This window comes from Anas platyrhynchos, chromosome 2 (genome assembly GCF_047663525.1).
Source record: "Anas platyrhynchos isolate ZD024472 breed Pekin duck chromosome 2, IASCAAS_PekinDuck_T2T, whole genome shotgun sequence".
NCBI classification, from domain to species: domain Eukaryota; kingdom Metazoa; phylum Chordata; class Aves; order Anseriformes; family Anatidae; genus Anas; species Anas platyrhynchos.
In genome coordinates, this window is record NC_092588.1 from 125,721,664 (window position 1) to 125,793,752 (window position 72,089).

General features: G+C 41.2%; 1 protein-coding gene across 1 annotated transcript; it reads right to left on the reverse strand.

Moving 5' to 3' along the window:
* Nucleotides 1-7,796: 7,796 nt before the first annotated feature.
* On the reverse strand, nt 7,797-16,392 carry NPY (neuropeptide Y). The gene is made up of 4 exons (XM_027450944.3): nt 16,233-16,392; nt 15,882-16,069; nt 11,106-11,186; nt 7,797-8,085 (listed from the first exon to the last, which is right to left on the reverse strand). Exons 2-4 carry the CDS (start codon nt 16,067-16,069, stop codon nt 8,061-8,063), a joined length of 294 nt encoding a protein of 97 aa, XP_027306745.1. The 5' UTR covers nt 16,233-16,392; the 3' UTR covers nt 7,797-8,060.
* Between the last annotated feature and the right edge of the window lie 55,697 nt (nt 16,393-72,089).

A 72,089-nucleotide genomic window follows, 5' to 3' on the forward strand; every position in this document is an offset into this window, starting at 1 on the left:
CTTTTTTCTCTGAGCAGTCAAAAATACTGAATCAGCTCCCTTTCCCTTCTTTCCCCATTCACCATGTACAATTAAAAATCAAGATATTTTAGCAAATAGCAGGTAGAGTCTTTTCATAAGCCTCTCCTGCCTCAGCATCCAGGGGCACATTTCACTGTTTCCTTCACATCCAGATAGAAATACCCTTGCTGTTGTCAGGAAGGTGAAAGGCATTGTTGACTGATCATCTTCTGCTTCTGATTTGCACAAGTCCATATGAATGTAGACACTGGAGCTGGTAGAAAAACACCCTAACTACCATTTAGAGAAGGGCAATAACATCATGAAGGGGCTGATTGCTGTTTCTGTCCCTCTGACCTGCCAGTGGCTCAGCACATACTCAAGGATGCCATCCCAGATTATATCTAGTCTCATTTTCATCTCTGGTATTTGAAGATTCTCTTTTTCAATAAAATGCCCCCCACTTTAAGTTGATAAAGGAAAAATGATGTGTGTTTCCTGAAAATCAGAGAATATTATGGTTTCTTAGAATCATTATTTTTTACAGAGAATACTATTTCATGCTCCTTCTCATGGTCTTTCTGTGGGTTTTGCTCACAAGGTCCCCATGACCTGCACTGCTGCTGGTCAAAGGTGGGTTGTATTACAGCTCGGAGGACTTCTGACAGCTCCCACTATACTCTTCACACTGATGAAAAGTTGATAGCAACCTGGATTTATCAAAGTTATCCTTGTGCCAGCTGCCTGAAATTTGTAGTTTCCCTCCCAAGGAGACTAAGCCAAACTCTTGCTGAGACAGTAAGGCAGACACCTTCTGTTAAACCATTAGAACAAAGAGTTGATTCTCTGCCACTTCTGGCAACCATCACAACTCAATGTTCACACTGTAAGTCACTTCCCACTGTAGTGAAAAGGGGCCAACACAGGTCCCTAATTACTGCTATTACTACTTGATATAGCACAGAGACCTGCACTCACCTAACATCTATGATAAAAGCCTCCACAACCCCCTTTAAAAAAAAAAAAATCTTGTAAATTTATTCATTTCTGATACTTCCAAATGACAAAGTTTTTATATGATTTAGAGTTGACTCATGTTATCTAATTAGATCAATTAATGCAAATTATTGTTACACGGCAAGCTTGACAGGGAGATATTGTAGTCAAATCTCTGAGCAGAGCTATCAAAGGAGAGGCACAGTTGGGGGGGCACAGCATGAGGGAAAAGCCCACCTTATGGTATCATATGCAGAGTATGGTACTTAAAATTTTTAAAATATGGCTCTAGTATATAACCTTTGTGGCTGGCAAAACTACATGATCCACCCTCCTTTTTACATTGAAACAGGTTACATTGAAAGAGGTAAAAAAGTACAACAGAAACACATATTTTACCTGCAAAAACTGCTTTCTTTTTTAGAAACCATGTGAGGATGAACAAGAGAGGCAGTTGGCTGGGTAAATGCAATGCCTGTAAGCCAGCCTGTTTTGGAAATAGTCATCCAGCTGGTGAAAAAAAGAGAAATGTCCATAACAGAGAGATTCAGCATTAACCAGCTGCCTGGAGTTTCCCTCTGAACACCAGAGGAAAATGTGGTATGCCTGGTCAGGAAGAAACACACTTAAGAAAATTTAAATATAACATCTCATTGTCTCAGCCTATTTCCTTGACAGAACGTAAAGCTGAAACACCTTTTTTGTTGCTGGTGAATTTCTTTTTTTTTTTTTTTTTAAAGAAGCTGGTAAATCAGGACGTTTAAAGGGAATGAAAACTGACTTCTTCCCACTTAAATGTAGTTCATTATTAATAACCAGGTATGACTCACGGTACAGGAAATATATTTCAGTCCACACACGCTATTGTGACAGTCACCACGCGTGCTGAAGCACAAACACTCTGATGTGCACCGCGCTGCAGTAGAGCTGGGTACCACCACTCGTGTGTGAAGAAATGTAAAACGCACTTCTGGCTAAGACAGATAAGGCAGCCAATTTAAGATGTGTTTTTAAGCGGTTCTAAATGCAATTCATCTTTTAAAAGCAGATTCACACCAAGGCCATGGTGCAGCATTGCAAAGCTTCATGTCAAAAGTCAGTAATTTTCTGACTTTCCTGATTGCTGATGTGAAGGCAGCAAATGACCAAGGTGAAGTTAAAACGTTTCAAATACAGACATATTAAAAGCAAGTTAATGTTTCTAATTGATCTCATTATTTAATTTTGACTCTTCTTGCTCAGAAGAAAACTGATCATATCAAAAGGTGCCCAAGCCTTTGGACTACAACACTCAATTAACAAAGTTTATTTCCTAATTTAGATGACTTCATTAGAATCCACCCTCAAGTTTTACTAAGAAGTGAAAAAAGTACCAGTGCAATTGTTTTGAGCAAAACCCTCTGTACCATTGCTCATGGAACAGGATTTGTACAAGGCTGTATTTCCAGCTGACTTCACTGCAAAAAATATTTGAACAACAGTAATTGTCATCTACATGGTAGAGTGAATGCATGGATAAATACAAGAAAATCATTCCTGAATATAAAGAAGAGTTTGCATCATAAATGCAGAAAAACTTTAAATGGCAATCCTTATTTTCTTCCATATAAAAGAAACTAATCCAAGCACAGAAAATAAATAGGTGTATTTTGAAGGGAAAGAAGCTTAAAAACGGGATGCAGGACCTTGTGGAAAGAAAAACGTGAAAGATCTCCTAAGCAGCCAATCACCTACTTACAACTGAGCTTCCTGAACCCTCATTCTTAGTTGAAAAGAACATATTCCTTTGAAAAAGAGCACTTTGCACCCTCGTAGCTGTGGGAGAGGTTGCTGATTTGCAGCACCAGCAGCTGTTCCTACGAGTCCCTCTCAGGGGTCTCCTGCTCCCATCAACCCCATTTTTTCAAAGGCAGGACGCCTCCAGGGCTCATCCTGTACTGTCAGGACCAGGTTTCCCTGGGGTGTGTTTAAAGCCAGGAATTTGGTCAGAGGGTATGGCGAGTTCACAGCCTGCAGCGAGTGCAGGGCTGGAGCTGGCTGTCTGTCGCAGGGAGAGGTTGGACCATCTTTCAGGTCCAGGAGAAACAGAGCTTGGGAGGGCTCTGGCCTTGCAAAGAGTTGGTCATTAGGGAAAAGCAAATTACTTGGATTACGAAGAGCTCAGCAAACATACATATGAACTGGAAGCAAGATAATGTTGGGGCTACATGTTTTATAGCACATTGTTAATTGTTGCAATCAGTGACTCTAAAAGTAGGGCCACCATATCCTTCCCATCATATTTAATTCTTAGCCCGAGTTTCCTCCCACTTTCTTTCTTTGCATTTGGATGAATTATCTCTCCAGTGTAGGATGATTTTTTTTTTCTTACTATAATTCTACAAACCACAGCACAATGAGCCCCGTATCTGGAGTCCCCAGGTGCTTCTGTAATACAGATAAATAAATGACTGATAACAATATTGCCAGATAATAAAATACGCTGGCCTGATGTGAACTGCTGCATTAGTTAGGCAATTTCCACGCAGGTGCAATTTCTCACACAGGGTACTAAACCACCAACATGAAGCAGGAGGGTTTTTTAATTTACATTAGTGGTGTGTGTTAAATTACTCTGATAATTTATTATTAGGAAACTATTATTAAATGTTAAATTAAACAACCAGATCTGACAGGAGTTCAAACTCAGTGATAACTCAGGATCTGTGAAGTATGGGCTGGAGGGCTGACACGTGTTTGTAACCCTGGGGCTTCGTGGGAAGCTGGCCCCAAGGGATAGATTTTGAATTGTTTTCTTATTTCACTGAAATACATATGGACCGCTTTCTTTGGTCACAGTCCATCTATTTGGTTCACACACAAGATACCCCAGCTATCTTACTGCTGGCATAATTTTGGTTTGCTTTTGAGAACCATCTGTTTTAGATGGCAGCACAGAGGTTGACATAAACCACTTGCTTTTTGCCAAATCATGTCTCCTGTAAGGGGAATACTTTCACACCCATGAAAGCTGTTTTTCAGAGCTGTGTATATACAGATGAGCACAGTCCCATGTAGTTTTACCTTCTCCTATTCCTGGACACACAATGTGCAGATCTCAAGGCAGATTTGGATTCTTTGACCAAAAAAAAACATACTGCAAAACCAGTATTGGATTAAATTTAGAAAATATTCATTTAAGTACCTTATATTCATTTAAATACCTTGCTGAGTATTACTGGAACAGTTTGTCCAGTTTTTCTAAGTTTGTGAAATAGTTCAGTTGTGTGCAGTGGGAAGAAGCATGTTGGCATCTTTTCCTCTTGGTTATGATTTAGAAAAGAATATTACAAACCTTGAAAGTAATCAAAATGCTTTTTAATTCAAGAGAAAACACAAATTCATGAAAGAAAAGATGTTCTGGGAAATACTTCCTAAGACTTTTTTTTTTTCCTTAACGCTTAAAAACCAAAAGCCTTTCCAAAAGGAAATAATTTTTGCTAGGGTTATTTTTTGGTCATGTATTTTTAACCTAGTGCTGTTTACTTCTTTTAAAGGGAGGGGGCTGTAAAGCACCTGTTTGGAGTAAAGCAAAGAGTACCACTTCCCGTAACAGTTTGCTTTGGAAATGTACACAAGGCACGTTCTCTTGACTTTGCTATTACAAAGCCACAGCTGCTCATTTCTGGTATGCTGTTGTTTCTCCTTTCTCTGACCTCAGCTTTTCACAAGCTGTAAATGAAAATCTCAAAAGACAAACACAGACTCTGTCACAATAAATTCTGGCATATCTTCTGACTTTTGTTTTAAAATGTTTGTCTAGGGTCTGGTTTGAGGCCAGGACACCTATCAAGATCACTCCTACCTCAGCTGCCTCACCCGCTTGCATTTCCCTCCAGCTTCACACCACCAGAACCTCTCTGCTTCCTCATGGTGGAAGCTGTGGTGGGGCTGTCTCCTCCTCCCCAGTCACAGCCACCCTGATCAGGATGCTCTGGCAGAGCAAAGCTGCCCTGCCTGTAGAAGGCTGTCCATGCCCTCTGCCCGCCACCAGAATGGGGTTTCCAACTCTTGAATGACATGTGAGGAAAAGTTTGGCTTGATGGGTGACTCTTTCCCATCAAGAATGGGGACAGTAGCTGAGTAATGGGCACCAACACCATTCCAGTTGGGTCTGACACCAGCCACAGGAACAATGTTTCACTCCACACCAGGAAGAAGGGGAATAGCCATCAGAGGACTAAACATTTGTGTATTTTGGCACAGATTTTCAGAGCTGAAAGCATTGTGATAGACTGGTTTTCTGGGGATGGAGAGAGAAAAGAACAGAATTTCCTGTCTTAGAAGAGACGATATACAGTTTTATGGGAGTATCTGGATTCCCTCATTTGTTAAATCAAAATTGAGTGTAACTCAGGGACATCTATTACAGGAATTGCCAAAGGCAAAGGTGGACTGCCTTTTAAATGTTTTACACCTATCTATGTACATTACTTACAATTTCAAACCCTCAATAAATAAACAGGAGAATACTTTTATGGTTCTCACTTTTTGTTGTTTTTCCTGGCACTTCCTCAGAGTCTGACATAAATTTCAGCCTTTGTTTTAGAAACAAGGCTCTATTTCTCATGGTTAGAGAGAAAAAGATGAAAAGGTTAAGCTTAAAGTCAAAATATGGAAGCCAAGCCAAACGAATCCAGCATTTATCTTCATTTCACAGCTCATTTTTCTAAGCCTATCCTGCAGTTTGGGGAGCTGATCCAATATTTTCAATGTCGTGGTTGTCAAGAGTGGTATATGAAGTACACGAGGCAAGTAAGCCCTAAGCACGTTGGCCTTCTCTGGTGAGGTTGTGTCTGCCAGGACAGGAAGGTTTTAGAAAGAAAATCATAGCATGGTGTGGATAGATGTATGCTGTGTGACTGCTTTGCCTTGCCTCACCTCTGTCTTTTACAGCTCATTAATAATAAACCTGGCATTTTTTAGAGTTTTCTAGTTTTTCTACACACATGGGAGTTCTTTAACTTCAAGAAAATTCAGGTAATGGATTGGAACTGCTCAGCACGAACAATTAGCATGCACTAATTCTCCTTTAACTCTTTCCTTCTCCACTAGGGCACATTTGCAATAACAGTGCTAAGCAACGTGAGTTTGGTGTATCACCTACAGATTTTAACATTTACGCAGTCATTAATATATGTGTGTAGTTACTTGGAATAACCAGGAATTAGAGATAACATATAGCAGGTACCTCACCAATCTCGTTTTCTTTTGAATAATTATTCCAAGAAGCACCATATGGTGGCCTCTCACCCAGCAGGTCCTGGCCTGCAGCTGATAGACTCCTGCAGCATCAGCAAGTTGTGGCTGAAGTCCCTCTGAACAGCATGACTTTGCTGCCTTTGGTGGCAATGGTTTATACAGGTGGCCCCAAACATTTTTATCATAGAATCATAGAATTGTCTAGGTTGGAAAAGACATTCAACATCATCAAGTCCAACCATAAACCTGGCCTACCAAGTTCCACCACTAAACCATGTGCATTAGTGCCACTAGTAGACTGCTCTTAATCCTCTCGATTTAACTATGAAACCCATCATCAAGCCTGTAAGTGAAAATACTGCTGCTGAAGGCAAAATCTGCCAATTCAAGTGGCATCTAGATGTTTTACAAATATATATATATATATATAATGCTTTACTGAAGAAAGTGTGATCAAAAAAGCTGGTAAGTCCTGGGAACCTGGTAATGCTTTGTGAATACCCAGCCTGCATTTGTAAGGGTCTGGAACTGACTTGTACTGATGCATCTTTCCTGCGGGCAACAGCCTTGTGAAAACACTTAAACATCAGGAGTGAGATGGAAATGTATTAACCTTCACGCTGATTCTTCTCCAACCTGGAACATTTAATGTGCCTCATTACACAATATCCAGTTCTGGTGTTTAAAGAAAAGAAATTGTGCTTCTATATCAGGAACCAAGAATCAGCATCTGTGTCATGTTGCATATGACCATACTGCAAGATGAGCCTCTCTGAATAAAAACCACTTAAGAACAAGGGTAACACATGCTGCCATTATCTTATGTTACTTTGAACAAAAACATTGGGGCATTCCTCCAAAGTCCTTACATATAAGTAACTTCCTTACTAGGCTAGTGATGAAATTCATTAAAAATATAGAAAAACAAAATGAAGGCAGTTCCCCTTGTCCCACTCCAGGTACATTCTTGTGGTGAAAACAAACTATGAATATTTCCAAATGAGAGAAGTGCTCAGAGTGCAGGTACCCAAAGGCTTGTAATTTACCAGCACGCTCCTGTGATTAAGCAGCATGCCCATTAATTTAAGCAATATTAGATGTCTCCTTTTTGGCACAAGTGGCTGTACAATTGTCCTGTTTTATGAGTTACTTTAGATACTGTTTTCTGCTGCTTTGCATATTGCCAAAACAAACATGTTATACCTGTTTCATTTAAAATTCCTAGCTCAGGCTTACACCCAGGCTTCAAACCAGTTCGGAGGAGTTAGGAGAATTAAGCCGTCACTTCATTCCTTTGTATTTTGAAATTTAATTTTAATGCATTTGTCAGTGTACATACTAAGTAAGTTTTTAGTATGGTGATTCCAAGCAATCTCCTCTTGGAACAGTATTTTCCTAAATTATGTAGTACATGATAAATTATTTTAAACAGTTTTGTATAAATCCAACAGCTGAGCGGAGTTTGAGGCCACCTTAAATGATGCCTTTATATTACTTTGCATACTAATTGCTGTATTAACGGTGACAGTGTTGTTGTCCATACTACGTTAGACTGCAGGGAGGTTATAATTCAGTTTTAATTGTTTAAAACCATTGTTTGCTATACCAATGACAGGAGTGCTTGTTTTCATTTAGTATGTTGTATTTTGGAATGCACAAATAATTTATTTAAATAAAGGTATATACAAATATGACGAGGGAAAAACTCTACAGAATTCAGTACAATGGCTGCATGCACTGGGAATGACACTATGATTCGCTTCAGAGGAGTGGAGTATGAATTGAAAACTAGGAAAAGTTTTGACGGTGTGCTGAAAATCCCATCACCACATCGAAGGGTCTTCAAACCTGTAACATATTATGAATAGACACTATTAAACACATTACAGTCCCTTCTGGAAAATCCAAAGTTACAACTACTTAAAATTTTCATTTTAATAATGGCACCAATAAGGAATACACATTCACATTTGCAGCTGGAGACTCCCATCAAAACAGAGGAATCTTGGATGGCCAAAATCTAGAAAACTATGATATGTCAAAATACAAACATATTCGTAAGGGAGATTTTTAGATTTTTCACGAGTAAATGGTTTTCAAAGAGAGACAAAAAAAAACATGTCCTGCTGTTAGCATCCTCGGACAAAACCAAAGTAACTATCCTAAAACCATCCTAAAATATTATCATCATATTCTGTTGCTTAACATCAGACTGTTGAAATACATGCTGAAAGGGGTCCTGAGTGCAGGATTTGATCCAGAGGGCCTCTGCTTGCAAATAGCTGTTCTGGATATGTAGAAAGATATTCAGCAAGTGGTAGAACATGGAGAGAGACACGGCGAAGTGGATTGCCATAGTTTCTGCTATCTAAAAGTTGGGTGTCTAGTCTTGACTTAAGGTCCAGTTTGCCTCCACAGTCACTGGAGAGACACTGACAACTTGAGAGGGCTACTAATCCTGCTTGTTTTGGGGTGGAATGGCTCATTTTGGAGATAGTCATCTCTCCAGTTGACTACAAAGGGAGCCTAGACAGCTACTTCACACTAGACACTTAACTTTCAAAGAGACAATATTAGAGGGGATATGTAGTGTTACTGGGAAATAAAAATTTTGTCATAACTCCATAGGATACACAGGATCAGAAAGACATCCCCTCACATTTTTCTTATGGAAACTTACTTGTACTCAGATCAAGGCACCTCCTTTTTTAATTCCTTAACTTCCTAATTCCCACCTGGTTTCCATAAGAATCTCTCTAACCTTTCTTTGGATGCTCAGACACACACCTAGACTGCAAAATGCTACGGGGCATACATGTATTTTAGTCAGAGAAAGTGATGGTTTGAACTCAGCCAGCCAGGCTGAATACAGTTAAGCTGTTTCTTAACACCTCAGTGTTCAGTTTCAGGGATTGCACGAAGTGTCTTTCTGCTGCTGACTCACTGACTGGAAATTACGTCTGCACCATAACTGGCTGTGTATAAATATTTCTAAAACATGTACTTTGATAATTTAAGTTCAGAATAATAACAGCCTGACTTTAATTCATTTAGGCTAGATGCCTCCAGGAGGATGTTTATGCAACCACAATGTATTTGGGCAAATTTGATGTGTGTCCACCCCTGCGGGGCTCCTCTAACTTCCCCACAAGCTGTCCAACCCTCTGGACAATTTTCACCAAGTCAGAGAGAGGTACGGGTATCTTGGAGATAGTAAGTTCCTGATGTGCCATCAAACACAGGACCGTACAGAAATAAGATACATCCTCACATGGGGGGGAAAGCTGGAGCAGAGTTCAGAATCCATGTTGGCTTTTATCCTAGAAAACATATCCATAAGAAACTAGACATCATTGTTCCCAGTGCTCACATAATTGTCATCGACGAATGACAAACACCATGTTTTTTTCTCAGTTTAAAGTGCTGTTACAGGGGGGTATGAGATAAAAATCTGTTTCTCATCAATTCTTGATCTTAAATGCATACTAGTTTGTTAGTTTGCTCATGAGTCTTAGCTCCCTGGCGTGTTATAAATAGCATTATTGAAACAATAACAACCATAAAGTTCTGTTGTGAAGGAGGGAAAATTGCATAGAGTATTAGACTTTGTACTACCCTCTGTGTTGCCTCAAATTCATGGCAGCGGAAATTTCCCATTATATGAGGATTCTGCCTTATCATTACAAAATACAAAATAGTCTCAAACATTTCACTGCACTCCGTGCAGTTTTTTTTTTATAAGCATCTGCAGAGAAAACCATTTCCCAACAGCTGTGGTTAGTCATCAAACCCAAGTCAACGTTCTCCCTATAGAACTGCAGGTTTCATGGACAACCCACTGATGGCAGTCAAAGTTTTGGTCACCTCTCAGTGACAAGATCATGCCCAAAAGTTCACTGCTACAAACTATTCCGGTCAAGTATTTGACTAGTTTAATCTAGCCTTGCACAACTTATGAAAATACAGAGATTGTAGACTCCTGAGATGACTACTGCATAAAACATTTATTTCTGCAGCAGAAGTATTATCAGCAAGCATCAGACTTTCAGTAAAGGCTTAATCTGAGCTTATTCATGCTTTTCTGTGACTAAAACTAAGGTTTTCTTTCACAAGCCAAAAAAAAAAAAAAAAGTATTTTATTTTTTCATAGGCAAAAGGAAATAAAATTTTCACAGCTGCGTAAATTGTAGTCACCAATGTAGTATCTTATATTACAGCTAATGTGTCATTCCCTGCCTAGAAAAATATAGTACATACCTCTGAAATCCCACTGTTGTTTGAAACACCACTGTTCTTTTAAATCAAGTGCAATTAGGAATATGAAGGCTTTTATTTTTTTACTTTGTAAAACATTAGGTACAAAAGTAGTGTGAAATACTATATTTTAAATATCAATCACAGCCTTGCATTTGTGTATAAGTTAATATATCTGGATATTCACCACTCACATATCTTTAAAGCAAAAAGGTAAAACTTTTTAAGTAGCAAATGAATAAAAAGATGCCATCTTTGGGGATCCAGTATGTAAATGAATCACCATCAGGCATCAATGTACAATTCTGTAATTTCTATTGCAATAAAGCCCAGTAAGGGGTAACTTTTATGGGAATGCTTCCCTCCCTTCAGACAGCTAGTATTGCCTGTTCACAAAAGAGGAAAACAAGGAGCTTGGACTTCATCATATCTGGTATGAGATTACTTGCATTCATAGGATGGTTCTAGCTCTTAAAAACAAAGGATTTTTGTTGTGCTTATCCAGCTGTTGGTGACAAGTGTTTTCTCCCTTTGAAATATGTTTATTGATAATGAACAAAACTATTATATGCAAACAAATAACGAAAGCCACCACAAAATATCTTCATACATACCTGGATCTAGGAATATTTTCTGTGCTTTCCCTCAACAAGAGGTCTGAGATCAGTGTCTCTGGGCTTGATCTCTTTCCATACCTAAGAAAAGAGGAAAAAAAGGTATATGTTTGCATATTTCAGTATTTAAAAATGAAAACTAAGTAGAAAACCATCAGGCAAATCTCAGAAAAACTCAATAGTGACGTTATAAAGGAAACTTTACAGCAAGTATTTTAACTTGACTTAGTCATGTCAGAAAATGTTCATTCTTCAGTATTTCTTTCAATATATTTTTTCCATTATCATGTTATAGGACAGTATCGAGAAACTCTGAATATTTACTGATTCAATCCCTGCTCCTGGATATTCTAGGAATTCGCACCTTACTGATGTGAGTGTGAAGAAAGGGGAAGGAAACTGTATGACATGACTTCCACGCACATCATTTTTGCCTACAAACCCGGTTCCATCATTTCATAAACTTTATCATTGTTTTGGATGCTATTCATTCATCAGAAATTACATAAATGGGAGTCAAATTTATCTATTCTGTGAATAGTAAACAAAACTCAGATAAGCCACAGTATCTAAAGAATTGGCCAAGATTTTTTAAAGGCTAACCCAAGGCAATAACCACTCTTGAACTACGTGGCTATGGGAAAGAAAACTCTCTGAACCAGAATTTGCTTAAATGATATATCACCTACAACCTATGGCTGTCCTTCTATTTGTTTTTGTTTGTTTGTTTTAATCATGGATATTTTATCATACATTGCTCAACAGATAAAATACTGCAATTCCAGGTTCTAGGAAGGAATTTGCTCTCTTTTTCTCAGAAAACAGAAGCAACACTTGGCAGCCAGCTTGACAGACACTTCATCACTATAAGGATTCATTAGCTTAACAGTGATAACTGTAAGCAAATGCTCCCTTGGTTGGGAAGAATTAAGATCACGGTTTGTAACTTGTGTATGTAATTAGTCTGAATCACAAAGTACATTAACAGATAATAGCTTTGTGAATGCCACTTGAGTGAAATTCTGGCTCCAGAGAAGTCAAAGGTGTAATCAAGGACTTAGATTTTATCCATTGCTATCAAGATGTTTCTCCAATGGCTTGATCTAAATTTTTGGGGAAAAAAACTTCACAATACAAACTTTATTTTAAAAGCTAGGAGTTATATCTATTGATGACATATCTTTCTGAAAAGTGGAAACGTACCTCATTTTATTACTCTTTGTATTCTTGCCTCACCGTAATCATTTTAGTGCCTCCCATGTCCCCTCAAAAGACAAAGTAAAAGTTTCAGATTTTTAAATTTCTTAATCTAAACTGACTGAAAGAAGGTAAAATGCTGTTACAATATTGCAATTCAGAATAATGCTGAATAAAACGCCTTGCACTCCATCACCACAAAGGGATTTCTTTCTTTCTAGTACCCTACTCCAATCAATATGGATGCAACCTGCACATCAACTGAGGGGAACCTAATTTGCCATTGCTTTTAAAACATTGATTTAACAAATCCAACAACTTGCTCCAGCAGCTTATGCTTGGGCAAAATTTCTATTAATCTCTCAGAAAGTTTTGTCTGAGTAAGAAATGGGTAACAACCCTCAGAAGAGCAGAGATTTGCTCAAATAATGAAGAAGACTCTGATGTGGAGAACTACTACTGCTTTTTAAATGAGTCCCTCTAGTATGACAAGACTAGTACTGCTACCTGTGCAGGACAGACCCACCTTGTCCTCACACAAAGCTGTACACCAGGTGGCACTTGGCTGCGACCAGCTGGAGTGCTCAAGGAGCAGCCGTTCTTCCTATGGCAGGTGCCCAACCCTCCAGTCTGCCCTGTAATTTTTCCACTAGGAAACAATCATGCTACAGCCATAATAATGAGGTTGTGAACAGCCTTGAAAGCAATGCCTTGATGTAGAAGTTGATCTCTTCTTATTGAAGCAGATGCCTCCAGAGATCTTCGCTCCAGCTGCTTCGTGCTTGCTCCTTGTCTACCCTGCACAGCTCCGAAACAATACAAACACAGAAAGCCAGGCCTTCATCTGGCATCTGGGAAACACTTTTATCAAGTATCTTCTGTTTTAGAACAGTTAGGCTCCAAGCTTTGAAAACACCTGGTCAGGCTTTATGCTCAGCTCAGGGTCTGCTCCCTTCCACTTTAAAGGTGTTGACATGAAGTGGAAGTATCGGTACTGCCAGAATCAGACACACTTTCAGATAATATCCCCTGCCTTGCCTATGGCTCAAGCCATTTCCAGCAGGAGTGGCCTTACTGTTTAGCTACAACACAAAGGAGCTATAGATGCAAGAACAAGCTATGGAAGACATGAAGGGAAGAAGGCCTGTTGGTGACAGGGTGTAGAGGTAAGGTAGTACCAAGCAGCCAGAGCAATTATTCAAGTAAAGATATGCTCTGAAGAAAGCCCCCTGAACAGTGCAGCAGAGGGGTATGTGGCAAGGACATTTTTTTTAGGACAGAGGTTGGGATTAATCCAAAGACACATGGACATCTGCAAGGCAGGAGTCTGCATCTGTGCTGGTCACCTCAGGCTCTCCTTACCACCAGCGAAGATCTTGCACCTAGGGAACAGATCTCATCCAGGACTGAAAGAGGCCCAGTGACTTGCAGGCTACAAGTACCTACACATATTTCCCTCAACTGTCCTCAAAGGGGCATCAAGCTGATGTGCCCAGATGTCTAAAGGCAAGTGAGATGGCTGTGAAGGAGAAGGACCCTAAAGGAGAGAGAGAATAAAGCAGCCACACAGGCAAGGGCTAAAGACAAGAAGAGAAAGATGATTTGGAAGGAGCTTCTTGGAAGCTGGAGTGAAGACCCTGTGGGCCACGGCTGCTCACAGGGAACAACATTCAGATGCTGCTGTTAGGCCAGAAGCAGCAGTCAGGAGGATGTGCCAGAAGGTTATTCATAATCACATACACATCAAAGAAGACTAGATAGATGAAGGTGAAGAGAGCCCCTCCATTTCCCCTTGTTACAGGGCTCCTGAGCGGCACCAAGCACAAAAGGCAGAGCCAAAGAAGCTTTAACAAAAGAGTAAGCTTTGAGCGCATCCGAAACAGACCAAATGAATCAAATTTTTAGATCTGTTCAAAATGCTTATTAAGCTATTGATTCCTTTTGCAAGTGACTGTCACTGCCAAAACAGCAAACCCCCAGGAGCTGTCACTTTATTTCTGTGCTGTTAATTCACCACAGAACAGAAAGAACAAGCTCTTGTTTGTTTGTTTGTTTAAGCTAAGCTATCTAGCAACTTTAAAACATGAACCATGAAGTTGGTGCTTTTAGCTGTCAGTGTTCTTCTAATTCCAATTCTGTTCCCCTCAAATACGAAACGGGGCCACGGGGTGGAAATATTGGTTGAACGTGAATAATAGAATTGAAATTCTGAATTGTTTTATCCATCAGCAACAATTCTTTGGTTCACTTCAGAACCCAAACACACCCATGAGACTGAAAGCAGACTCAGTCCCTGAGCTGCGGACTTGCACCCCAGGCAGGAGAAAAGAAAGCTGCACAGTCAAAATTAAAGCAAGTGCGCAGTGGGGGATGAATATCGAAGGGGGGGTGGTTTCCTTGTTTTTGTTCGCTTTTTAATACAAACTGGTTTTAGACAGAAGCCACCTTTTAAATCAGAAATGAAAGAAATAAAAGGAAGAGATATGAACCCAGCCTGGAGATCCCACCACACACAAGGGAAAAGGGCAGCAGGGGCAGAAGTTAAGGAGCAGATTATTTTAGCAGCTATCTAAACAAAAAGTTATGAGAGCAGAGACTAAGGCACAGAAGCACGCTGCACACATGAGCTGGTTATGAATATTGCTTTAAAAGTCCAGGACCGAAGAGCTGCTGTTCTATCAGCCTCTTCATCTGTGTTATGGCATTAGCACACTGGCAGACAATGTCATGGGTTTGCTGGGAAAGCTCTCAGCTACACGATAGCCTCCCTTCTAATTTAATTCCTCAGACTGCTACAGGGACAAATGAAAGCCTAATTATAGATCTCTCATCTGTTTTTGATATGAAGCAAATAGATAAATACACCAAAGCTCTCCTGGGTCACACACTGTTCAGGGACCTTAGGGGATGTTTCTATTAATCAGTCGAAACTGGACAGACACTCCCAAATAAAATAATTTTATAGCATAAGTTTCACTTTTTCCAGACTGAACCTTCAATGCCACTGTAAGCAGCGCAGCCATCCTCAGAAAACCAGCTCGGAGCAAGGCAGCTTTGGGTCACACTCACTCCTCTTTCAGCTTGGGCACGGGTTCTTGTTTGCGCTCTTGAGAGTTTTTGTTAGGACAAACGGGGTTTTTGGCACTTGCTGCTGTATTAAGTAGCTGACAAACTATAAAACGTCCAAACTACTACAACTCCTCTGCAAGCACAGAGGGGAACTTTTTTCCCAACTAAATCCTCACTAGAGACAGCGGCAGCAACAGAAGCGTGAAACTGCTCCTCCTGCCCTACTTTGCACTCCCAGGGGTGAGTTTCATTTTCCCTCGGCTTCGGGGGGCTCTCCCCACGCACGCTATCCTACGGACATGTACACCCTGCCCTTTTTGCCAACTTGGATGGTGGAAATCCACCTCCAGTCCCAGGGCTCACACTCTCCAGAGGGTACATGACCCCTGCATCTTTCCTGCCGGTGGTTCCCCCTCACCCCGAAGGAAGCAGGGCAAGACCCCCGGCTCCGAGGGGACACCCCACGTCCCTCCCTTCCACCTCGCCGAGGAGAAGGGCCCCGGCACCTACCTCTGCCTGGTGATGAGGTTGATGTAGTGCCTCAGCGCCGAGTAGTATCTGGCCATGTCCTCTGCGGGGGCATCCTCGCCGGGGCTGTCCGGTTTGGAGGGGTACGCTTCTGCCAGCGTCCCCAGGCAGACGAGCAGCGACAGGGCGAAAGTCAGCACCGACACCCACAGCCTCATGGTGCCCTGCATCTGCACGCCGGGGGGAGAGAGCCGCTGTCAGCGCCCGCCCCGACGGCGGAGCAGCGCGGACGCCCCCTCGGCGCCGAGCCCCGCGACCCCATCCCCGTCCCCATGATGTCCCACATCCCATGTCCCATCGCCATGCCCATGTCCCCCCCGTCGCGGTACTCACGGCGGCGGCTGCAGCGGAGGGAGCGGCTCCGGGCGAGGCGAGGCGCTTGTGCCCGTGGGTCGGGGCTCCCGAGTGCGGGGCTCCGCGCCTCGCCGGGCTGTTTTAAGTCTTCCCCGGCAGGCAGGAGGGGCCTCGGGCGATCACGCCTCGGTAGCCCCGGCCCCCTTCTATCCCCCCCCTTTCCCCCCCAAACCTCCGCCCGCGCCCTGCCCCGGGAGGGCCCCGCCCGGCGGCACCGAGGGGGCGGCCGCCCCCGCCGCCCAGGCAAGGGAGGGAGGGGGAAAAAAAAGGCAAGGAAGCATCTGAAAGCATCTGAGGAGGTTTATAAGAAGGGTTGGGGCGTCCAGAAATGCCACATCGGTGCTACAGTCTCATGCCTACTAAATAGCTCAGTCTTGCGGGTCACCTGCTGCAGCAGTGAAGTTGTACCTCGGTGTTTGCTCTGCCCAGGTGGCCCCATACACCCTTGTCCAGGGGCCTTTCTCAAGTGAATTTATTCTGTTTTATTTCTGTCCCTGAGCAACACGCCGCAGGAAAGCCCACCAGAGCCACAGCATCATGTCCTGACCCACAGTAGGTGACTGCTGCTGAATCCCTTACGCAGCAGCTTCTCACAGGTGTGGGACTACAGCGACTGATCTGGCCAAGGTGCTTGGTCTGGATGTTTGCCCGATCTCATCCAGACCCTGAATCCTTGCAGAGAGATGGGTACCCTCACGGTGAGCTGAGGCCTCATACAGTGGAGGCATCTCCCAGCGACGTGCACTTCTCCACCGGCTGCAGCCTGGGTGATGGGGCTGGGTGAGACACCCAGCTAACTGGGTGCCTGAAGTCAGATAAGACCAATCCAAGCCAAATAAAGTTTCCGAATTTGCTAAAGAGTTCAGTGGAGTTGGAAACTATTCATACATATTAGTAAAATTAAATCAATTCTTTAGAAACGGGTAATTTGATTAGCATCTTGGTGACCAATGACTAATTCCAGTTGGAATGACAAATCATGACTCTGAACAGATCTTATTTTTACTGTAATGTGAAGGTAAAATAACCGCATAAGTAAGAACATTAGACATACTGACAGGATACTAAGACATATTCTAACATCGTATCATACATACTACTACAAATGCAGATATTAATTGCTATACTTATTAACATATGCAGTTATTGCTTTAATAACAATAATACAGCATATTCTGAAAAATTATATTCAGGCAAGAGCAAAGCCAGAAATCATTTTCATCACTCCCAAAACTTAATTTCAACATTGCCCCAAGAAGGCCTATCATATAAATGGCTCTTGCAGCGTGCAGGAAAGCTCACTGGACTACGTCCATCTCAAGCCATGGAAGTGAAGAAAATCCCAGAGCCCTTAATGTTGAGGTATTTTAAACTCTTCATGACTCAACTGTTGCGGCACTGGCCGCAAACCTTACAGCAAGATTGCAGGCTGTCCTTCATCACATGCTGACTGAAGAATTTTAATGCGTGTGAAGGACACATTTCCATGGCACAGCCAGTGAGTCTAGCTCCTAATTTCAGCGCATCTGGAGACATCTGACGTTAGTAGTAATGCAGTTGCACTCCCTCACTTTCCTTTTGCTGCCCTGAATCCAACAAGCTGCCCAATCTAAATCTGGCATTGATCTGCCTTTATGGGGTGTAGGGAACATGTAGGGGCAGCACTGGGCACCAAAACAGTGGGGAGGTGTGCCACCTCTGCAGCACTCAAAATCTCCAGCCTGATTCTGCCTCTGCCACCTCCCACCCACGGAGAGGTTTTTTTTCCCAGGGGCAACATGACCCCAGCCAGCTCACTGTTTTTGTCTGACCTCTGGATGAAGTACTGCCTCCCAGCTTGTGCTGAGTCTGGCCTCATACCCTGGTGTTGGGTGGCATAAAGGTTTATGAGGCTCCAAACCTCACCACTCTTGTCTAAACAACTTCAGAGTAACACTTCTTGTGTAGTTCCAGCATTCAGTTTAGGAAACCCAAAACACTGAATCCAAAATTGCAATCCAAATGGTTTAGAAGGAAATGATTCCAGTGTTAACTTCTGCTGCTGCTTTAAACAGCTCTCAGCATCCTCTCAAAGGCTATGGTCTGGAAAGAAACACTGCCTTCTACTGTGCCAATTTCTGCAACAGTATCGAGGCACTGCTCAGTTTCAGGTGTGCACTTATGTCCCGTTTCATCTTTTAAGATTAAGCAGACACTTCGGAGCTTACTTGGGTATTTAAATTTTCATTTGGCTCCGTTAGGAAAAAAATCTCTTTTCTTCTGCATTGAAAACCACAAGTCCATACTGGCTCATTCGGTTACTACCATAAAACATTATTAAGCATTAAAAATGTGGATAAAGCGTGCTTTGTATCCTTAGTATATTAGTTGCTGTAATCCCAATGCAGCAAACACGGGAATTTTTTAATTGATGAAACAGCCCCTACAGCTAAAGTTACAGGCATACATAGGCTCCTGCACGGTTTGATTGTTCAATGAAACTGAGCATCCCTGGGTCTCACAGATATTAATGGGTGTCCTATAAATAGTTTCCAAAATCAAGGTTTCCTGCACCTTTGCTGACACCCATTGATGATTACTCCACATGGATGCTTGCCCAGGGTTGTTGCCCTCACACGAAGCAGGCAGGCATTTGTATTCTGACAAACAGCAGAGCTGCTTTTACCACAAGCAGCTTTTGGACGGGCCACAAAGGTGAATAAGAAAGCAGTGAGAGTAGTTGGAAAGGGGTGAGACTCAGAAGAGCTGATAAAGAAAGTTGGGAAGAACTGAACAGGGTTGAAAAACACAGCCCAGGAGGTAAAGCTGAAAGACACAGGCATAGCTCAGGAATGGCAGCTCTTAGATACTCATATCTTATCTTTGCCAGATATTCCCACCGCCACACTCAGCAATGCAGCCACGTTTCTCTGTGCAGCATTCTCACCCTTTTTGAATGAACCTGGCATGATACCATTTCCCCTTATCAGGAGGTAAATTTAGTAGGGGCACAGGGCTACAAGGCTAAAGTGGCCACCAACACTACGTCTGGGCTTGCAGATGTGCTACCCCTAGCACCACAGCCAAATTTTATCTATGCTTTAGTGCCATGGTATTTAAAGATTCAATACACAGCCATTTAGACTCCAAACATCAGGCTACACTACAAACATGAAAACTTCATGAGAACATATCAACATTTTAAAAGCTTGTTCTAGAAACAGCATAAATGTGAAAGAAAAATCAAGCCATTTGTTACTGGAAATACATGTATATATGATTGCATTGAAGCCATGATATTTGCTTTAATTAAAACTAAAATTAGCGTGATTAAGTTTGGACAGAATATTTTTTGTAGTGTGCTTTTTGTGGTAGGCAACAAATTAGAGCTTTATTTTTTAAAAATTATTATAAATATACAAAATGTCATTTTCGCACTGAAACAAAGTACAGTTGTGGCATCAGTGATCCTAAAGTACCATTCCCTAATAGCCCACTAATAGTCCTTGTTTTAAATAGAAGATCAAGACTAATCTGCTAGTACACGGAAAGTGTTAAAAATTGGAGCCCCAGGAGGAAAAGATTTGTGAGATACTAGGGACCTGGAAATGGCAGATGTTATCAGCTGATGTTGGCTGTGCTCTTGCAGTTGAAATGTCTCACTAAAGGTTTCCATAGCCGAGCAAACCTTCCAGACATGCTGAATCTTTAGGACTGGAAGTTCAGTCAGATAAGCACTGTATAATTACTCGGTAGTCACATGAATTTATCTGAACCTATTTGGACAGAAAATTGGCCTGTTAATCTCACAGAATCAGGCTCTCACACACTTTACAGTATTGCTGATTTCAGTGTGCTTAGGAACACTGTAAGAAAAGCTCCTCATTGTACTTTGATGCATCACACCAATCCCCACATTTCCAAATGTTATGGTCTCCTTTCAGTGCTTTTATTTACCTCCCCTGTACATACCACTAAGAGTTGAACAGAACATGCTGTAATCCTGGAGCAATGAGCCCTCCTAGCTGCTTGGTAGTAGTACCATTTTCAAGAGGCACCCTTGTGAATCCAGCAAATGTTCAGCAGATTCATAATGCTCCACCAAAATTTGTGCTCTGGCTAAAGACAAACTATAAGAAAGCATAAGAGAAAGGACAATCCATCAATCAAGCCAAAAGCCTGTCTGTCTTGTCTTCAGTGGCTCCTAAAAAGCAGGCTTCTAAGACTGTCAGGACAGGAAAAGCACGTGACACTATTTTGGTAGTAATCCTTCCTATCCTCCAGAAAAAAACTGTCATTTAGGGACGTCCTAACTAGCAGCCAAGGTTTTGCACATCACTGTAAACTCCGAGCATCACCAGGCTCCCGTGCCAGTCCCACAGCCTTCCTGCAGGTGGTGTGAGGAACCATCCAGCTGGTTTCTCTCGGACTGAACTCTACTTTCTCTTCTCATCTTTCACCAGCATCCTTAGGCAGCACAAGGAAGCAGATGTGGGAGGTAACCAAGCTTAAAGCCTAGGAGGACTCACTTAGGGGTGTCCCTGGAGAGTCAGTCCAAAAAAAGGATGGGAATAGAACTCATCAGCCGGCAACATCTCTCCCTTACTGCCTTGACATGAATACCTGCCCCCGTGTGTCCCCTCTCCCAAGCCCCAGGGCAGTCCAGCTGCTGGGTGCTGGGGAGATGGTGACACTAAGGCACCAAGGTGAGGAGCAGCACAGCCACTAAGCCATGACCCTTAGCCACAGACACATCTGCCTGGCACCTCCTGCTCTCCTTCAGGGAAACAGCAAGGGAAAGGTGGCTCCCCTTGACACGAGCGGCTTCTGGTGATGTGTGAACAGCTTCCATACAGCTCCTTGACTGTGAGCTGCAGACCCCAGATGGAACATGAATAAAATCCTTGCTATTTAAATCCATGTTGTTCACATCAAGAGCCCTGCAAACATCTGACTCTCAATCATTGCAACATATGACTGGAAACCAGAAAAACAAAACCTGGTTTTAGTGGAATCTTAAAATGAAAGTTGATGTTTGATTGGTTTTTACTTCTGAAAACAGAACCAGAGAGACCACTGTAATGCCACCATGAGGTCAGAGGGCCATCAGAAATTGTCCTGAGGACACATGGTACAATGCTCAGTTTTGACAGGAACACAACAATACTCATATAAGCTGCAAGGACAGAAACAGTTTTTGCAACTGTAGTGACATTTGTTTTGCTGTACTTTCTTCCCTTCCCCACTCCCCCAGGACAACAGAAAAACAAGGAGAGATTAGTGGGATGGAGATCAGAACATGACCTCTGGCAACGCGTCTGCTGCTGAGACCAAAGTCAGTAAAGAACAGCTTATGAGAAGATAGCGGTTTAAAAAATAGTGTGTACATCAGAAAAAAAAAAAAAAATTATCCTCACTGAGAGAAACTGATTCTTCATGCATGTAAGATGAGAAAGTTGGCAAAGCTGTCAAGACTTAGAGACAACCAGTGTTACTAGAAATAACCATTCTCTGCTGCGGTGTACATCTTGACTTCTATCCTGTTAAGGAGGGAAACAGGAGAAAAAGTGAGAGAAGTCCAAACAGGCTGCACTATGATTGTGCTGAGGTGACTCTGCCTGAAAAGGGAACAGCAAAGACTTGCCTGAAACATGAGAGATAGCAGAGGTTGGTGGGATTGTGCCAAGGACTGAAGAAATCCAATCACAGTCATGTAGAGAACTGTCACACATCTTACCTGCAGGGAGTAAATCAGAGAAGCAGATATAAGAAAGACATCTGCAAAGGCTTCTGAAAAACCCTCCTATGTGTGTTCATTTGTAGAATATTACCGCTTACTGATATGTGCACAGAAATGAATTCATCTCCATCCAAGGCACTGGAGCTGAAAAATATCCTTATGCTTAAAATGTGGATATTATACAGACAAAAAAATAAATCTCTCCCAGCAGATTCACAGTCCAAGAACAGTTAGAATCACTTCTGCTTCCTGTCCTGCAACACTGACACAGCTGAGAGTAAACTGTCCCGTATGGTTTCATAATTTTGTATGTGTTGAATGCTTTATAACTTGTCATGGAGTATAGCACAGGAAACCACCAGTGCCAAAGCTGAAGAACTTTAGAAAGCAGATCTAAACTTGGAGGCAAGAGTCATAGATTGATTAATTCGATGGGAATACAGGATGGGATTTGCTAGCTTTGGCTATCTAAAAAGAAGGCTCCTGCTTTAAGTGGTCCAGACCCTAAGCTCAAAACAAGAAAAAGGCAGGCAGCTGCAAGGCATTTCACCCAAGATAAGCATTTACCACAACTGGGACCCCTCTGGAAGGTGCTCCTCTCTCCTTGTCCAAAAGCACAGAGACAGTAGACTATCCAGTTGAACACAGTCATAGAAACCAAGAACAAAACACACTTGGGTGACAGGGAATCCTCAGCCATCACATGGGCTTAGATAGCACAGAGGACCACCACAGTTGTCCACATTAGAAATCATTCTTCATTTATACCCTGACATGCAGTTTTGAAATGACACGTAGGATTTAGGAAAGGGTCATGCACTTAGGATAGCATCATGCAGTCTGTGCTGGTCTCACAGAGCATGGACAAATCAAAATATCTTGATTCTCTCCTAAAAAAGATGTCCAAATGTTCTTAAGGGTTTACTGGCCTTAGACAATTTGTCTGTAGCTTAGCTAGCAGCTTACCATTCATCCTAAATGGATGAGCTCCATCAGATAAATTCCAAGTTTAGCCATTAATTCAATAATTTTGGCATCAGTAAAAGAGACTTGTTTATCCATTGTTCCATGTCGTGTGTTTTTTCTCACTAACTGGTGCAATTTGGACCATAAGATCATGGCAGCTGTAATGGTAAGGACAGGCTTATTTTTATATGACGAGCATAAGAATAAGGATTACAAACTCTACCCTTGAGACACACTGCTTCTAAAAAATTCTCATCGTGTTACAACTAATTATATATTTCATATTTTAGTTCTTGTTATCTCCTCTTAATCCACTCACACAACTTCCTGTCAGGCACTAAAGCCCCAATAAAGTACATCAAAACACATCTTCCACGAGCATGACTGAGAACAGATTCTGCCTGATGTATGTACATGCAGTCTTTTTTCCTTTGCTTGTAATTTGACAATATGTGGCTATTTACTAACATTATACATTAATTTATTAAATTTAGCAGTGATTTTCTTTATGCAAATAGAAGCAATCGTGCAAGAATTGATATGTTGCCCCTCAGCCTACCACTGTGCTGTCTGTAACCTCACCTGTAAATTGTTGCCTGCTGAGAGACCGCATAAGTAAATGCAGAAAGTCTCCCACTTCGTAATCATGTTGACTATAATTGAGGTTAAGATCTTGTGGAAATGCCTTTCTTTGTACACTCTCCCTGGAGAGAAGGAACAGCCTTAAATACTTTTGGCTCCCTCTTTGCATAACTCTAACCTCCACCCAAAGCAGGAAAAGACAGAAGGCTTTACTGGAGCTGGGGAGCTTGAATGAGAGCCAAATTCTGGTGAGCATCAGTGTGGGCAGGTTGCAGGGCTCAGCTGCAGGCTGGAAGCCAAATGTGGCATGCTGCCAGTCATGCTACATGTGCAAAGAGTGGAGGGATGGCCCACAAAGAAGACACCAGACCAGGGAATGGCCCTGCACAGATCTTTGAAAGCTTCAAGCAATAGCTCCACAGGAGAATATTTGGTACAGCTTTTGGCCTTTGCTTTGCACACTACACCTGGCAAAGCACAGATTTCTTGCATAGGGTGTCCGTCCTTTGAATCTTGAAAGGTCTTGACATGAGATAGCACTGTTATTGTTTACACAGCCTTCATCCTTCCTTTCCCATTTGTTGCCCGTGTGTGTCTGAAGCAACTGATGTGATTAAGCTGTCAGTTACCAGCACTTTGCACAACCTCCCCAGCAATTTCCCAGCCCCTGGCAACCTGAGACTGTCACCTCACTGCTGAAGAGCCAGTGCTCATTCACAACAAGTCCGTTAGCACAAAATTTACATTTTTACACAGGGATCAAAGAATCTCTAGTCAAATAAATATCACTGGAAATCAGTGCAGATCTGTATACTTTAGTGATTCTTACTGAATTCTGCTGGTTTCCAGCATAACAAGAGAGGCTGGAAGAAAGATGTCCAGGATATTCACAGATCTGTTTTTTTTCTAAAGCACCCATCCCCACAGTATTTGTCTACAACCATATAAAGTATGCATGTCTCTGAAATTATCTGTACATCTGTTTCTGGGCTTATAAATACAAAGCCTTGCAAAGAACTTGCCAAACCTGTGATCATTTGCACACTACAGTATGTTCAAATGGAACCAATAAAACATCGTTCCCAAGAAACAAAATCTCAACTGCACAATGTAATTCTCCAAACATTATTTGGTTCATAGCAGACCGGATAAATCTTTGGAAAACCAGTCAAAATTTCTCCAGTCATAAGAACTGACATGATCCGTAAATACATCTGGGATTTGCTTGGATAACTTCTGTAGTTTTCTTCTGCTCTTAATTTTTCAGAGAATAGTAGTGGTTCCCCGTTCTTCAGAAGTTTCCAGATTCCAGATGACTTTTTTTTTTCTTGCAAAGTAGAAGAACATCACGATCAAAAGAAGATCTATTATTTAAAGGTGTTAGATCAAACCAGTCCCTACTGTAACTTCCTCAAACTCAGTGGTGCTATTGAATTGTGGCAGATTCACCACCGTGATGGATTAGCACATCTGCTTTTAATGTATTGACTTTGCATTGCAAAATTAATATGGCATTACTTTTTTACTGCCATGATGATATTATTATTGAATTTGTATTCTCATGTTTTAGCTTTTTTTTTTTTTTTTTTTGTAAGGTAGCAGCAATATGTGGACAAAAGTCAAAGAAAATCCCCTTAAAGCCAACCAGACAGATAGAAACACACAGAAAAACCTTTAGCTTATCTTGCCGTTATAGCTGCTTTCACTACTGGAAAAGACCATACTAATTCATCTGCCACCCGGGCTATGTAACTGCTAATGGAAATAGCTTTAAATACGGTGTAACAGGACAAGTTAGCCTGTTTAATTACAGTGTGGCTACCAGCTCAGCTCATATTGGGGGAGGACTATTATCAGCTATGTTTAAAAAATAGTTTCAGATATATTTTCAGGTGCAGCTTTAATCTTAGCGTTTACTGTGTTTGAAACCAGTGCTTTCAGCAGGTTTCCACCTTCAGACTATCTAGACCCGATAAGGACGTTAAGAAGGATGATGAAAGTATGGTACAGGAAAAAAACAAAAAGGGGTTCTCAGTGCCTGATTGTCCAGTTCTACATATCTTCTAAAACTCATAGATGTATACAATTTCTCCCTACCCTTCTAGAGAGCTCGAGTAAGAGTAAGGAACCCAAGCCAAGTAAAGTACTGAAGAGGATCTGTGCAAAAAGGCATCCCCATTACTGTGTGGCATCACCATCTGACTGGGGAGGCTTTCTAGTTCTGTGCAGCTTTTAGGAACAAATTATTCCCATGATGGACTCCCAAAGTCTCATTAATCAACAGCTTTGAATGCTGATGTGATAAAACAGTGCTGGTACACATCAGACTCTGGGTATATTTCACTGAAACCATATTTTTCTGCTGGCTTGTCTGCACTGCTCATTAGTGAAGTAGCCAAGCATCCCATAAACAGCCGTGAATTCAGTTCCACCATACCCTGTGAAGGGGGAAAGAGCTAGCCCTGTATTTGGCAGATAAGTAACTAAAACCGAGGGAGATAGCAAACCTTTGCAAACAGAGCCCTGGCAGGAGTAGAAATAGAAATGCCAACTCCAAGTGTTTTAATTAGCCAGGGGAAAATATGCTCCCACTCCCCATTAAAAGCAAATACTCTAAAAATGTAAAATAGCAATGCCTGCTGAAGGAAAAAAAAAAAGGAAAAAAAAAAAAAAGTGATGTCTTCCGTAGGAGTACAGAGACATCCCCAGCTATACCATGTTCTCTGTGGACTAGAAACTCAGTGCACAACCCCTGAAACTGTCACTGCCAGAGTGAGTGAATGGTCCCACAGGAACCGCTCAGCCTGGAGGTGATGGTGCACCAGGAAACACCAGCGCCAGGAAGAAGCTACTTGCTCCCAAAACAAACTGCCCTAGGCTGGAATGCAGTAAAAATGCAATTCCCTTGGCTGGGATTGATTTACTGCAAGATAGCGGGTGATATCAAAGGACCAGAATTTTTCATTTCTTGCTAAGGAAAGCAGGATGAACGGCATTCCTGAGGAGGAGGAAATTCTGACACATGTGAAGAGTTCTCAATCTTGACCCTTGCTCCAGGGAAGGTTTGTGGTCTGCATGCCAAAAATATAAATGCATTTTAAAGATCCACCGTGAGCAAAATCCGGAACAGACTGTTGCCCCCCTCCCTACAGAGAATGCTTTTCTTACTGAGCTGAAGAGTCAAATTCTTTAATTTTCTCCTTCACTCTGCTTTGAGCAGTGGCCAAACCAAAAATTTGGTTGTCACAGTGAACCTGCACATGAACATGTTCAGCATACTCCCGCTGTGCCAACTTTCTAGGACTCAGGCGGAGTTTAACCACCTCCCCAACCAAATTGCAATTGCTCCAAATTGCCAGGCAACTTGAGGGTGCTAACATGTCTGCTGTTACTGAAATGGTGCCACCAACTGGTTTAGCATTTTCAGCCCCACTGCTAAAGAATCACACTGTAAATCTCACCCAATGTCTTAGCCACTCGTATCCCACCTCAGTTCCAGTTTAGGCAGTACTGAAGCACCAAGACTTTTGCTTTTTTTCAGCCAACTAAATTAAAGCTACATCTGATATCAGCTTGTCCCCATTGGTGATTCCAGAATTCCTCCCAGCTTAACACATGCGGTTTTCTTTGGTCTAAAATATTATCAATAACAGTTGAATAAATATTTATGTGATGGTATGAATTTTCTTCTCATTCCACTGGTATTGAGCTGCAACAATAGCATCCCAAAGCACCTCTCTCCAAGTCACGGTGTCTGTGTAAACACCCACTAGCACCCATCTAACTTTCCTCAATTTCTGTATGGGTTCTTTGTAATTAATCCCAAGCTCCTCTCAACATTCCAACATGGTTTATTGGGTTTTTGTTCTGTTCTTAACACTAAAACAGTTATTGCATCACTTATACCAGCAAAAGTTTGTGCCTGGGCCTGATTAGCAATCCTTAGGAAGGTGTCTCCAGGGTTTTGGCCTGAATCCATTCAACTTTTATTAAAGTATATAATGTCACCTCCATATACACTCCAATGAAGCACTTATTAACCTGCTCCTGGAAAGCAGGGGAGCAGAGGAATGCAAGCCTCTATGTTGCTTGTTGTCTCTGTTTTTATAGCGGTAGCATAAATCTTGCTAGGACGTTACCAAGAAGGACCCTTCTGACAGAGAAACAAGCCAAGCCAAGCCTCAACATCAACACCCTTTCTCTTCCTCTTTTTACAAACCAGTAGAGAGAAAACACAGTAAGCTCAAACAAACCCTGCTATTTAAATTTGTGTACTAATTTGTGAGGGTAAATTCTGGCTGCCAGACTGGAACAGCAAGGATGTGGTCACCGCAGAGCTTCTCCTCAGACATTACCTAGCTAGCAGACACTGGGGGTGTCCCTATGAAGAGGTCATGCTATTTGAGATCCAGCAAGCTTATATTTGAGAGTTGCCTGCCCACAATTAGTGGCAATGGACACATGCAGGGAAATAGCTTACAGTCACATAGCAGAAGTGGCCACATCTGTATCAGTAACTATCAGTGATCAGGGGGCAATTCTCTGGCTATGAAACCAAGGCGACAGCACAACTTTTGTCCACACAACTGGACTGTTTTCTCTTCCTCAAAACAGGGCAGTCTTGTACAGTCTTCCCTTGTGCTGGTAGTCTCTGACAGGTGCCACCTCTTGGAAGCCTCTTACAGATGTCTTAGCTTTTATTTCATTTCATTTATTTCATTTATTGTTTCATTTATTCATTGGGATTCATTTTTAAGGAAGTTGTTAGGCCTCCTGAGTCCAAATCACTAAGGATAAAAGGATCAATGGGAAAAATGTGAATGATCACTTGGAGATGCTCAAACTTACACCAGCTAAAACTCGAATTCTCCTTATTTCAAAAAGTAAAGTTCACAATGGGAAAAAATAAATAAATAAATAAAAATGGGTGAATATGTAGATTCGATTGTAGATTATAAACTGGAAATTTTAACACAAGAAAACTAGTGATGAAAAATTATGCAAATCTGTGATAAATAGGGCTAACAACAGTCAGGAGGACACTTTGAACTTCAAGGGAATAAGGAATCCTAACAGTAGAACTGAAAATTATTAAGTTGCCAAAAATAATCCAAAAAAAGGCAGAGGTATTCAATAAATTACTTATGTATTTGGCCAAGGATCAGGTGATGCAACCATTTCATAAGAAAGTCATGGAACAATTTTCACTTCAGCAGTATATCGGAAGGAAGTCAAATAAGAGCAACTGATTTTAGGTATATTTATAGCAGGTAGTCTCAAAAACAGCATATGATAGTTTAAAAGGAGCTACATGAAAAACCCTCTAAACCATTAGTGTTGATTTCTGAATAACACTTGTGATACCAGGGAAGTTCCACAAGATGAGAAAAAGTAATGTGATGACAGTATTTAAAAAATAAAAAATAAATCAGAGAATAAAGGGTACAATTCAGGTAATTACAAGATTTGTCAGACTGACTAACATCAATCCTAGGCAAAATAAAGGAATGGCTGATACAGGACCCAATTAATGAAGAATAAATGGGAGGTAGTATAATTATCGTCACTCAGCAGGGCTTTTTGGCAAATAGATCCTGTCAAACTAGCTTGATATCCTTCTCTGATGAGATTACAAATTGGCTGATAGAGATAGTGGTATCACTATATTTGGGCTTCTACAAGCCATTTATTGCAGTCAGTACCATATATTGCAAAAAAAAAAAAAAAAAAAAAAAAAAATTGATTGAAGAATGCTATGAATCAACACCGTAAACATATGGATTAGAACTGGCAAACAGCTACATACCAGAACACCACTGTAAAGATGTGTGGTTTTAGTGAGGTTCAGTGGGGATCCAGTCTTTGTCCTACATCAGTTAACTTTTCTGCCTGAGATGTGGAAGGAAACATAAAGTCATCACTGATGAGAACTGTAGATAACACTTGTGTGTCTTTGGACTGGGTGAGAAGTATGCAATTAAGATGATAGACGACTGTTGCAGAGGGATTTATGGTGCTTTATGATGCATCAGAGGTGATGTATGTTATTGCACAAAAAAATGCATATGCACTTTCTTGCTCATACACATAGGCCAACATGAAGGCATGTAAAACAGGGAACATAAAAGCAAACACTCAGGGCTTAACCAAATTTTACTACATGGCAAGGTGAACAGAAGAGAAAATACAGTATTAAGTCCATCTGGTGGTCCTATGTCTAGAAACAAAGGAAGGAGGGCATCTCTGGGGAGTCAGTTTGGAGAAACAGAGTCCCTTAAGAATATGAGATCTCATCCAAGTGTGAGCATTAGTCAGGAAGAAGCATGAGTTCTTAGCTCAGTTCTACAGCCAAAAAAGGAACCTCACATCTAGCAAAAGGATGAGGAGCTGGTCCTGGTTTTGCTCGGAATATCAATGTAGCCATGACTACATTGTATCATGAGTATCACGACCTGGAAAGGACATTGATAGGGCTGAGATGGATCAAGGCAACACTGAACAAGATTAAAGAACTAGAAGAAGCATCTATTAATAACAGTTCAAGAACTCAACGTATTTAATTAATGAAAGAAAAGGTTAAAAGGTATTTTCATGAGTCTGTAAGCATCTGCAAAGGAACATAACTTTGATAAAGTGTTATCTGGTTCAGCAGACAAAGAATAGCCAGTCAGAGAAAGCTAAGGCTGGCAATATTTACAATAGAAACAATATGCAAAACACGTTTTTGGTAGAAAACAGTCCTTGAAGCACAATCTCTGGCAACAGCAATCTAAACAAAGACTGAACATTGATGTAAAAGCAGTACTGTAGAACAAATGTAAATCAACTTAGTAGAGTACTGAAGCCTGTGATACATCTGTGATACATAAGAGGTCGGACCCTAGGACCTATTTCTTTCCTTACTACCCATTTATGGGATAAGACTGAGTAAAACTGGCATAGGGATGTCTCTGTGAGTCTGCATGGAGTCTGAAATAAGAAATCAAAGCGGCAAGCACTGCCACCAGGTTCACTAACATTAATGCCAAGGCTCGTTGAACTGGAGAGTCCAGTTCAACACCAGCAGAAGGTTTTAAATCTGATAAAAGAGAAGAGTGAAACAGAAGACCACACTCCTGTCAGTGTGCTGCAGATGGCTGTGCAAGCAGTGAGCTGCTGGAGAGCAGTGCCCTGCCTCCCCAACAAGGTGCCAGAGCACACTGAGGAAACAAGGCTGTAGAAGGGGATTCAATTACTTCTGTTTTTAAGGCATCCAAAGACCCCAAGATGTCTTTACACCATCCTGATAAGTGATGCTACAATGAGGCACTCACCCTTGCACATTCCCCTACAGGAACAGTGAATTCTGGGTGCAACTCCTTCCTTACCGTGTCCTTATCACCACTACCCTCATAACAGAGTTACATGAGGAAGGGAAAATACTGTTAGCCCTGTGAGAATAATATGCAGCAGATAAGCAAGGAGGAATAAACAAAAAAAAAAATACTAAAACATTTCTTGTATCTATTGTCAAAATGCATGTGCACTGAAAAATACAGGTTGATTTTTGTAGAAAGGGTGTGGACAAAAGAATCATGGAAAAAGAAACAAAAAGAAACAGTAGGAGGAGTAATTCTTGATAGAAACGGTTGGTAATAAAAGGAAAAGTCATATCTAAGACTGTTGTGTGGTATATAATTCAAGATCTAATCTAAATGTACCAATTTCTTTCACAAAACAATAGGTGATATTCCAAACTGTCATATTAAATGGAGGGAAAATATTGTCTGCCACCCACTGTTTCCTGCATTACTATAGTAGAAAACCTTCACTTTACTTACATAGGGCTTTAATTTGAGCCTTATGTTTTCAGTCTCTCAGATCAAGTTCTTCATCTTTCTGAATTCTCCGTAGATTCAAGACTGGCGTGAGAATAACAGAGGCAATCACTTGCTATTAACAATAGCAAATACAAAATAAGCAGAAAAAAGACACATTCCTTGCCAGACCTTATAATTACATATTTGGCTTGGTTCATGCAAGTTCAACTCAATCCAGATTTTTCTGTAAAAGCTGAGAGTCCAAATCCAACAGAGAAATGTTGCTGGAATTGCACAGAAGATGAATTCAACCCAGACGGCTTATTGCCTGTGTATTCCTCACGTGCATGTCTCCTTTTGGGTTTGTCATGCAGGAAGTGAACACACAGATTAAAAAACAACAAAAGCATTTTATGAGAAACATATGGATTTTTTTGCTAATTCCAGGTACGTTGTAGGTACAGGTCTTTTCAGTCAATATGCAGATGGTTTTTGCTTTCATGCTAAAGGCTTCAGTGCATGGGCACAATCCAGTTACAACTGCAATTTTTTTCTTTTGGTTCTGCGTGATGATTTTTATTTAATTATTTAATTAACTTTTTTGGTCCCAGCAGAGGGAAAGCCTCCCCTACCCTTGCCACACCTGTGCTCGGTCAAATGGCTGATGAGAATACAATAATCACTGAGCTGTTGGTGTTCAGCAGGAATAATGCGATTCACAAGTAGGTGGTGGATACCCGCCAGAAGGGCATTTCCATAACAGCACCAGACTCCAGAAACATACAGAGAATTAGGTTAGCTACAGGTGTCCTCCAGCCTAGAAGCATATAGCACCATGGCACATGACTTTTTCCAGCTTCAGTCTGGGATGAAAGGTGTTGCAAATGCTTAGATGCAAGCAAAAATACAGTCAGGATGCAAAGACGTCAAGAGAGTTTAGGGAAAAATGAATTAGTCTTTATCAATCATATAAGGTCAAAGTCAATTTTAGTCATGTTAAATCTATCTAGACTTCTGGACTTACACTTTACATGAGTGTGCACTCTTTAACACAGTGTAAAATTTCTGCTGGGTGCATGAAAGCACCATGATTCCCTCTGGTGCACAAGCTCATTCTTTAGACTTTTTAGGATCATTCTTGACAACTTTACTCTTTATCCTTGATGAAAAAGAAATTAGTTAAACTTTTTTTTTTCTTTAGTATGTATGCATTTGGTATAAAGAAACTGCTTTTTTTCTTCCTTTTTTTTTTTTTTTCCTAGTCCAATCAAGTATATAAATTACCTTCTGGCTGAGAATTTTACAAAATCAATTAACGAATAATTATCTTTTGACTAATAGTACTGTCTCTTAAATGCTTGAGGCAGGGATGAGAAAGGCTATGATATTTAAGGGAGCGATCAATTTCCACAGCGTTATCTGGTAATTCAAAGTTACCAGAGTTCATAGTTACCAGAGGTTCAGCTCCTTTGTAATCTGGACAAGTGTGTTAATGCTCTGAGATCCTGAGGATTGATGTGGCTCTGTGTACTAGGTTCTTTTCTTAGATCATACACAATCCTTAGTCACAAGTCTTTTCTAATCAAACTTTGCATAGTTTCTTTATTAATCCTTTTCTACACTAAAAGCATATACAAACTTCTCTATGGTCTGTTAAGTCTTTGAAAATATGAATGTGAAACAAGTAGGGGACTTTCTTTTCTCTCTTTTTGCAGCACACAAATTTCCTCTGATCAACATGGGTTAGTCAAACCTTCTCCCTCCCATTTGTGGAAGGGAGTCGCTGAATAATTTGCATAATTTAAGGCCTCTTGCTAAGTGAAAGACTGAGGAGCTGTAGGTAAAGCTGGGGTCTCCCCATGGAAGAATTCACTGCTCCTATAGCCCTACTGAGCTCTCCTATGCTGCTGCCATCCTGGGGCTTCATTATCTACCCGTGGCTGAAGGCCGCCTGACACTGAGACAGATGATAAGCTAACGTTACAGATTTCAGAGGCCACATTCTCAAAAAACAGGGTAGTGAGTGTATGGACAACCCCATCAGTAGTCATTACAATGAGGTACCTAACTGATTCTGGGAAATTATATTCAAATATTTAAACAAGACTCTTACCATCCATAATGACTGTAAAAACCATCTACAATGAAGCACTACCCATTTGCAATTGCTGATTATATCCTGGGGTTTTCAGCTGAGGCTTTTTCCTTATTTGCCTTATTATCACAAAATTGGGCAGACATGGTTAATATAATGCACACACACAAAAAAATAGACCTTGCACAGAGCAATCTGTACTTTCCTTCTTCATTTCTAGGTTTATTAGAGATAACACTAAGCAATTTCATGTTAAGGTAGAGTGAGGAGTACTTGAATACATTTTCTCTCATGTTGTACATTGTTTTATATAGCAAAAATACGAAGAATGGGTTTTCATTGAACCAAAAACAAGGATCACTTCATTAATGTCTTAAAGCCATTGCCAAGCATAGAGGCATATGTGCACCTGCTCAAATTCTCTGATATTTTTTTTCCTCCTCAGAGTTCAGACACCCACATGGTTAAGCAATAGCTTGAAAAACAGCTATGCTTGCAAAACAGAGGCAGAAAGGCTTCCAGGGCAGAGAGCTGTTTACATTATAGCACTGTTTATCCAAACAAAGTTCTGTGACACTTCATGAAGATGTAGGGCACATGAGTGACTGCATCCTGCCATCTGCCTGCAATATGGATGAAAACAAGGCTATGGGTGGTCCTGGTGCTGCAGGAACCGATTTACACTCGTACCTTTAGATGCTAGCTCCCACCCCCCAAAGTATCCTTAATATTTCCTGACAGACTTAGGCATCCGGCAAGAGCAGAGTGGAGGTGGGTTTAGGACTGCTCACTCCCAGTCCTGGCCTAAAGGTTCTTCATGTTCTCTCTGAGAGGCTATGGCAGACACCACAGGCTCCCCACATTCTCTCTTCCCTGGACTGAACATTACTCTTTTAATCAAGTCCTTAATGACACCATTTAGGGTCCAGGGTTGAAACTGGCAGCCTGCTAACAGCAAACTCTTTCTGTTACTCAACAGTATCTGCAGGACAGATGTGTTTGGCTATAATGATACCAGAACATATTTCAGTGAGTGTTCATGAGCTGTTTGCTGGGTGGTTGCCCAGTGTGCCTCCAGGTCCAGCCCTAATAAAGGAGAGAAACAGGGCAGCAGCATCCACAGGCAAACGGATGAATGGCCAAATCCTAAGCACAAGACTAGGGAATAAACCACAGGAGTTTGGTCTTAAAAAACGTGTTTCCATTGGGAGCTTTCTGCACCGGTCTTACCTGTTCCCTATCTGCTTATTTGGACTGCAAACGAGTGGCTGGGGAGCCAAACCCTACAGCCCAGACCAGGTTTCTGGTCCAAGGCTGACAGCAAGCACATATATGCATCTTCCTGAGCTATCACTTTTTAAAGGTTTTCAGCCTCTTGTCTACATATCCTTCTTAATCTCTCTCACCTTTAGCTGCATAATCATGCTTTCCCAAACACTGAGCATAATTTCACTGTAGATTTTAAGGAAATACTTCCCTTGCACTTTCTATTGATTCTGTGAAGAAAAATAAAATATTCTACATTCTTCACTATCCATTCACTGAAAGAGTAATTGAATTCTTACAAGTATGATTTTAGCAGAACAAGTATTCTGGATGAAACCCTATTGTTGAAATTATTTAAACACTAGTGCATTAGCATACTAGTATGTCTGCAAAATGGTATATTCAGTAGTAAAATGTTCTAGTAGTCTGATAATAAATAATAAATTAGCATAATGTAGCCATTCTGATTTAATAATCGTCATGTGTTTTTTTTTACGATATACACCAGAGTAAACAATCCACATTTATTGCTTACGCACACACATTTTATATGTACAAATATATTTGACATGAGTTCATATGCACAGCTATGTTCTTGTCTAAGGATTTATATATAAAATGATATTCAAATTACATCTGACTAAAAAAAAAAAAAAAAAAGAACAAAAAGGAAAAAAAGCCCTGCTGGGATATTCAGCAGCTAAATGAGTTCATTCAGAACTATTAGTGATCATTTTCAAACAGGCGTTAGAGAACGAAGGGAATACGCATATTTTGTGTGATTAATTGGGACATTTTATCTGCCGGTGCTTCTTAGAATAGCTAATTGGTTTTCCAGCCTCTGTGCATGGTAGATCTTGGTTAGCTGTGCATTAACAAAGGGCAACTCACTGACCCTGCACAGTCAGACATCATTATTTTCAATCAGACCAGTCAGTTTCTAGGGTAAATTACAAATCCATTGAATATTTCTGTTTGTTGTGCCAGTCAGGGAGCTCATACAGTTGACCCAAATGGAACCTCGCCTGCTTTCTGGCATTAAGAGATAAAAACTGAACTGAATTTCTTGATTGTTTGATGGTGTCTTTTAGAAAAATTATCACCTGCCTTTTTGTTTAGAAAAAGTCATTAATTTATTTTTTGGCCTAAAGTAAGACCATAACACACCCCTAATAAAACCTGTGAGTATCACCCTACATCTCAAAAAGATAGTACTAGAAAAGGGGGAAAAAAAGTTGAAAAATTGAAATATACTAAAGCAAGCATTGCTCTCATAATCTCTTTAAAACTTGGTGTTGAGCAAGGTAGGTCAGGCATGGATTCTGGTGTGGAGCAGGCATGTCTGCCCGCAAAAGTGTGTGAAGTCAACCCTTCCCCTTTCAGGTACAACTACCCCAGTATTTTGGCATAAGTCATTAAATGTAAGTGAGATTGTCTGTGTTTGATGTCTTTCCAAAAGAGGACAAGCAGGGGAAAACATCCTTTAAAACAGTTCAAGTCAACTGCAAACCTCCTCTTTCCCTCTTTCTACCCAACTTTCTCTGCTTTCCTCTCTTAAGAGCAAAGAATAAGCAGAATAGAAATGATGATGAGGAAGGCAATTTGTGACCAAGAAGTGACTGGAACATTCTGTTTATAATGCTAATTTTGGAATAAAAATAATAGTTTTAGTGTTAAGTCAATCACTTTTCTCCAGTGTTTGTTATGCTTTCTCAACACTTGGTTTAAAATATTTACACATTTTCTAAAAAAAGGTACCAAGTATCCCTTGGAAGGAAAATGTTACTGTACCAGGACAATGAGGTTGTTCAGCAATCAGAAGTCAGGGAACACCTGGGTGAAGGCTTCCCCTCTTGCATTTGTGGCAAGGTGCTAGGCTGACAATCAATGTCTGTGTTCCGAGTCAGGACACCAGCACGCTTGCTAATTATGGACCCCTGAAGACAGGAGAATCAGAAATCTGAACTGGCTTCTCAGTTGAAGAAGAGACACCAAAGTATTTTGACTGTGGATACCTACACAATAAGGTTACACACAGCCACAGGCTGATGCCATCTCTCCCATTTACATCCCAGAGGGAGCTATGTAACACAAGAGGGAAAGGAAAGATGTATCACATCCATCTTAATGTTTTTAGACACCTAACTCAGCCACATAGACTCAACTCAGTGGATTCTACACTGCAGGAGCCTTATCACAGCCATACAGTGGTCTACATAGGTCACAGCTTCCCTATGTGCTCCATGGCAAAAAGTAGACACATCTGCGAGTAGTCACAGCTATGTAAATGAAAAGTTCACCTCTCTCCACCGACCTTATAGAGAAAAATTGCAGAAATTAAATACCTGCTTCCACTTAGCATCCAAACTGAGTCTTCTGCAGAAAGACACTAGTGCAGATGGTCAGCTCTTTTTATGTAGCAGTAACAGTGTCCCAGTAGAGCATCTGTCAAGGAATGGAAGATTCTGTTCAGATACATTTCCCACATTCTCAGTGCATGACCTAATTAGGCTCCCAGGCACTCTAGAAGGAATGGAGAGGGGCATTTATAACCCCTCCATTGAGGTTGGACCACTGTGCATCCAGAATTTAAACACCATAGAGCCAGGCAATAAGATGACCAGACTCCCACATTCATGGGTACAGAATTGGAGGTCCAAATTCAGCCCCCAGAAAAGAATACTTTTCACATTAGTCCATTACTGGATAAAATAGAAAAGGACCAGACTTACCCATCCACCTCTGTGCTCTACTACCTGCTAGGGCAGAGTCAGGCTCCCATGTGTGCCAACCAGAAGTCTTCTGCCTAGCTGCCCAGTATCAGTAGGAGAGAGAAACATGGTGATCCTGTGAGCTTCTTACCTGAACTGCTGGTGGGTCAAGGTGTTGCCACCAGCCCAAGCAGCTGCAAGGCCAGAATAGCTCTGCCTTTTGCAGATGAGCACTCTTTAATGCCAAAGGCAGGTGGTGACAGTAGCTGCACCTTTTGAGGTGACCATGCTATGGCACATGCATATGACCCTAAGGGAGTTAGGATTTAATCAGGTCCCTGCCTCAGCCAGCACAACAAAGGAGCTTGGGTATCCAGGAGAACAGGGTAGCACCTAGGGCCCCAGATCACAGGACCTTGCTGGACAAACAAAGAGTCTGTGAGTGAGTTTGGCTTCCCACTGGGTTAGGAAGTACTGGGAAGTCTGGATTTCAGCCTCCTGTGGAGGAAGATCATCAGCACCTGGGCTTCCTAACAGCTGGTCTCTCTAACCCCTGACCAGAGCAAGTAAAAGGAGAGATGCCCTTTAAAAGGGCAGTCACTGCTCTGAATTTCCCAGAAGCTTTCTCTGACCAAAAGAAAATAAGGTTAATTTTGGCTAAAGTCAGACTTGAGGTTGCCATCTTCCCACTTCAGGAGTAATTTAATACAACATGACTACCTGGATTTTTGTTCTAATAATTTAAATCTTCTCTCCCCTTCACCTTTGTTGAGGTATGTTGAGGATTAGCCATCTATGAGCAGGGCATCTTATACCAGGGCAACATCTGCCAGGGCTTTTTAAATGTTCTCAGTGTAGACCAGGAGAAGTCATTGTGTTAGTGGTAGAAATTATGGGCTGTAATAAGAATGTATTAGAGCCCAAGGCTAGAATCAACAGTTTCCCAGAGACAGGATGGGCCCGTTACCTGAGTATTAGCCCAGGGTTTAGGATAGCTGGTCTTCCCTGCCCATTTCACCAGAAACTTCCTCTGTGTCCATAAGTGAGGTGCTTGATCCAAACCAGAAGAGTTTAGCTTCCCTGTTTTCAGATTCCCATTGGTAAAATGAGAGCCGTGACTCTTTTCCACTTCAGAAGGATGCTGCATGAAAAACTGTGAAGCACTATAAACATGAGTATTTAGGAGAACATCAGAAGGTATGCAGCTCTCCCTGCTCCCAGCCTAGCCTGCCCTTTCATCTTTTCATTACGGATGAGTTGAAGCAGAAATTGTAGCTGATACATATTTCCCTTAACAAGGTGCCAAAGCAATTTCTTTTTAAATGGTGATTCCTACACACAACACATTCCTGAGCGGCAGTTCCAGGTGCAAGTTCTGCTCTGGTGGCCGAATCGGATTTGGGCTTGCAAAGGCACTTGGGGCTTTACAATGGCTATGGGGTTCATAGCCATGATGGCTATGGCTTTGCAAGCCCACTCTTACTTAAAACTTTTCCTGTTCTTACCAGGGAAGGAAGCTTTGTTTAAATGCAAATATTCACTTCCAGTGGTACTACTGGCTGTTAAAACATTGTTCTGTGAACACAGTACCTCAAAATTAACAATGTGGTGCTGTTATTCAAGGAAAAAGTAACGACAAACCATAAATTTGGGTTTTAAAATTATCTCCGTTAGAATCTGCCATTGGTAATAAAAGATTAATCCATTTCATTAAAATGTAATTTTTAACTTTTTACTCCCCTTTTATCAAGTTGTCTTTACATCTCAGTCTTTCATTTTCAGTCCAAACATGTTCTCCCTCAACACCTGGAGAACCTGACTCTTGTGTAAGGTCTTAGTCATATTTGTCAGGGCTGTGCTTCCCTCCAGTGATGGAGACGGCAGCGCACACTGCAATACAGCTGTATATATATATATGCATTAAGTGAAATCAGCCTGCTTTTATGACCTATTTTTAAAACACTCAGAGTTATTTACTGTTGTGTTTATAAAATTGTGAATAACAGGTAATAGCCAGATTTTGAAAGATGATGAAGAGTAAACAGGCTTGTTAGTGTGTAATTATTGTGTATGAGTTTCTGGTTAGTTGTTTCTATTGCACAGGCAAATAGGATGTGCTTGAAAGCCTCAGCACCAGTTCAGCTCCAATACTGGTGCAGCAGACAAATAGTTTCAAGGAGAGGTAGAAATGTCAATTCCACTAACGAATTTATAGTTCAATATAGTGAAAGTGGAAAGCACAGTTTATGGGTTGTTTTCTCCAGCATGGTACTTTTTATCCTGCAGAATAACACTAAAAGTACACTGACAAAATGTTTCTCTTCCCACCAAACAGCCTTTATTTTTAGATTGGATACTTATTCTATACATCTATTTAGATTGATCCAGCAAAACTAGGTAGAAAATTATGCTGAGAAAGTGACAAAAGTGAGGCAACACTAAAAAAAAAAAAAAAAAAAAAAAAAAAAAAAAAAAAAAAAAAACGGAGTCTTGTCCTCTAAAAACAGTTTGTCCAAGCTAACCAGCTGGCCAGTACAAAACACAGAAGACAGATGTACTCAGAAGAGACTTGAGCTTAAGCCCAAAGTCAGGAGGAACAGAAGGCATCATCCGGTTCTCTTTCTGCTCTGCATCTACCTGCTCAGTCAGTGAGTGATGCCTCAGCCACCACCAGCAGGGAGATGAGGTTCAGGCTGCACAGAGACACTTAAAATCCAGAATGAGCCTGTCCTTGCAGGGAACTGATGCAAGAAGTTGTTGCTCTTTCAACGCACAGCCCACATCGTCCTGAATAAAGTCAAGATTTGGGCGCACGCTTGGTAAAACAGCCATCTAAACATGAAAGTGAGCTGGAGAAGCAGAGCAAAGAAATTTAATGTTTTAAAGTCCTCATCGCATCGGATTAATTTAGCAGCCCCTGCTCCTGTTCTGTTTGCATTACCACAAGTGTTTGACTTTGACATTAGAGTGAAATAGATGGATATGAACGACAGGATAAGGAGCTAGAGAGAGAGAGACTGGGATCAGATTTTTAATGTTTTTTTCATTCACACTTTATACACGTCTATATATAAAAAACTGCTTTTGCAAACACCAGAATGCTCATTACACTATTCAGAAAAGGAGGTTTACTGTGACAATCTGCTGAAAACTGCCTCTGTGATGATAACAGGAAATCAGTCACTTATTTTGCTGGATTGTTCAGAAAACTGACAGACAGGCTCCGACTGAATCTGAGAAGCCTGCACCTGGTCAGAAAACTGTGAGATGTGACAACAGTCTCTCTGTTGCTAATAATTATGCACCAGTTTAATCACCAACCTCATGCTTAGCAAAATGAAAGCATGAAACTGGGTAAATGATGAAGCTATAGGTATTTAAATCATACGGCATTTTTTTGTTCAATTGGCATGGTGATGAGTTGCTCTTTTTTTTTTTTTTTTTAATTCCAGATGATGCTGACAGTATTTAAAACTGGGGTTAGAAATTACAGCCAAAGAATCTGACTTGTGACATGTGTCATAAAATCTGGCATTTTGCTCTGAATCAAATATAGACTGTTGATCAGTTACATCAATAGCTCAAAAAACATGCAGTGCAAGTAAGATTAAAACTACTCATTCTTTCTTATGCATAATGGTCACTTCTTTGATTCCTATTTAGCATTCAAATTAGTTCAGCTGAGAACTGCAGAGTACAGATGCAAGTTTGATTATATCATTAGCAAAGTTCTCCTGGATCAATTTAAATCTATTACTCTTCAGAAAGAATTGAGAGAGAGCTCCAAGGGAAGATAAAAGCTATTTCCAGGCACAGATCTTGTCTATTGTCGTGTTTGTGTGTGGCTTGTTCTTGTTTTCCCCTACAAGGAAGATGCACTGTTATTTCTTTAAAACTCTTAACCGTGCTACTCTGCCACAGCAAAATGTCTTCACTAGCATCATGCCTCATACCTGACAGCCTTTTGGCTCTGGCAAGTATTCATAAGTGAAAACTTCAGTTAAGGACACAGAAGAAGAAAGTTGAAGGGAAATAAAAAGGGGGGGGGGGGGGAGGGGGGAGAGAACATTAGACTCTTCTAGGAGCAATAGCACAGATCTAACTTCAGTCTCAGTGTTGAACTAACAGTAGCTAGTGTCCAAGAACCACTTTTCAGTGGCTGATGGAGATACCAGATTGCTTTGGTGCATGTTGTGGGGTACGTAATGTACTGTGAACTGCTTGTGCAATTCCTTTTACCATAAAATTCAGAGGTCTGCTAACACAGGCTGCCATACACCTGAATTGCACAACTCCTTTAACTGTCATACACATCCTATTTCCTGAATTCTCTGGGGTGCTCCATATTTTCCTCTTAGGATGCCTGAAGGACCAGCTGAACCTCAGCCCAGCATCCACTGGGAAAAAAAAAAAGGGGGGGGGGGGGGAGATGGTGAGGGAATGTGTGAAACCTCCCAGGACATCCACTGCTTCTGGGAAGGAGAAGGGGATTGCTGACCCAGGCTCTTCCTGCACCAGCCAGGGGAGAAATAAGGAATAGCAGGGAAAGGCTGCTGCTGGGGCAGGCTGCCTCCAGTAGTAGCATCACATCTCCCACCACACCACACGTACACACAACATCAAACAGCAGCAGCAAGCCAGGCTCTGCCCTGGGCTGCAACAAGATATCCAGCTGTCCTAGCAGCATTTTAATATAATCCACCAAATTATCAGCTTTATTCCCTCTCCTACTATAACACAGAACTGGGGCTTTTTGACATTAAACATCTAGATGGTCTGAAGTTTTGATTAGCTAAAATAAACACGCCAAAATAAGACTTGATTTGTTTACTCCTTTGCCTTCAGAATAAAAACTTAAATGACACTAAAATACATCTGTTTTATTTGATAAATGCCTAAGTTCACCTAAAGGCAGCCTACCACAGTGCCTTCCAGGTGACTATCCAGCTCAAAAAAAGCTAGTGGAAACAGAAATACTTCTTTTAAGAGCAGCTGAGATCCATCAGCTACTTCAAATTACTCTAATTCCTCTGGAATAATTTCCCCCCCCCTGGAAAAGGGGCAGGAAATGGAGCTTTCCAGAGGAGCATGTAAGAAGCATAAGAGACCTGCTTATATGTACATCTCTACCCTGAGCTAGAAGGGCTCACATTTGCCACGTGTTGGAGGGATGTGGAGGTGAGGCACCACCTAGGCACTCAGAAAATGAGAGATAATATTAGAAAGATTAGCGTCCCATCTCTTGCTATTTTCAAAGCTATATAACCCTCAATGCTTTAAGCATGATGCTTTTGTGGCACAGAGCATCTTTTCTGTTCTGTTATGTAGTTACCAGCACAGAAATTCCCTAGCCAAGTAGGTGCCTGCGGTGACAGATGTGTACTCTGCAGGGTTCAGGGGTGGGACTCACTGGGAAGTCTCTGTTGAGGTACAAGTCCATGGTGACTGGTTCTCCTCTGGTCTCAGCATGACCAACAAATCATCTGAGGTTTAGAGCAGATCCTGCAGCTTTGGTGTGAGAAATAGAAATTACTCTACGGAGGCATCTCTGTCCTGGAAACTTGTGAAACTTAGAAACCAGTCACATCAAGCAGATGACCATTCAGAAGGTGAATGGACCATTTTCTACCCCACATCTGCAGTGAAGAGAAAGTTTATCATGTTTCTTTCAACTGCTGATGACTAATTTCTGTCTGGTTCATCATCGTTAACCACATCATCTGCCACAATGCTAAATGTATCACAACCAAACAGTAAACACATGTTTTAAGAACATAAGCAAGACTCACTGATTTTTGTAGTATTTGATGTTCCTAATTTTTTTTATTATTTTGGGGAACATATTTTCAGGTTTGGGAAAATCACAACAGTTCACTGAGTATATAGTACATTTTTAACAAACGTTATCACTGTAGGTTAAGAATTAGACTTTCATAGCTTTGTAATTGCTTATTAAAGACAAAATTTATTATTCCTATCCATAATTACAACTGTGTAGAATCTGTTTTAAAAGAGATGTTTTTGTTTTAAAAGCAGACTGTTCTCGGCAATCTGCAGTTCTAAGTGAAAGATATCATTTAATGGCCAAATGAAGTACAACAGTAACTGTTTTATTTAACTGTATTTTATTTAACTGCATTGTAGTATATAACATTTCTGCACAGGGACCTTCTTCTAACATCTCCTAACCCATGAATTCACCACTTCATGAATTTTAATTATGTGTGGCAAAGAAAAGCCCACATCATTAAGACCATAAGAGATGTATTATATTTTTGCTTCTTGCAATTGACACGACAAACCAGGACCTTAGAAAAGCAACAAAAAGAACTCCAATTAATTAAACAATCAGTACCTCCAGAGTTATTTTGTTATCATCTGGTAACAGATGATAACAAGCAAAAACAACAGAACAGTTGTGTATGCATGTGAGAGATGTCACAGGCAACACTGCCTTTCATTATGTTGTTTTCAAATAGTTTATGGACACTTCCTTTGAAAAAAATGACAAGAGATTTACTGGAAATTTAAATAATAGAAAATCTGGGATATATACTCTGAAACAAAGAGGGGATAACAATACATTGAAGTGATTCCTTCAGCTTTGTAAAACCTTCTCAAAATTGCCATAATGGCATCATCAAAATAAAAGAAGACATTTTCTCCTTTAGGATCTTTATAAAGACTAGTGAATTGTAGAAAATCCTAACAATAATGAAGAGTCATTTCACTTTTCATTTACAACAACATTCTTTTATGTGTTTTAATGTAAATGGTTTTTATCATTTTAATACCTTTGCCTTCTTATACATTGGTATTTATGGCTGTCTATATTATACATCTATCTAACAATTTCTGTGAATTAACTAACACGCAAATAGTCAAGGAAAGCCAAGTGTTGTTTTTTGTTTGTTTTTTTTTGTTTTGTTTTGTTTTTATTTATGTATTTTAAAGCAACAATATTGCTTACAAGTTTTGTCCTAACTCTTCCAAAGGCGAAGCATCTACAACTATTTCATCTAAAATAGTTCACTAAACATCTACAACTATTTCACATACTACCTACAAAGTGTTACTGTCCTCCCGGGATACTGCAGAGCAACAGCTTTGTGAGACGGTGAAGATATGCCCATACTTCCTGGGTCTATTTTTCAGCATTTTTATTCAGCTTTTTTTTTTTTTTAATTATTTTTATTTAGTTACTCCTCTGATGACCATGGAATCGAACAACCACAGACTCATGTAACATGAAAGGGACAAGGGTAAGCACAGCCAGCAGTACCACAAGCAATTGCAAAATGATGTCTTTGGGGCTCTTACCACTGACTTCTGCTGGTGGTGAGGAAGCGCCTGCAGAAACATCAGCCAGCAGAGAGTTAATTCAATTCCACCCTGCAGCATTCACCCATCTATCATCAGTTTAGCAGTGTGCTGCTTCATGTGATGTTTATCAGGCTTTTGCCTCTTGGCTTGAAAAAGGAAGTAGAGTTTGTGAAGAGCTTTGAGGCTAACTCATAGGTAGATACGCTGATAGACAGATAGGTAACATGGTAAATCACTGCTACCAGGACAGTTGGTAATAGCTTGCCTTTACAAGCAGAAATGTTTCATAAAAGGTGCCATGTAGACAAGGTACATCAGATATTGCTAAAAGGATTTTGAAGCTTTAAAAAGCTGTTGCTTTTCTTCTCATAATGGAGATGTAATAGTTCTATTTTGCACTTTGCAGAAATTAAGTGTATTCAAGCTCCAAATAATTAATTGTATGGCATATTATAACCTCTTCAAAAGAGATAGGTAGTAGATTTACTGTCCAGATGTTTAATGGATTACTATTTTGCCACATTACTAACCTTGGCATTCTTAAAGTACATTGATTTAATGTTTAATGAAACGAATGACACAGGGGCAGTTTGGAGCTCAACTGGAAGAATTGTACAGAGATAATATACAAAATTACAAAAAATGAGACATTACCCTACAATTACAACAATTACTAACAAAGGTGGAGACAGAAAGTGAGATATACTTTCACTCATGCAGATGCTGGAAACCGGCACTTTAAAATGTAGACATAATGAACACTCATTATTTGAATTCATCTTTGAAAAGGTCTAAAACATTGCCTTTCCGAAAATGTAAAGACAATCTGAAATTTACTCTTCTTTTACATATCTGAAAGTAGAAGGCTTGGAAGTGCACAGTGCTGCACAGAGCCAGGGAAGAGAAGCCCTCCCAAGACATTCCTGCTACAAAGCTGGGTAACAGGAATCCTCACCAGAGCCAGTCCAGGGCTTAAATGTCTGCCCCATAGGTGATAGCAGTCATTTACAGCACTGTATAAAATCTGCGAATAAGGTCTTAATGTTCTCATAAGGCTAAGAAATACATACCATACCAAGAGTTTAGAATCAAAAGGACAAAATATTTATCATCTCTATTCTGTAAAATAAGACACCAATAAAGAAGTCTGTAGCAGATTAAACTGGACTTAGCATCCCCCCAGCCCAAGCTCAGTGTCTTAACTGCATAGCCTTGCTTTCACAGGAATGAAAAAGGCGCCCAGCTGGAGAAATGCAGGGGTTGTGCAGAGATTTAGCTCTAATCTCGCAGCATTTTTCAGAGCATGATTAACATTGAGAGGTTTGCTTGATGTGGAATACAGCACTCAGCACTTTGCAGGTTCCAGTCTGTAACCACTACTTTGAAGAAACAAAAAGCTAAGGAAGGGAAAAGATTAGCAAACCGTAGAGCTTAACAGTTTACAAGCTGAGCTAATGGATGAAACTTTGCATGAAAAGACCAGAGTGTGTTTCAAGGAAAATTTTGGTAATGCCCTCAGAGTCATCTTCTTGTCTGTAGTTACAGCTCCAAAGCAAGCAACCTACAATGGCACCTTCAGCAAAGTTCACTCTGCTACAGAGTTGCTCGCAATGAAGGGCTAAAACATGCTTAAACAACACAGTTATACTACTAAATCCCTGTTTTGTGACCTCTTTAAGCATCTTTAAGTCCACCTTGATCTTCTTTTGAATACAGCAGGTTTTCTAAAGAAGAGGTCATTAAATGCCATTTTAAAAAGCACATAGCCGTAAGATGTAGAGGCAAACTTACCAGTGATTACCTTCAGGAGCTCACATGGGAACACCCACGGCATAAGCAGGGGGTGTGCAATGAAAAGCATTAGCCTTGGCTTGTGTGTCAGGATGGGTTCCTGTCATTGAGCTTGCTGTGAGGGCACTGCAGGAGAATCAAGAAAGAATAAGGGCTTGAGTTAAGCAAAACTGGGCAAATATCTGAACTGTAAATTTTAAATAAAAGTCTACATTAGTAAGATAAATATGACACTGAAGAATTGTGTGATTTTTTCTGACTGAAAATGTTATTAATGTTATTAATTTGTATTAATTTCATTTCATTGCTTTGATTAAAACACCACAGAGAACTTTAAAAAATCTAAATATTTCAGAGTAATTATTTATAAAACAATAATATAAAAATGATAATAAAACAAGAATAATTATTTATAAAACAATTATTTAAGAACTGGCATCCTGGCTCTCTCTTTAAATACAGTCATATGTGAGAATGGTCAACAAAGAAAAAAACAGTTCTCAGATAAAGCATTCAGATTAGGTATTTTCTCATTTTGTCTGGCTTGGTACATATGAAATTTCCAATAGGCTACAAACTCCATAAGGCACTCCTGGAGCCACATGTTACATGACTGGAACAACAGCCTGATTAATTTTGCAGGGTATGTATTGCTCAAGCAGATCCGTGCCAGCTGAAATATAGGAAAAGCTTTACATATTTCCCTTCCTACAAACTACACTTTGGTGCAATTTAACAGTCCTTCCTCTTGACAAATTCCTTGAGAATTCACCATTTTACTTGCAGACTGCACAATTGAAGTTACTAATGGCAGCAATAAAAATAAAAATGCTATAAACCCCGCACTTCTCATTTTCGGTTGTCTTCACAAACAGTAATTAATCTCCACAAAAAGAACCTATGCTTTCTCCAACATTGTTAGGCTCCAGGAAGACTTACCACAGCAGAACTTAATGTAGGCATGGTAAGACTGCTTTTCTTACAGATTTCTGTCATGGTCAGGCTACAAAAGTGCAAGGATTCCTCCAGTGGCCCAGAGAAAGAACTTTTCAAACCTCCCATGGCAGATAAGTGAAATTTGACTGAACACAGAATACCAGGTGGGTCATAGCGCACACCTTGCCTCACATGCAAAATACGACATGTGCAAGGCATAGAGTTAACTTTAACACAGTGTTGGCTTCAGCAGAGAGAACTGCAAAAATAAATGGTCCTAAATTTGAGGCAAATTGGCTTATTATTGGCAAATTATGGCTAAATGTACATACTGCCTCTAAATCTATCAGTGAAGCAATAAGCAACTTGCATTTTTTTTAATGTATGTGTCAGTAAAAATAGAAAGGTAATTTAAAAATATTTTCAAGACTCTGTAAGTCTTGTGTTTAACTGTGAAATAAAACTCACAGTGTTTTGTTTCAGTGAAATAACCTGGTTTCTTCGACTTTTTATATTCAGCATTAAATTTGATCAATAGAAACCCTGTTAGACATGCAAAAACAAAAACCTTCAAAATGCGCTACTGTTTGTTTTTGGCATATATGCATGTTGCTGAGTTCTGGTGTAAGTGCAACCCTTCAAGAAAAAAAGAAAAACAGTCCTCTCAGTATATTCATTTTGTAAAGCTTTGCTGTATTTCCAGCTACAAGAGAAGAAATGGCTTAGTCCTTCAAGATAATCCAAATTTGAATGAATTTTCAAGTTTACCAGGCTAGATGGGTTTGACATTATAACATTTTGCACAAGGAGTGACACCTGGTTTTGAAGGGAGATATGTATTTATTTTTAAATACTTCACTTAAAGACTGATAAAAGACTCTTACCATGTCTTTTGAAATATTCCTCATGTTAGATAGAATACAGATGTCATAAGGGTGAAATTTCAATCGTTTCTCTTTTTAACCATATTTACAATTAGCTATGTAAATCCTCTCCTGTGTTAAATGGAGGAAACAACTCTCTCTCACTGCACTGAGTGGTGACACTGGTTCACATGAGCAATCCCTGCTCCTGCAGAGGTAGCACCTGACTTCTCCCAGAAAACTCTCAGCATCGCTTCACAATGAATAACTGTGTCTGAAGTTAGAGACAAGTTACCTACAAGTTCTCCCTGGGGCAAAATAAGGGGAAACATTTCATTTCTGACAGGCTGCAACTCCAAGTCCCACTGTACATAAAGATCTCACTTAAGGTTTATGAAGCAGCAATGAGACGGCAGGAGAGACACAAGCCTCCTGGGATACAATCACTCACTTCCACATAGGCTGTTAATGAAGGGTCATCCAAAGCAAGTGTCAGTAGAAATGAGGTAGGACAGAAATTCTTTCCGATCCTCCATAATCAATGTAATAACAGTACTCAATGTAATCTCTCTGCAAAGTAAATTGAAAATGGAAAATTGGTCGCAGTCCCAGCTTGAGATCATTAGTACCGTGTCCATTGCTGTCAGGAGGCTTCAAAAACAGAGATCCCATGACGCTCTTTAAGTGATGCACTAAGCTTTAATTTAACAGATTCTGAGGTCTTATTAAAATATCAGGGTTATTGTTGCAGCTGTTGCTGTAGGAGTTGAACAAAACCAAAATATTATTGATTGCATCACCCCGGCATGCAGAGTCCCCAGACAAGACAGAATACCATTGTGCCAGACACAACCAATCTCTGCATTCACAGCCAGGGCCATGCGCTACAGAGAGACTTCTGAGGGAACCTGCCAGCAGTGCCAGAGGGATTTTGGAGCACCTGCAGAACCAATATCTGTAATCTTTATATTTTGGGGAAAAAAAAAAAATAATAATAATAATAACATCTTACTGAGGTTGTTTTACAAAATTCAGCCCAGACTTCAGCCTAGTGCCAAATGGGGCTTGAGTCATTAGACATGTCTGCCAGTTATGTTTGTCTTTAAATGGCAAATTTTCATTGCTTAAATTTCTGTTTATCATGTTAGTTCCTAGGGAACTTAGAAGTAAATTTTTCCAGACAATTCTTTATTCAACTTTAAGATTAGCTGCTAGTTCCTGACTGCTGTTCCTATTGAATTACTGTCCAAAATTTGATTCTTTTTCTTTGAGTGGTTACTATTAATTTAGATCCCTCTCAGTCATGTGGGTAATTCAGATCATTGCTTTATCGTGTCTTTATCCAAGAAAAAGCTTCATAAACTTTAACTGTCACTGTGATGCCCATTAACCCAAGCACTCACTAGTCTCTAGAATTTCTTGGATTCTTTTGTAAATTCTACCTAAATAATATTATCTGCTCTTCATTTATTCTCTCTAAACCTATAAGAATACAAGGCATCAGTTTTAGTGCAGAATATTGCAGCTCCGTCTCACTTGTTGGAAAGCTGAATGTTTTTGTTGGTGGTGGTGGTTGTTTGTTTGTATTTAGTCCTTTTCTTTTACCATTGCTTAGCATACTCTGGATTCACCAAAATGTATTACTACACATCTTGTGACTTTCTAATCTTTACCCCTATAATAGGCTCCAGGAATGCAAATTCTGACATACAGCTCTCTTATGTCAGGAATAGTATTTAATATTCTCACACAGCATTATTAACCAGTGACTGAGACCTAAACCTCTCGGTGCAGCCAGAGACACCTTCACTTCCCTACAACTTCCTCAAAGTAACATGTGCACTCCTTAAATCTACAGTCAACTAACTCATACTCACTTTTTGATTGTTCTGTCAATGTGATCTACATTTCTAATAACCGTGGGCTTGTTCCCAAGTCTTCTCTGACAAGCAATGATGAACCCATCATTTTCTGCAAGGACTTCTCATGCACTGAGAGGTAATTAGTCTTCGCTAACAGGGAGGTTACCATGTGCCCAAGATCTGCGGACCATTCAGTGACCTCCAGTGACACAAGGCTCTGGATAGGGAAAACTGCCAGGCTTCCTGCCTGCTGTAATACACATCATTTGGGATAACTCTTAAACCAGATGAGCAACTCAAGACTGGTCCTCTGGCTGTGAGGAGCAGGACAACAACATGAAGCGCCCAGATGTGCTACTTTGTCTTAAGAAAACCACCCCTTCCTTTCACACAGTTTGGAAGTCAGCTCTGACTTGTTCTCTCCCTCTAAAGTTTTGAAAATCGTTGACTTCATTCACAAAAAGGGTTGTGATTTAGCTCAGCTCTAGAAATAAAAATGTACTTTTTTTTTTTCTTTAATTCTTATTGTATGCCTACTAGCACTCATGTAACAGCTGATTCCTCTCAGTGCTGGACTGCGGGGCACTACAATTTTTACTACTATTTTTTACTACTATTTCCTCACTTAGTTGTAGAGCTCCTTTCATTTCAACAGAGCACTCTACCAATGAGACAGTTATAAACTCCCAACCTGTAACCCAAAGGGCTCCTTTGCAAATCCCTTGCATTCTGTAGCTCTTTCAGTAACTTTTCCCCTCTCTCTTTTAAACAGTACTATTTCCCACAGAAGCAGAGGAGAAATGGGCACTGCTTAAAAAGGTCAAAAATGTACCATGATCTCCATGGTCTGAAGAGTTCTTGATAGAACAGTGTTTTAATGTTGACTTAAAATTATTTGAGTTAAGTTAAGAAGATCCAAAGATACTGTCAGGAAGGAGTCCAATGAAGGTGGCCTTCCTGCTCTAACTCCAGACCCAAAGAAGTATTATTGTTCCTTTAAAGCTTAATTACGCTTGTACTTAACACTGAAGTTTCTTCTCTTTTTATTCACTCTGTTGAGTGAAAGCTGAGTTTAAAAGCAAGTTTACTGTATGTTTCAAAGAACACTTGGTTTTGAGTGTTTGAGGTTCCTTTGTTGTTAGCATCAGTGAAGGTCAGCCAACTCGGCTCTATCATTGACAGGCTCCTATTTTATTTGGCTAATACATTCTACTTAGCATCACAGACAACAATCAGACATATTCTTAACAGTAGGAAGTTGCAGAAGAACAAAAGGCATGTGTGTACTATCTAAGATTTCCTTGGAGTGAATTACACTGGATGAATTATTCGGAATTATTCAGAAAAAGAAATTGTTTACTATCATAACAGATGCTCCAGACAAAGAAAAGAGGAAGCTGTTGCAGCCTCTGACTGAGCCATAGCTTTTTGCAGCTGAACATGGTTGTGCAAATTAGCTGGTAAACTTTATGGAAGAACCCAGAAAGAAGCAATTAGAATTACAGTGCCAGTTACAAAATCTGTAGTTTGTAATCAACCAAAATTGTGCAGTTTTCCATATTCTCTGCTGATAATGCAAATGTAACCTTTGAAGGAAACTGCTCTGTATGTAGCACATCCTGAAAGCAAGAACAAACACTGAAGTCCAAGCAAATAGCTTCTAGGATGGTAGGTTGCATGTGTCTCAGTCAAGTTATATATGGGCATTACACAGATCGTGAGCAAACTCTACAAACCATGTGTTTTGGTCATTGGCACAAGTAACAGACAGAACAAAATCCTGAGAGCAAAGCAAGAACCATGATAAAACCAAAATGGACTGGCTCAAGACAAGGGAGTAGAGATCCCTTGTGGAAAGATCAGTGCAATCTGCATTGCTCAGGAAGGCAATGATGACAGCTTCCAAATATGTGAAAGGATGCAGGAAAAAGAGGAATACAACAAAAAACACCTCAGGATTCTGGAGAAAAGACCAAGAGGAATGAACTTGAAATGCAAGCAGAGACGGTATGTTAATATCGGAAAAAATATATATATATATCCTATAGAAAGCACAGGTAAGCAGCAGAATGTCTACGAAGCTTGTAAAATGTCAGTGTGAGCATACAGTGATCATATTTGCCAGAGAGGAGGATCTGCTATGACACAGAATTGCCATGGACTCGGGGAAAGGGTGAACATCTTACAGATCTCTTACAGATTCACCTGCTTTATTTTCTCATGTTGAAATAGACAAGGGGAAGAGAAAACTTTACTGATATTGTCTCGTTTCATCACTACTGAAAATACCCATGTGAAGTTTTATCTGAATTTTGGGTTCATGCAACATCTTTCTTCAAAGTCAAGATGGAAAAATTGACATGTGCTTAGGCAAACACCAACACTTTGAATCTTCTGGAAGACAAAAATAATATTTCAGGTGAATTTTCAATATTTTCTAATAATTAGGCTGTAGTTCCTTCTACACACAATGAAGATCAGGTCCCTAAGGAGACATCTCATGTGCAATGATCTAAAGCAGGTTACTTGCCAGTACAGGAAGAATTCCCACTTCTCAAACCTCTTACCTTTGACCATATGCTTCTAGCACATTTCTTGTGAAAAATCAACTGAACACAAGATCTGGTGGAAGGCAGAGAGAGAGTGTGTGGTTGATGCTGACCACACTAGTGGAACCAACCCTTTCAGCAATAGCTTAGCGTGATATGCCATTATACGTAACATGTACTGCATCTCAATATTAGCTGGTACTACAACAGGATTACTCACTGAACAGCTGTGAAAGGCTACTGGTGATTACAACCTGCACATTAAAGTATTACAGACATTGGAGACTGGAAGTTCCTACAAGTACAGTGTAAGTTGTGCAATACTGCTGCAAACTATCTAGGCTTGCCAAACAACTCCAATGGAGAAACTGAATCTGAATGGAGATCTTAGAGGGACTCAGAGCAGGGCATGGTTCTTCCTTATCATTTTAGTCACACAGAAAGTTCTGACCTTTGTTACCTCCAGGGTCCATTCTGGAGCAATCAACATTTGACTGCTACTACTTACTTCACAGGGATGAGGACAGTTTAATTAAACAGTGTCACCTGCTTTGAAGCTCATTGCTCAGTACAATGCATAATTACTCCATGAGTAATTACTATATAAAAGTAGTTAATTTGCCCGTACTAATAGCTTTCCAGATCATTAAATTAATCTCTGGAGTTTTTCAGGACACCACCTTACATCATTTAGAGGTTCACTTTGTCTTACTGTAAGTTAGTGGAATCCACATTCCTGTCCTTATACTAGGGACATATTGTACCATAACATTTAACTGTTGTCCTAAGATTTAGAGGTGTGTGGGGGGGTGTTTGTTTGTTTGTTTGCTTGTTTGCTTGTTTTGTTTTCTTGTTTGTTTTGTATGATTATTCTAAATCACAATCTCTGGGTTTGGTTTAAGTTCTATTTATTAATTTTTACAAGGTTTGTTCAGTTACCCAGAGTACCAGTTGGAAACTTATAAAATGAAATGAATGTTCAGCTACAGTATATAGTACAGAGATATGAGGTTCATTGATCCCTGCAGCAAATTAAACATAAATAATTGCTTTCTTTTTTATTGCAGCTGTTGCAAGCTTTTTCCCCTCCATGTCTTGATGTGTGTTATTGAATGCAACATTCAAGATGAGGCAGAAAAAATGTCAAACATATAACGATGAAAACACAAAAAGATGGTCCACAGTATCAGTATGTATCATTGCTTTTGCTAAGAAAGAATATTTGCTATTAAAGTATATTGCCAATATGCTGAAAAGCTGCCTAGTCACTAAAACTTTTATTATTTTTGAGATACATTCATTTTTACTGTATATAGATAAGTTGCAATAGACAGCATATAACCATAATGCCAGTTCTTTGATATGGATTAGAGAAATATTCATAAAGAAAAAATTTCTGCAGTCTGGGCCTCCATTAGAGACATGTCAACATAAACAGCAAAGGCTAAACTGGCAAATGGCAAATGCCACTTTACTTTCATGTTTGTTTGCTGTAGCCTACTACATATAGACCAGCCATTCACTTAGAAACACACTTATTTTGTATACTGCAATAAGTTTAAGACAAACCTCTAGTCTAGCACTTTCTCTCCCATTCCTACACTGGTACAAACAGAAAAGTGAAAATTACAGATTACACTTTCAGAGGCAGGCCACTACTGCTTCCTACACCTTACCCCAGGACTGGTGTGATCTCTGGGGAGGTCCTTTGTAGCACCTTTCATGTTCCTGTTATTAAAAGACCTACCTCCTCCCTGCAGCTGTGGGGTGGGGTATGAGGCTAATAACTCTGAGTACCTCTTCTGCAAAACCGTCCCATTTCCCTGGTCATCCATGTTGCAGAAAAGCTTCCCCAGTTTACACTAACTTGGCATAAAATATCAAATTGGGAATAATCATTTCCTTCCCCATGTTCTCTAAGGTCTCTTAATTAATATGTCTGTTGTGCTCCTCATTCTGCACATCTCTTCTCTGCTCAGCTTCTCCTGTTACAACATGCAGAATGCAACATTAAAAACTACATAAATCATGCTTCTTGGTGACAATAATTTTATAATCATCTTACTGCACCGATAACATTAATTTTCTTGAGATCTTAATTTAAAAGAAAAAAGTGAGACAACAGATATCAAAACTGGATTTAGATGCTTCAATTGAATGAACACAAGCAAACGCCCCTACCATGTTCTGCTCATAAACAACGGTTGTTTTAGGGTGACTCCATCATATATATGATACAGAGATAAGACCTTTGAATAATCTCCTGCAATACCCACTCCTTGGTGGTAAGGAATGGAAATGGACATTATAACGGTGGTCACTTCACATCTAATTTAAGGCAACTAGCCCAGCATTATGAATAAATAACTGTAAAACAATATAAAAACCAAAGTTTTCTATGAATTCTTAGATCACAATTTTAATTATCTTGTTAGCTTTGAGTTGTGCAGTACTAAGCTTTGGAAACGTACTTAATCAATACAAGTGCATCTTTTAGCTCAGTTCCAACAGATCAACAGGAAATATGATTAGAGACACAAGGAGTCTGTCTAGGCAGTGGCTGAAGCTCTACAAGGATGCAGGAAACTTGGATGCAAGTCTTGGCTGGGAATGTGGTTCAAGGTTTTCCTCTCTTGGTCTAGACCAGCTGTTCCAAGCAAAGAGGGGCACCCACATCATAGGAGGTACCCAAAAAGGAAGCAGCAGTACTGGTGACATAGGAGAAAGGCAGGCTCAAGGGATGGACTGCATCACACAGCGCGCTCTGACTCCATTACCCCTCAGATAGGAAAGAAACAGAGCTGCCGTGGGGGGCACACAGGGTCCCAGGAGCCCTTTAGGTTTCCCATCCTCTGATGCCTTAAGCATTGTTAGCACCAGGCACATGCTGGCCATGGACTGTCTGCTCTCCCTCATTAGTACAACATGCACTGACCCATCTCCTGCACAATGTTGTGATTCACACAGCAGAGACATATTTATCCTCCCCAACACTGCTGTATAGTTCCCCATACATGCAGTTTTAGGGTTGTGAGTTAACTCCCCTTTATGTCCAGGGATGTGGAGCCACTGCTCTCCTCAGTTTGTGGCAATTAATCTCTCTTGACAAACTTTCCTTTGGCTTCATGTAAGCCCCAAATAAAAAAGCAGTAAGAAGAAGAAACCTATAAATACCCTGTAAGGGAGACTCATTGTTCACATCAACTGTCTTATCATGAAAAGAGGAGCAACTACTATCTCGTCCACCCCACAGAGCAACACAGCTTGTGAGACCCCAAATCAAGTGAGCTGAGCAAAGTGCAGGAAACCTACAGACATTAAAAAGAAAAAAAAAAAAAAATGCACACCATAGGTCTGCCACTCAAGATGAGATGCCAGGTAGCCAGATTATGCACATCAGCCACTGCTGACCCAAATACTGCTCTCATGATAGTATTCAGAAACCTTAAGCATTGGGTCCCTTCTCTCACATATGGAAAACTAGATAATCTTATATAATAACAGGTGTCCTAACAAAAAATCTGACAGTATAAATCACCTATCATTAGGCAAAGTCTTCCCATCACACAGCCATGGCCTCACCAAGAAATGGGCACTGCACAGGTACTGCAGGTTTAATTCACTCCTATAACCATTTTAGGCTATTACCACAGGCAGCTCACCTGGAGCCAAAGCAACTTCATCAGCAAAGTGATGGGGACCTACTTCACCATGAAAAAAACTTTAATTTTTTAAGTGAGCAGAGGCAGTGGTATGAACCAGGTCTTCAATACGTGAAACTGCTCTGCTGTGGCAGAAATGATGACAGAGATTAAAAGAGCTTTCGCAATGTGGGCTCCACAAGATATACACACTTCAGAAACAGCTGCTCTGAGCAGGAGGCTTCTATTTGTGGTTTTCTCTCTGCCTCCCTTTCTGATCTTCTCTACTGTAGATCATGTGCAAATTGATGTGACCCATGAAAAAGGTCAATGAAGAGGAAATTCAGGGGCCAGCATAAAGATAAAAGAGGAGACAAAATTATGATCATGCCCATCCAGAGAGGTCAAAGTCAGAAGAACAACTTTATCCTTTGAGACCACTCACGGCCGCATGAAACTCCATTAACTCTTTGCAGTGGTGCATCACAAACCTGTGCCTCACGCCCTGTGGAGTCAGTGTAGGGCAGCCTGCCACCAGGAGAGATAACGGCCCCAGTGCAACAGCCACAGCACTGCCACGGGGTCACAAACATGCTTACTAGTAGGATTTATGACCACCTGGGACTGCACTAGTTCCAGAGGCAGGCACAAAAGCCAGATGAAACAACTGTCACAGGCAGCGAAAGCCCCTGTCCCACACATGTATTAATCTCAGCCTCTTAACACGAGCTGGGCATGGCACCATTATTTATCCTGGGTTTGGAGCTATAAACTACTGGGGTTAGCTGATAAGGCCTTCACTGAAGCCCTGGAGCATGCCCAGAGGAGGGCTATGAAGGTGGTGAAGGGCCTGGAGCACAGGTCCTGTGAGGAGCAGCTGAGGGAGTGAGGGGTGTTTGGTCTGGAGAAGAGGAGGCTCAGGGGAGACCTTACTGCTCTCTACAACTAGGTTAGACGTAGTGCTTTAGGTGATTGTTGAGTAGGTGACTTGGGTATTAGGGTGATGGTTGGACCAGATGATCTTGGAGGTCTCTTCCAACCTTTATGATTCTATAATCCTATGTTTACTAACTCCCTAAGATCTTTCATGCAAAAGCTTCAAATTTAAATCTAAGATGTAGAAGAAATTGTAACAACATCTTTGAGGAATGGCATCACACAGAGCCTGTGACAGCCCATCACGTATGATTAAACCAGTTCCAGTTCTGGGAGAATGGAGTATTATAAACTGCACCTTAACTGAAAATTCACCAAGACAAAGGTGTCCTCAGAAGCCTCCAGGCATCCGCAGAACATCTCCAGGGACGTTTTGAACCTGAGATCTTCCAGCATTTCTGTGTAAAAACTGAACACATGAAAAATATTTTGGAACAAACTGCACAAACAGGGTACATCTAAATTAGATCAATTTGTTTCGCTGTTGAGTAATAACAAATTCATAGAAATCTGTGTTACTGAATGTTTGACAGCCTCTGTGAAGGTATATTTGGATAAATTTCTCTGCAACTAGTTCCTCCAAGCTGGGGTCAGGAGAACACTGGGACAGCTGTAGTAAAAATAAAATAAATAAATAAATAATAATTAAAAATAAAAATGCTATCACAAATGTTTTAAGATCTTGATCAGGTCAATGATCACATTTTAATCACCCTTGTGGTATTTTTCCCTCACAACGTAGCTCTAAAATCATGCAAACTTTCATACTTGTAGGCCACAAAAGAGATACATGCTGCTTTTCTATTGGTGAAATTCAGCTGCAAATTCCATCTAGGCCAGCCCTGCCTGTCTGCACAGCAGGGGCTTTGTCATATGTTTCCTTTCAAACATTTCCTATTGACAGTCACATTTTCCATATACGGGCTCAAGAACTAAAACAGCACTTCAGAAATTAAAAATTGATTTTAGCTCCAAAAATCTGTGTAGGGAAAAAAAAATCCCTATCTCTAAAGGCTGCTTTAAACATGAAAAGTGTTTGGAGTTTTTTTCACTTGGTTGTTTTCACATCGCTGATGTCTCTTCATGTTTCTCAGGATGACGGCAGTCCCTTTTCAAGATGTGATTTGTTCCCCACTGACTGCTGGGACCGGCTGCTTCATCACTAACTCCCTAAGGCCCCTCATTACAAAACCCTTGGTTTAAATTTGAGACATAAAAGGAAATTGGGCAGATGCAAGATAGACATTAGCCACAGCTTATTAGAAAAATAGTTCTTAATAGTCTTGATAGGAATAAGGTTCTTTATCTTCTAACCCCCAGATGGCACATGCACAGAGAATAAAGGGTTATAACAAGGTTACAACAGGCTTAGTATCATGTTTTTAACTGCATTCAGTAAGTATTTGTGGGGGGGCAGTGTCAGGGAAAACTTCAAGTGAGGTTTTACATATGTTTATACTGCATTTATGTTTGTGTTGTGATAATTAGCAAAATAACTTGGTTGGGCTACTTAAGTCATTTAAATTACATTTTATGACATAGAATTAATGAAAAAAATATGCCAGATATGGTTCATTTTTGTTTTATAATTCAAATAGCATTAAAAGCATGACTTAATTAGCTATCTTGTCATTTTTGGCCTAGAAGGAAGCAGGGAGCGATGTGTTTGCTCACTATGTAGCAGGTGAAGTCACCAACCACTCCATGTACCACTGTGCAGCTCCAGATGAGCAGTCCCCAGACCCCATGAGAGTCCCTGCAGTGAGGACTCCATGACATTGTCCCAGTCACAGGCAATCCAGATGTCTGCTCCTTCCATGCTCTCCCTGAAAAACAGACACCAGCTTACATATAAACAAACAGTGGTGACAAAAATTTTCAGAAGTCCAGTCATTTTTGGAGTCCGCTTTTCCTGGGTGCGAGTGAAGTGTGTCAGATTGAGCAACTAAAACTAGAGGCACCCACAATTAATGGACTTGGTTCAAAATGAAGGTCTTATATATATCTGGATCTAAATCCTGCAAGCTCTGGAGTCCTCTGCACACACTTCATTTTCAAGTCACACTTCATTTTCAAGACCCCAGCCCTGTAAGGCGGTACAAAACCTGATATTTCCATGCTTTTCTGCCAGCTGCTTTGCACATCCCAAGGGCCTGGGAAGAGGAACAGTGCCCCTGCTGCTGCAGGATGCTATGCCACACTGCCAGAAAGGGGACACTGAGTTAGAAACACACAGGTACTGCCCCCCATCAATAATTAAAGAGATGTCCTCCCCTTGCAGAGTCTCACCTTCACCTGCAACAAACCCTTGCCCAAAAATATTAATTTCCTCTAACAGCTTGTTTCAATTTACCAATTACTTTGCCTCATAGCATTTGTTCTCCCTTTCTCTCTGAAGAAAAGGCCTCAGGAGCTATTATGTCAGCCGAGGATTTATGAGTTACATACGCTTCAGCCTATGGCGCTTAGGACAATTATTTTTTTTTCCTTATAGGCATTACTTGGAAGGTACCTGTCTCCCTGAGGACAGTATAAAATCTTGTTAACACTAATGAGACAGACGCCCTAATGGCAAAAGAGAATAAACAATCAAGTGCACCTTTCTTACTTTTCACTGATCCTCTTTGAAGTCCTATTGTTCAAAGAGCCTGCGAGAAACTCGTATCTCTCTCCCACGAGAATTAGTCAACAATTATTCCTCTTCCAAGAGAGATTTATTTTGAGTCAATGTTTTTCAAATCTATCTATTCATCAGGCTTACTCATGCATTAAGGATGATTTTCAGTGTACAATAGAAACTCCTGAAACAAGGAGCAATTAGAAACATCTGATTTCATGATGCATTTTCCCTCCATCAAACCAAGCAACTGTTTCCACAAGGAAAATGTAAGGACTCTGTCTTCCAAGCAGTTATTAAGGGTACAGAAGAAGCGGCTAAATTTCAAAAGCTGAAATGCAACAATAACTTGGCATGCAATGAAAGTTGTCAAATGACTGAATTTAGTTGTACGACAGCGGAATAAACATAAACATAAACTCAGCTCCATTCAGCTGAAAGAAAGCAGCTAACAATGCAAGCAACAGCACCCCGCCAGGAGCATGGGTCAGAAAGTCTTGGCTTTGCCCTTGGTTTCTCGCCTAACTTCAGGCAAGCTCCACAATTGCTTTGCCCTCATCCTGAACTGTAAGGGGCCACTGAGTGTTATTTAAGAACGAACATTAAAAAGGTAATGATACTTTTTACAGGTGCTTAAAATGAAGCACGCTTTTAAGCATTATACTGATGCAGGAACTCAGAGCTGCTACAGCCAATGGGCTGCTGCCACGTTCTTATCTGAATAACTTTCTCTTCTATATGATGATTAGTGACATCCAATATTATATAATTTCTTAGATATTATATATAACTAAACTAATAGTTGTAAAAACACATCTTTTCTTAGTCAAATTGCGCAGCCCAGAAGAAAGCAAATTAATCCTCAAGGCTACCCAGATATTACGTTGCCCTTTTCATAGAAACCATAAAACATGGCCTGGCTAGGAAAAGTGAAAAATTAAACACCATGGCTTACTCATCTGTTATTTCTGTGTGTCACATCATGGAAAATATTCACATGGAGTAACAGAAGTACTCTCTAGCAACAGTTTCAAAAAAACAGTTCTTACAATTTTGCCTTTCTGTCTCTGCCACACAAATAGATGCAGGAAAGTTATGCTACAAAATATGCCTACTTCTGTTTTCTCCTCCTTGCTTTCTTTTGTGATTTTATTTCATTTCTGGCCTCTCCATATACAGAAAACTGGCCCTGCGGACACATCAAGCCAGGTAATGTTCATAGGTGAACAGTGCATCTTGCAGTACAGCAGACAAGTTCTCCCGAGGGGGAAATGTCAGCATAATTCACCAGCAAGTAAACAAACACAACTAACAGGCAAGGACCAAATTCAATGCATTCTTCCTTTTTACCGTCAATAAGACAAAGAACCAAAGGATGGCAAAATGGAAACAGGCAGCAGCCTAAGGTGCTAAAGAATATATAATACTTTAAAACAAAGAGAGAGAGAAAGAAGGAAAAAGAGGGAGAGAAAGAGAAGAAGCTATTTCAAACAAATAAATTAGAAGCAGAATCCGAGCACAAGAGGAGAATATTGAGCTTCTTAAATTTATTCTGGAAATGCTCACAGGTTCCATCAGCATGGTGTAATTCTGCACCAGCTTCTGCAATGGGAGCCGTGGGAGCAAACATTGCCATTGACTGGTGGAGAGGTGGAGAATGAGATGCTTCTCCAAGCCTCCTGTGACCTGGCTACTGAGAGTACCCATGGACTAGACTCAAGACTCATTGAGAGCTTTTCCATTCCTGGAGAACAGCCAATGCTTTGCCCCTGGACTGTAAAACCACCGAGTCCTTTACAACCACACAGCAGATCACAATGCCACAGGTCCCACACTGAGACAGAGCATACCTCCTAGAAAGTGCCTGAATTCACCACAGTCCTCTGTACATTGTGACCACAGTCCCTCACCACACTGCAGGCTTTTTTTTTTTTTTTTTGCATGGATACAAGCAAGCTGAACAAGGCAGAAGGGACTGTTTTGCCACCCAAATAAACGTCTTGTGTCCTCTCACTGAAACACAGTAATATTACCAAGAGTCCTTTCTACTTGCTTGCACTGCTTAGTACATCACAGATCAGCACCTGGGCTGGTGATCTTAGTCAGCACTACCTGATCACAGCACCACCACTACAAGACTGCAGGTGAGGACATCAGCTGTGAAATATCACCACAATCTGCTATTGATCTGTCCCATCTTCTACACATAGAATGGTTTGGGTTGGAAGGGGCCTTAAAGACCATCTAATTCTAGCCCCCTGCCAGGGGCAGGGACACCTCCCACCAGACTAGGTTGCCCAAAGCCCCATCCAGCCTGGCCTTGAACATCTACAGGGATGAGGCATCCACAGCTTCTCCGGATGGAGAACATGGAGTCCCTTCCCTACTGTAGTCTTCAGCCACTGTGCATACACACTCCAACAACTCTTTCTTCTCACAGGTTCCACAGAAAAAGAGTAAACAGCCTTGTTAATCATTATACACACGCTAATTTATTCTTATTCATATATACAATAATTAATACAATAATTAATTCTCACTGCAGTTTTCTTGCTTAGACCGTAAGCTCTTGAGTTAAACCAGACAACATTTTCTATCATATTCAGCATACTGTGGGCAGCATTGAAGAAGTTCAGAGAAAGAAGAAGCCTGTTGCACTGCTCAACCAAACAGCAGGCACAGAAATTAGGGGGAGTTTTGCAGCTGAATCCCTTAGTCATCCATTTATGCTTCCCCTTCCTCACAAATCAAAGCACAGGAAAGCAATTTAATCACAAATAAATAAAGAATTAGCACTACAATTCAGTTCCTTATGCTCTTTCCTAGTTGCTTTTGATAAGTAGAGTCAGCAAACAACCAAACAGCAAAAGAAAAAAATAATGAAAAATTAAAAACCCTGCCAGTATCACTCTGCTGCAGATTTCATGAAGTCCTATTCCAGTCCAAAATTGAATATTCTCCTAGTTCAGTGCAGTGTGGTTAAATAACCGGATTTTTCAGTCTCTTAATAAAGATCTGATTCTACTTGTATTACTGCAAAGCTCCAAAATTGCAGACTATACTTAAATATTTGTTTTATATAAATAGGCAGCCGAATCACAGTGATGTGGCCAGATTTCCTTTACTCAGCATTCTGTTCTGTGATATGTAAATATGCTTGCAAAAGGACATGGCCAGGAGGTCACTGTGATAGCTTAGTAAAAATGTAATAGAAATGGGCAATGAAAAAAAAAGGGAAGGAAAACAAGCCAACTATTAAAAATACAATAATTAATGCTACATAAATCATTACTGAAAAGGTTAAAGACTCTGCTGTCTTAGGAAACAGTGCTTCTCTCCCATCTCACAAAAAATGCAGCCAAAAATGCAGTAAGGGCAAATAAAACATTTAGGTGCACAGAAAACCTCTAACTAAGGGTCAGAAAGATAAAAGATACTCAAAGAATAATGAATGAGAAGATACACAAGAGATGTATAAAAACAAAAAATGCCATGAAATTAGCCCTTTACCCGCTCTGATAACATAAACATCAGGATATACAAATAAACTAGCATAAAGTAACATATTCTATGTGGGGTGGCAGAAGGTTTACCATGGGGTTATCTTGGGAAAGATGTGGACAGAAGATACCTGTTACCATAAAGGCTAAATATCTTTAAAGGATCCCCAAATCCCACAGATGAGAAATTTATTTTTTTTGTTTTGGTTTGGTTTGGTTTGTTTTGGTTTGGTTTTTTGTTTTTAAAAAAAAGTGTTTTACTGAATAAGCAAAATAGTAATTGCTGTGAATTAAGAGACAAATTCCCTTCTAGGAAGATTATTCCATAATGTCTATCAGTGGGACAAGTTTTCCCCTTCAGCATCTGCTAACAGCCACAGCCAAGGGGCACCACACTGCCTGAACCCTCCCAACACTTCCTATTTTATAGCAAGTCCTGCTAAGTGCCTCAGGCAACTCTGCTCCTCGGTATGAAAAAATGATAAACCTGCACCAGCATTTACACCGATAAGATGCTCTGAACAGAACATCAGGCAGATTGATACTAGGATCCCGAAGAAGAGCATGTGTGCTATGTTTTGGTCTGTCAACCCCAGCCTGCCCTGCCATGGGGTCTGGCTCCAGTGCACAGGACGTCCCAAGCAAAAATATTAAAGGAGCATTTGCTGCCTTCATACTCCCAGATGCTGCTCCGTGCTCCCTGGGCACCAGTACCTGACTCCACAGGGCCCTCTCCTGAAATCACCCTATTACACCAAATTTAATTAATTTATTAATTCATGCCCCTCTGTTGAAAGATGCCATAATTGGGCTCCCTTTTTTCACTGAAGATTGAATTTATAGCAGGGCTTGATGGCTGTGCAGCACAGTAATATTCGCAAAGGCCACTCTGACCTGAGAGCTTTACGATGGGTTTTGACTTCACATAATTGCCAAGGGCTTCACACAACACCAAGAATTTGGCCTTCGGCAGTATATATATTTATAACCACCCCAGCTTTCAGCAGTACTAGCTGTAACACATGCATTCATGATGATGGAGATTGCCTCAAAGGAGAAAATAGAAGTCTCCAGGATTTTTCCCCGTCCAGGTTGAGCCTTGCCTGTCTCTCACTCACACATAGCAGTGACCCAGCCTTTATGAGTGACAACGTGGAAAAAAAAAAAAAAGATGACATTTCTTGACCTTTAAGAAGTGCTCACTGATCATCACTAACTGCACTATTTCACACATCTTGTTACTTATTAGATTAGCTATAAAGAAAAAATGAAAGCTGAAATTGAGTGTGTTGTGCTCTTTATGAAATACTACAAGCAATGTCCTGGTTTCAGTGCCATGACTGCCTTCAAGAGAAGGGGAAGCCCTGGTCTGTAGTTGGCACTCAGCTCCCACTGCAGACAGAAGGACTGAGAATATTTGACATCAGATAAGACATAAAGTTTACATATATTACAGAAGCAGATTTATAGATTTATGAGCTAGGTTTAAAAATTAAAATTTTTTGGTTAGAATAGATGCCATTTTGGCTAGAAATAGAATTTTTGGTTAGAATAGATGCTGCACTTATTTATATATTTTTTTTTAATTATTAAAACCTGAGTAAAACAATAGTTAACAGCAGATAGTTCAAGAGAAAAAAAGGATTTGGTTGGACTCCGTATATGTAGTGTAAATATATATATAGTCAGCCATACCAAGAGAGTACGTCTTCCTTGCAGTCAGAGCATGGGACTGGGGTTTATACCCAGGCTCAAAGACAGATCTGAATGAGTTCATGTAGGTCCTGAGCACACTGTGGTCAGAGCAATGTGGACATCAGTCCTCGCCGTCTCTGCAGGTATTCAGCCAGGACTCTACAAAAGCCTTGCAATTGGCATTAAATCCCACATTAGCACTATTTAACCTCTCCATACCCAAATGGGACAGCTCAGGGCCACTTGGTGCATGCACTCATTCACCTTGGATTCAAGGGAGCATCAGCATCTTGGATGCTCAGCATCCAAAAGAGCACTACCACATCGGATCTCATTCAGGACACTAGCAATGTATTCAGCTCACTGCAAGGGAGCGTTTTGGCAGTTCAAGCAAAGAGAAAAGCCTCAGGACTGCAGAGAAAACAAATGACTAATCTCTCCCTCGCAAAGACTTAACTTCAGCTGAAGATGAAGCTGACCGGAGACTACTCCCAGTTGCTCCCAGGGAACATCTGTCCTCACGGTGCTGCCCTTGGGCAAGTGAGGTCTTGTGATGGGTCTTCTAACGTTACCACAGCACCCGCCATGCCCTAGGCGTCCCTTCAGCACTTCTTGACACAAACAAAAGAGAATGGGTTTGTACAAAAAATCAAGCTTTGACCCTGACTCCCACCAACTTTATCTGCACCAATGCTGCCTGCCAGCATCATATGATGATTCAGAGAGTCCTGGGAATGGACACGTCCCAGATATCACAATGCTTTCAGCCTCCTCTGATCAGCACTGAAGGACCAAAGGAGGAGTTGGGAGAGAAAAAGGTCCAGCTAGGCAGGATGAAAGAACATGACCTCGTTTTTTGATGGGAGGTACTGGTGGTGGGAAAAGGAAGCAGGAATATCCTCTACTCTCCTTGTTCAACCACATCAACAGTGCTTAAGGGAACTTTTTTTGTCTTCCGGCCACAGTTCTTCTCTCACTTGTGTTTCTGGATTTTGACAAGAATCATTAGGGTTCTATAAGAGCTTGGTTTGACCAGAATATTCAACTCCTTTTCAGTTTTCCATCGTGACCCACATCCACAGGCAGTGTCATTTACCCATGTGGCTCTCAAATGGACGTTGCAATTGGTTTTCAAAAACAGCAATTCACACAGGTCAGAAATCAGGTTCCCAGATATGCCGGTATGAGTATACCAGTGAAATATCATTCCACCGTATCAGTTATGCTATTGAGATCATTGATTTTATTTTTCCTTTTTTTACGTCTTAATTACTTCACATCACTCAGTTTCACATGCCACTTGCCGAGGCGATGGGCTCCGGGGCAGACGCGTTGTGCAGCAGAGCGGGGATCGGCCAGGCAGGGCTCATTTCTCCGGCACCGAGCCCACTCGAGGGAGCCGCCAGGGCCCGGCAGCCCTCGCCAGGGAGGGGAACGAGGCGACCACGAGGCAGAGGCGGAGCCAGCAGCACCCCCTCCCCGGCCGGTCAAACGCTGCCCCTAGGGAGCGCGGCGACCAGGGCGGGCACACAGCGCGTGGCGCCTCAGAAGGGAGTGGCACGGCAGTTGGTGCAGGAGGAATGGAAACAGGTCCCTGCTCGACATCCCAGGTGATGCCCCCCCCCTACCGGCCCCACCTTCCCAGGTGCCCCTACACAACAGGTTTGAGGCCCTGGAGCTTGAGAGACTGGTAGCTGAGGAAGAGGTAGAAAGTCTGCCCAGGAGGATGTCTAGGGCGAGGAAGTCGACACAAGGCCTCAGGACTGCCTCCACCAGGACAGAAAGAAGGGTGATTGTTGTGGGCGACTCCCTTCTCAGGGGAACAGAGGGACCTATTTGTTGACCTGACCCTACCCGTAGGGAAGTCTGCTGCCTCCCCGGGGCCAGGTCAGGGACATTGCCAGAAAGCTTCCCAACCTGGTTCGCCCCTCTGACTATTATCCTCTTTTAACAGCCCAGGCTGGCAGTGATAACATTGAAGAGAGAAGCCTGAAGACCATCAAGCGGGACTTTAGGGGACGGGGACTGGAGCAGGAGTACAGGTGGTGTCTGTACTCCCTACATCCATCCCTACGGTGCAGAAAGGGGTGCAGAGAGGACACGGAAAGCCCACCTGATAAACACGTGGCTCAGAGGCTGGTGCCAACACAGAAATTTTGTGGTTTTTTGACCATGGAGCGTTTTACTCTGCACCCGGCCTGATGGCTGCAGACAGGACCCTATCTCTAAGGGGAAAACGGATCCTGGGCTCATTGAGAGAGCTTTAAACTAGGTAAGAAGGGGACAGGGCTGAAACAAGGCTTGTTAGAGCTGTTCCAGGAGTAACAATGGCAAGGCTGGGAGAGAAGGCAATGGCCCAGCTGAAGTGCATCTACACTAATGCATGCAGTGTGGGTAACAAACAGGAGGAGCTGGAAGTCATCGTGCAGCAGGCTACGACTTGGTTGCCATCATGGAAACGTGGTGGGACCACTCTCATGACTGGAGTGCTGCAATGTCTGGCTGTAGGCTCTTCAGAAGGGACAGGCAGCATAGAAGGGGTGGTGGTGGACTAAAAACGGAGGACTAAGGAGAATCTTTACTGGATGCGGAGGGGAACTTAGTTACAAAAGATGAGGAAAAGGCGGAGGTGCTTAATGCCTTCTTTGCCTCAGTCTTTAGTGGCAAAACCAGTTGCTCTCTGGATACCTAGTACCCTAAACTGGTGGAAGGGGATGGGAAGCAGAATGTGGCCCTCACCATCCATGAGGAAATGGTTGGCGACCTGCTATGGCACTTGGATGTAAAAAGTTGATGGGGCCAGATGGGAGCCACCCGAGGATACTGAGAGAACTGGCGGAGGAGCTGGCCAAGCCGCTTACCATCATTTATCAACAGTCCTGGCTAGCGGGGGAGATCCCAGTTGACTGGCGGCTAGCAAATGTGACGCCCATCTACAAGAAGGGCTGGAGGGCAGACCCAGGAAACTACAGGCCTGTCAGTTTGACCTCAGTGCCAGGGAAGCTCATGGAGCAGATTATCTTGAGTGTCATCACACAGCACTTACAGGGCAACCAGGTGATCAGGCCCAGTCAGCATGGGTTTATGAAAGGCAGATCCTGCTTGACGAACCTGATCTCCTTCTATGACAAAGTGACACACTGGGTGGATGAGGGAAAGGCTGTGGATGTGGCCTACCTTGACTTCAGTAAGGCTTTTGACACCGTTTCCCACAGCATTCTCCTCAAGAAACTGTCTGCTCGTGGCTTGGACTGGCGTACGCTTCATTGGGTTAAAAACTGGCTGGATAGCTGGGCCCAAAGAGTCGTGGTGAATGGAGTCAAATCCAGCTGGAGGCTGATCACTATTGGCGTTCCCCAGGGCTCGGTGCTGGACCAGTCCTCTTTAATATCTTTAATGATGATCTGGGTGAGGGGATCAAGTGCACCCTCAGTAAGTTTGCATATGACACCAAGTTATGTGCGTGTGTCGATCTGCTCGAGGGTAGGAAGGCTCTGCAGGAGGATCTGGATAGGCTGCACTGATGGGCTGAGATCAACTGCATGAAGTTCAACAAGGCCAAGTGCCAGGTCCTGCACCTGGGGCGCAATAACCCCAAGCAGAACTACAGGCTGGGAGATGAGTGGTTGCAGAGCTGCCAGACAGAGAATGACCTGGGAGTATTGGTGGATAGTCAGCTGAATATGAGCCAGCAGTGTGCTCAGGTGGCCAAGAAGGCCAACAGCATCCTGGCTTGCATAAGAAGCAGTGTGGCCAGCAGGGCGAGGGAAGTGATTGTCCCCCTGTACTTGGCTCTGGTGAGGCCGCACCTCAAGTACTGTGTTCAGTTTTGGGCCCCTCGCTACAAGAAGGACATCGAGGTGCTCGAGCGAGTCCAGAGAAGGGCAACGAAGCTGGTGAGGGGACTGGAGAACAAGTCCTACGAGGAGCAGCTGAGGGAGCTGGGTTTGTTCAGCTTGGAGAAAAGGAGGCTCAGGGGCGACCTTATCGCTCTCTACAGGTACCTTAAAGGAGGCTGTAGTGAGGTGGGGGTTATTCTGTTCTCCTACGTGCCTGGTGACAGGACGAGGGGGAACAGGCTAAATTTGCACCATGGGTGTTTTAGGTTGAATATTAGGAAGAACTTCCTTACTGAGAGGGTTTTGAGGCATTGGAATGGGCTGCCCAGGGAAGTGGTGGAGTCACCATCCCTGGAGGTCTTTAAAAGATGTGTAGATGTTGAACGTAGCAATATGGTTTAGTGGAGGACCTGTTAGTGTTAGGTCAGAGGTTGGACTCGATGATCTTGAGGTCTCTTCCAACCTAGATAATTCTGTGATTCTTCAGTATAGACAGGCTCTTATCTTTTATTTATGTCATGAACTTAGATAATATATGTATATACACACTTTTTCATTTCTCTTTTACCTATGTCACACACTGATATATTTTGTATATCTACTGCTGTATTTTAACCAAGCAGCATGCCAGGAAAAACAATATTGGTGTATGTTTTCAAGTATAGAAGCAATGATGTGGAAAATTGAGAAACAGAATAAACTCCCAAGTGGTGGGCTGGAATACTTGGAAGTGGTATTAACAAGTATGTCTGCTCAGGAGCTCTCACAATGGGACCATCACCTTGCAGTTAAAGATATGTTAGACAATCATACTAGATTTGCAACATGAAACACAAACTAATAACAAAATCTGAGGATTTACAATCATTCTGCAATTCTGTCCTCTAAAAAACTCTGCATTTCCTTCTCATGTTTGAGAATTGTCATTCCTCAGAACATCCTCCTTATCCAAATTTCTAATGAAAACAAATGGTAACGTGATTTATTGCTGAGCAAGGGTACAAACCAGCCTCCAGGAACATCACTCGTGAAGTAAATATTCACTTATTCATTAGGCAACAGACTGTAATCCAGTGAGGATTTCTCATCCATGTCTGTAAGAAAAACGTAACTATGGATTCATCACCTTCTCCCAGCATTTACCTTCCCTTTCTGTTTTCTTCCCTCTCCTAAATATATATTAACTCTATTTCTCCATCTTCATGCCAATTAGGAAATTCAGATCACCATAGATGATTCCTACACTTCACAGATACACCTGACAATACTTCACTCACAATATTTCCATTAGCTTGTGTCTTAAGAGAATGGCTCGCATTGTCAAAATTGATTTTTAATCAATTGAACTGAGAAAATGAGATTTGGAAAAAAAAAAGACTTTGCACTACCTGTTCAGTTTTGCACTACCTGTTCAGTGGATGACTACTGCATTTATGGACTGGTATTTATGTTCACCTGTGCTGTGCAGGTTTATTGCTTCTTACCATGCACTATTACTGATGAAATAGGTCTGTACAATTTTGTTATTACTTTTTACAGAATAACTAGAAATTCAGAACCCAAATCAATATGAATCTAAGGGGAAAATGGTATTCATACTCCATGGTCATGTGGAATGGGAGGTAAACAAAAAAGAGGGATTAACAGCCTTAAAAGCCAAGTACCTGTAGGCACTATAAGTTACAGAGGTCTCAGTCAGACTCACAGCCTCCAGTACATTACAAAATCATAACACTGCTCTGAGTCGAGCACTATAAAAATACAGCCGATGGGAGAGGAACAGGGAACTGCAGACAAAACATGAGAGAAGTAACAGAGAAGGCAGCAGGGAACACAGATACAGCCCTATGGAAAGAAAGGGGAAAAAGTCAATTGTGAGAGACAGTGGCTGAGAGGATTTTCATCTCATTAATACTTTGTGCACTAATTTCCTGACTTCTGGATGCCAGCATGGACACACAGCAACTAGTGGCCAGACCCTAGGCTCCCTCACTGGCTCTGCGAGGTAAGACCAGTCCCCAAGAGCTGCAGATGAACAGGGAGTGATGGAAATGTTCATTGCATTCTGTCTGCTGGATGTGTCAAAACCCAGCTAGTAGGTGGTGCTGGGAGAAAAGAGAGGACAGACTGCTCCAGAGGCAGGCTGCAGGTCACTGGGGTGAAAGCCAAAAAGACAGTAAGGGCTATTGAAGCCTGGAGCAGTCAGCATAGCCCGAAAGGAGGAAAACTGACAAATCAGTTCTTCATCAATGATGGGAAGTGTCTGAATGAGGAAGAACCAGGCAGAAGGAAACCTTTGGGAAGACTCAGCAGAGAGCTGCAATGAGGCAGGCAAGCTTCCCACCTCAGGAGATAAGGGCAACTAAATCTGCAAGAACAAAGGAGGAACAGTTTGGGTGGAAAAGGCCAGAAAAGTAGTAATGTTCTCCTGTCCACCCATCATGAGAGAGAAGAAAAATCAGGCTCAATTTTTTCTGGGTTGACATGAATGTGTGATGTCAAGGGAGAGATGAGGCTCCAGGTGCTACCCAGATGTGCACCCCATCAGCCATGTGCACACGGGCTCTGGCTTCAGGGGCTCTGGCTGGGAATGCAAGAGCAAATATCTACAGGGATTCTCGCATATCAGGTTCACATTTCAGATCAGGTTCTTCAGCTTCTTTGGCTCTGTAATTACAGGAAAATGTAGTTTTATACACAGCTAAACCAAGAGAAGTAAAACTAATCTCAAATGCACCAATCAGAAATGTATTCCCACCCCTGCAATGCGTAGAAACCATGACCAAGGAAGAAGCCCAGGCCACATAACATAGTACTGCCATTAGCTTGCCATAAGCACGAAAGCCTGAATAACACGTCTTACCTCAGTGAGGTAACTGCTACTCCTTGGTCAGCTGCCACAACCCATCTGACACTATAGCACTATGCAAAGTTGCAGCATTTCTGGGAAGTTACTAAATTTCAACAGCAGAACTGGGAAGTTTCTACTTCTCCATCCCTTGCTTTCTCATGAAGATAAAGCATTCCAACTTAATTCTGCATTTATTTCCACCTTGTTTTTTTTTTGTTTGTTTGTTTGTTTTTTCTCATTTTGTTTGTTTTTTAAATAGCAACAGAGTAATTTTAACCATCAATATCCTGACATG

Coding starts and splice junctions, on each gene's coding strand:
- NPY (XM_027450944.3), bottom strand. CDS start 16,069: ATGCAGGGCACCATGAGGCTGTGGGTGTCGGTGCTGACTTTCGCCCTG. Junction 11,187..15,881: donor AACCTCATCACCAGGCAGAG/GTAGGTGCCGGG, acceptor CTCTTTTCTTAG/GTATGGAAAGAGATCAAGCC. Junction 8,086..11,105: donor GAAAATATTCCTAGATCCAG/GTATGTATGAAG, acceptor AATATGTTACAG/GTTTGAAGACCCTTCGATGT.